Genomic DNA, 72,089 nt, shown 5'->3' on the forward strand with positions numbered 1-72,089 from the left:
TCTTGATATGCATATTTATATACGATTTCAATTAAAAAAATATGCCAGCACTATATGGACTTTTTGTGATAGTTCTAAAGGTAAATATTACAATATAAATGGTAAATACAGGTTACAACCATACACACAGTATAAATCAATAATAGCATAGCGTGTGCCGGGAGAAGTATATCATTTCATTTGAATAATCTACCTCACATATCTTGAAATTAAATCAGTTGTAATATCAATTCCCTTAACAATTCACTTATTTACACAAAATTAATTACATCGTGCACTAATTTGATGAATTCGATTCCATTTATATCCAGTTATTCACAACTGCTAGCTAAAATTTGATTTGATTACTCCACAAATCATTTAAAAGTCCACAATAATAATAATAATAACAATAATTTATATTCAATTATTTCAAGGATTAATATAATTATTTTTTAAAATTATACCCCGAGGCTTTTACTCATTAAAAATCCACGAATTAATGGAAACAATTGATTACCTACGAGTCTCCTCATTAGTTTCTAAAAATGTACGAACATCATAAAAAAATCTAGAAATTTTATCAACTCATTTTTTTTTCTTTTAAACAAAAGTATGAAAAAAAAATTTAATTAGATTAATTTCAAACTAGTCAAGCCATGTGAATATTTTTTTATTCAATCACATGATCCAATAATGATTTTTTTTTTAATCGGAAAACAAGACAAACATTTATTATTATTAAAAAAAAAAAAAAAAAAAAAAATTATTAATTCATTTTTTTAACAACTCTAAACTTATGTTTGATCACTAATAACTGTAAATGTTTCAAACCAAAAATATTTCGCAACAATTTAATTTACTCCTTGTAATTTATTTACTCATATACTTTATTCCATAATTTTAATACTTTTACATTCCAAGAAAAAGAACGTCATCGAAAAATATTCGTATCCTAATCAAAATTTCTCGAACATTGTCCATCAAGCTCTCGTGTTAATCGTTCACTACTCGTACAGTGCTTAATTAAATTCTACAATGAATGTCCGTCGATCTAAAAGTGGTTCCTCTCTAAAGGTAAATAACAAGATTAATTATTTAAAAAAAAAAAAAAAAGAATAATTAAATCATCATATTTGTAAATATAAGTGCATTACGTAAATTCAGTGAGTGAGCCTACATTATTGAATTTTATATTAAATTAATGTCAAAATTACAAGATACATCGCCGTTACATAATTTATTCTCTGTAGATTTATAGTTAGGGTGAATATGTAGTGTAATATACTTATTACATAGTGATATCGTACTTTCAGAAACCGAGTTATGCAACCGTATTTCCTCTGAACTAGTTATAATTGCCATTTAACCCGATTTATTTAATACTTATGCCGTTACAATATTAATAATAATAATATTAATAATTACAATTATAATATCAATTACACTAATGACGTTCTGATAATTTCTACCTACAAAACCCTCTAATTGAATCTGGTTTTTATTAATATGAGACCTTCGGAGGTAATTGTTTGCCCTAACTTTTTACAACTAAGAGAATTATGGAGACAACAAATGTACGACTTGATTGTGTGCAATATTATTCGACTATTTATACGGATAATTTTGAATCCGGTATTTTACTGAGTAATTTTTTTTTTAATCCGAGTATTCTCTGAGTGTAAATATTTTTGTTATGTATCTTAAAATTAATTAATAAAATTTTTGAGGAAATTTTCGAAAAATTTACTCATTAAATAATTATTAATATTTAATTTACTAATAAAAAATATTCACTCTGAATTATAGTATATTTCTAGATCAACTAATGAAGATTTTTCCATCAAATAACAGTTTTAAGTCAGCTTAAAGTCCAAATAAAAATCATAAACAAAAAAAAAGTATTAAAGTCAAAAAGCGAGAATTATGGATCGAGTTATTTTTATTTATGATTTGTTTTTCAGCTGCGGAAACCAGTATCGACTCTTTCGATCCCGGGGGCGATGAGAAGCAGCAGCGGTGCCGGAGGAGCACCAGGTAGCGGAGGAAGTGGTTGCGGGAGCGGTGGTGGAGTCCTAGCAGGAGGCGATGATGCCGGTATTGCCTTGGTCGGGGTGCACTCCGAGTACCCTCGTTTTATGGATGAGCGTGGTCTTGGCGGTGGTCCGATGAAAGGTGCGCCCTCCGGCAGTATCGGTCCTTGTTCGAAACACAAACCTAACGTGGGCTATCGACTCGGCAGGCGGAAGGCACTGTTTGAGAAGCGTAAACGGATCAGTGATTACGCCCTCGTGATGGGGATGTTTGGCATCATCGTCATGGTTATTGAGAACGAGCTGTCCAGCGCTGGAGTTTACACCAAGGTAATATTTGCTTTTTGTTACTCTCTTATTTTTGTTTTGGTCAATTTTTCGCTAAATAATGTTATGCGATATGAACAATAATTTCCTTGATTCAAGTTTTTGTCAATCCAACAAACCAGTAGGTTTTTCATTAAATAATTATTGTTCTAATTATTAAATTATAAAACTAACCATTTTTAGTCGAACATTATACTACTCTTTCATATGTTTAGAACTGAAAATTTCGTACTCCAAACAACGCTATTAAATTTACTCTGTAGAGTAATTCTAGCTGCAGTCTAGCTGCTTTGGTTAAATTTTATATATCACCACTTTATCCCTCTTCATTTACACCAACCAACTAATTAAACTCTGTGTGGCATAAATAATATTTTCCTACAAAAATCCTCCTTTGATATTTATTTAAAAGGAATTCAAATGATTAAATCATTAGTTCCCAGTTTTCATTTAATAAATCTCAATCTGGGATAAAATCAATCAATTCTCCATTGTTTACTGTCTAAAGTGCGATAATTGTACGATTATTTCTGGTCCAAGTTTCTAGATATCGAAGTCAATTTGTAACCATTCGAGACTATTAGATTATTAACGGTTTTAGGGTAGACCAGAGCTAGGAGTAAATGTGTCTATTGTCCGGCCTCTATAGTTTTGAGACTGGTATTGTTCCTTGGCATTAGAGCGGATATACCCTCAGATTTGGGGATACAGGTCACAAATCCGACGAATCTTGTTGGGATACCTTACAGTCTGTCTGTATCTTGTTGATATTGTTTCATAAAGTGCAGCATTAGAACACCTCATTTCGAGATAAGATTTCCCTTATCAAAGTTTTCAAAGTAATTACGAATATTCAAGAGAAATTATTCTCATTAAAGTGAAACAAAAACAATTAACCCTTGCTGCTTTTAGTCAGATCTAACAAGGTAATTGTCATATTTTCATTAGTACGCTGACAAAAAGGACATTCACACATCAAATGTGGATTAATTAAATCAAATTAGTGTAATGAATGAAGTCTTGCGTAAAATAATTATTTTAAAGCTTAATTAACACGGATTCGAACAAAGAAACAAGCGCTTGTGTCTTAAAAGTGACTACGTGCAATCTTGCTGTTCGTAGATGTTGAACTAGTGAATTTTAAATGTTAAGTCGATAACTGCAACTGAACCTCTGAAATATTGAAGTAGGTTATAATCAAAGATAACTTAGTCTTTAGAGAAATTATGCTGGTCACAGAGAGAAATTATAGATCTAGAGACATATGGCTTTCAAAGGATCTAGCTTTTGCTCATGTATCTTTCTATCAACCGTAATTGAGCAGATAAAGTCGTCATTTAGAAAGTTGACTGGCTTTCTCGATGAATTTATTGTGAGTTTATGCTGGATTGCGATATGTTAAGGATATTCTAGTAAAGTTGTTCAGCACTAAATGAAAATGAAGCAACACTAATTACATTCTCATTAGTATTGTCAATCACCATGGTCCATGGCACATCAATAATTGAAAATCCTGAGCATGGTGCTGAAACCTTCAAAGGTTCCAAATGTCAATCATTGCCATAAAACTCTCAGCATAATTAAACCTAGTAAGCCCCTTATCAGAAGTAATCGATACATAATGTGAGGTGTGTAAAAGGCTGATCCAGTTGACAGACTATTCCTTCAGAGGCACATACATCTCGTACCCAGAGATGGAGGCTCTTGAAGATATGAGGGTCATATTGATTGTGCGGTTGATTAGTATCACTAATCAACTGATCAATATCAGTGTCAGCATCAGTAGTAGGCTACTTGTGTATTGATGCCGTGGTTTGATCTGTGCGCCCGGTAACAAAGACAATACAGACCGTTAACATGCGTTAATACAATTTTAAGGTAAATGTGGGTATGTTTACATACATGCTGGACATACGCGGAGAATGCAAGTAATTCAATGGAATTTCGGTTAGGTGACCACATAACCTGTAATGCAATAAACTATTTTGGATCTACAATTTCACAAAACGGCCAAGAGGCTTTATTGCGTAAAATCACTGTCGGGATGTTTATTAGTGTCATATCTAACATGTGGAGAGTATTTATCCGATGGGATGTAATGAATGTGGTGGATCATGTAGAATATAGTGAGTAGCATGTTGCATACAAAATGTGTAATGTATTACCGGCAAACACGAAGTATGTTAGGCCAAAATTGAATTATTTCAAAGTAAATTCGAGAGCTCGGTAAATTAAGGCATCCTCCATTGTTTACATTCTTGACGTTAATTGGGTAATCAACAGGCTCCGATCAGAATGTTTGGTGGTGGTCAACGATATGCTTCAGCAAACAGCAGACCAAAAATCGTCTAGGCGCTGTTAGAAAGGAACACTTGTATCTCTACGTTCAATGCACACTTCGGAATAGAAACTAGAGACTTGAGCACCACTTGCGAGAGCGTCCTCAACTAAACAAAAGCGGTCAACAACTTTCTTCCGCCGACTCCTCACTGCATACTTTTGTCCACTTGTCGGGATTATTCTACCCTGAGCATTTACTAACACTGCTGACTTGTTACAATCAAGCTATTGTTACAAGGCCATTGCCAAGTGCTCACTTTTTGTCCAAATCTACTTAACTCGCTATTGGAAAATTAGCGATTGGTTTATCTCAATATCAACAATTGTTTTGGGAATATGGAAATTAGGCTTTGCATAGTAGTAGACAATCTTATCTTATGCAATGATTTGAGAATTCATGATGATATCATTCTGACATTATGGAGATTTAATCGTGGACATAGTGTTTCCTTTACGTGTTCATGATAAATTCAAATTTATGTCCAAGGGTTGGATGAATTTATTATGACAGGTAGATTTTTGACAAAAAATTAAAAAAAAATGAGGATTTTTAAACTATTTATTTATTTTTTATTGTTCTATTTTACAAGGGACTTGAAGAATAAAAAAAATAACACAACGGCTATTATTTATATTAAATAGGACAACAAAATTGTCATATCTTTTAAATGTCAGTAAAGTATTATAATCCTAAATTATCTTAATTCATTAAAATTTAAACAATTGCTCACCGAAAGAATAATTAAGCACTTAAGCAATGCCATAATAGTAAAATTAATATAATACAATTATGAATTTAGGCATTGTAACTGATTTACATTGTTCTCGTCATCACCCCAGTTTTCTCCAGATAAAATATTAACAAGGTGATTAATATTTAAAAACCACTTGCTTGAATATAATTGAAGGATATACATGTATATCCAGCCTTAAGTACCAATCAAAACCCGGCGATAAATCTTGATAAAAAAAGTTTTCGGTCGTTAGCGAATCCAATTTAAAGCCCACCTTTTTTTTTCTTTTCAAAGTAAAGGTGTACTTTTTTTAATCGAAACTTTTGTTTTCTTAGCGTAATATTTTTCATCTGAAATTTCCTCATAAATTTAGCAATTTTTCTGCAATATAATATAATATAATATACAGTCTATAGTATATAGACAGACTCGGGTAAAAGTTTACCCCGAAAGCTACATTAAATCAGTTTATATATACTTAATATTGAAGAAATTAAACGGAAGCGCTGTTAAGAGTAATAAAAAAAAAAAAAAAGATGCCGATACTTTTAAAATTCTAAGAGTCCTTGAAAGAAGTTGGTTTATATCTACCTAAATTTTAACTGTTCCTTGGACAGAGAAGTTTCCTGGGAGCTATTGTCATAGTGTAACAGCTTGAAACTATTCCTCCTGCTCGTGCTTTTGCTGGGAAGAGTGTAAGAGCGAGGAGTCTATGGGGAATGAGTTAGTAAGTGTCTGCAAACTGGGAAATAAGAGAGACAGAAAGCAGATAGTTGAGAGAAACAGCATCTGCGTATTAATAAAGCGCTCAAGTGAGAAGAGAGAAGAGAGGAGAAAATAGAATAGAGAGAACAGCGAACAGAGAGTGAAATTTAGTTAGAGTAGTCGTCGTTGACATATGCCTCGTTGATGTGAGTGCACTTTGGTTATTAATTTTACGTTTGTCCAACGTGATAATTTACCAATTCATCAACGTCTTTTGTATTTATTAACTAGTCAATTAACCTAATTTTATTATTTACAATTAATTTTATATTTTCCATGGCTGTTATTGTTCGATAATTAATTGTTTTATCATACAAAAATCAATAAAATAATTTTAATACAATTTCAAATTCTATGGGGAGAATTTTTTGTGATATTTTCATTTCAGATGAATGAAAAAATTTTTTTAATTTGAAGTCAAGAAAAATTGCAGATTGATTTTAAAAATTTCGACAAATTTTAGAAAACAAATAAGTTTTGGTTGTTTCGATTATTTTTGTAGTAAATAAAAATTCAGTTGCACTTGTTAAAATTCAATCGAATAAAAATCAATATTTAGTCAAGCCCTTTTCAATTTTTTAAATCTATTTCCCCTCAAGAAATGTAGAACGTTCGAATATAAATACATGTATACACGCGAATGTGACCCTCAAAGTGGTTATAATAGCTTCTGTCTATTCAGAGGTCTCTTAAACATCAACATCCGTTGAAAACTCAATTTTCGAAAACCAATCTCCCTCATATTTTTTTTTAACCCTCAATTTCTTCATCCTATCAACAGGTTAAATAACTAATCAAAATTTGTGAAACATGAGGTTAATTTTTGCAAGTATTTTCCGGGATAATTCAGTGAGCCAATTATTCTTGTCACGGTGAATTGCACAGGCGCATCCTAGTACTTTATCAACATTGATGTATATCCCTTAGAAAAGCAACCCTTGGCCCAGTTTCTATATGAACAATAAAAATTTAAGAGCACGGAAAAAAAAGTGCTACAACATATTATATTCCTACGGTAACAACATGGAAAAATCATGTGGCAGCAACAGGAAAATTCTATGACAGGCGGCAATAATAATAATAATACCAATCATTCAAGTTTTATACTATATACCCTATAAAAAATTTTCGGAGTAAATCCGGGGTGAAATTCATTTCGAGATGGATTTAATTTTTGTTATTAAATAAAATTGACTATTGAATAAAAATTAAAAAAATAGTTTTTACTCGTTTAAAAATTAAAAAATGCGTATTTAGAGATTTTTGAAATTACAATTAACAAAATAGGATTGTCCTGTTGCTGCAACATGAAAATCACTTATTATTTATATTATTTAAAAAAACTTATGCTGTAAATTGAAAATCAAGGAATGTATTATGTTGCAACATGCTTTTTATCATGTAAAAAATGAAATAAAAGAAATAACAACAATAAAAAAATGAAAATTGAAAAAAAAAAAAAAAATTTGTCAGAAAGGCAAATTGTAGCGGTAAAAAATGAAACCTTGAGAAGGAAATTCGGTAATGAGCGGTAGAGCGTGTGGTCCTCGACCTCGGGATAATGAGTGATGGGAAGTATGAAAAATGATTCGAATAAAAACAAAAGTTATAAGTTTGTTATTGTCAATTTAAAAAGGGCGTGACCAATGTACCAGCTGGTCGAATCTGACATGCGCAGTTATAAACTTTTAGTTGTCCTGGCAACTCTCTCTCACTTGGAGGAATCTTGCATTTTAACTTATCTGTGTATCAAACTGCCTTGCAGACAGTTTCCCTATTGATATTTAAATTGATATCCAGAGGGCAATCTTCAATTCTCACGTGATTCGACACCAACAATGTTACATGTAACACGTCAGTTGTAATGTTCTCTGACACTTTTCAACACATTTCTCCTTCATCTTCGGCTGAAATCGTTTTTAAAGTGCTCTGACTATCGCATTTAATATTTTTATAAAAAAAAAAAAAAAAAAAAATAATAATTTAGTTTGCTTTTAATTTAGCATTAAAAAAAAAAATTCCAAACAGTTGATAAAAGTTCCTACGATTCATAATTTATGAAAAATTTTTTAGGAGATCTGGAAAGCATCAAAAAATTTATGAAATTTATTTTCCAAATTTGACAAAACTTAAAACTTTTTTACAGTGGAAAATAATAAAAAAACTTCTTTTGAAACCACAAAAAAAATAATAAAAATTTTGCTTGATCAAATATGCACATGAAAACAACAGAATGTCCCTTGTTGTTAATTTAATTCAACTAAAGCAATTTAATCTAATTATGACTTGTGACTACAAGCTTAAGGTTAATTGGTTAATGAAGTTTTAAAGTACTTAGACAAATTAACTGTTTGTGTTTCAGGCCTCGTTTTACTCGACTGCACTCAAAACCCTAATCACTGTGTCTACTGTGATACTGCTTGGCCTCATATTTGCTTACCATGCCTTAGAAGTCCAGGTAAGTTGACGTTATTCATACATTTCATATTAGTATTTGTCCATTTCACTTCTGTGTTATTCTTAATTTATCATCTCATGCAAGTTAAACTTAAGAAATAAAAACTACTCATATTATATTTCGTTTGTTCAACCTCTGTTTGTTCCGCTGTTAAAGTGTTTTAGTTGAAGCTTGCAGGGGTAAACATTAAAATTCAAAAAGTTCAATATTATACTTAGAAAATTTCGGATGTAAATTTTGAGTAGAAAATTGCAGATACCAAAAATCGTAAATGAGATCAAACTTTTTGTGAAAAATCTTATTAATCTGATTTTTAGCCTTCATTTTTACCAAAAATTAATTAAATTACAATTTACGCAATTAAAGCATTTATTTGTGTTAAAAAATTGATTATTTAAAAATTAAATGATACGATAAATGATCAGGAGAATATAATATCCTCGACATTATGCGTCATAAAATATTTACAAGTAAAATGCGTGACATTTATAATGTGGTCTCGGGCTCTATTGAAAATTTGTGATCACTGATCATCAAACAATGTATCAGCATAACTTTTGAAATATTGAAAAGCAACAAAATGAATGATTGAAAGCATTTGAAACACGAATGTCAGTAGGTTAGAGTTTCGTATCGCATAAAAGAGGCGTTGTTACACTTTGAAAGTTAAGTACATCAATGTGATAGCAGACGATAAAATGAAAAATAGAGATTGTAGACATTCGTTGCTTTTTATGCTCAAAGTTATTCTCATTTCTTTTATTTGTATCTCTGTTCCTGTTCCGTATCACGATTCTAACGAAAGAAACTTGATAACTCTATCTTTTTTTTTTTTATTTTCCACCTTTTTTATTTTCAGTTTCTTTCTTATAACTCCGAGCTACAACACTCCTATCTTCTGAATAAAATAACTGTCTAACATTCTTTTATTTAAATATCAAATTATTCATTCATTATGCAGTGAAAAATTTCGTGTTATGTTTAAACTCCACTGGTGAATGTTGAATATTTAACATTTGATGTAGGGGTATATTAATACGCCTGCGATGTGTTATTTTGTCACTTTTAGCCGTTCATTATTCCAAAAGGATTCCATATTCATATCTTTTACTTTGTTATGAACTCTGCAAATATTTAAATTTTTTATCATTAGCGAGGTAGCAAGGTGTTGTTGGGATTAAATGCTCTTCTTAACAGTTAATTAACTTTGAGAAGAGGCATTATTGTTTTATAATTACTGCGTTGAAAATTTTTGTAAAAAAGTTGCTTACCTTGACAGGAATTTTTTTTTTTATTGTGGTCTATTATTCATGAATTCGCTCCAGTCTCTTCTGATACTCAACAAAGCTGAATTCATAATTTATTAATCAATATCCTTGAGTCGATGAAATAGATAGGTGCAAAAGTTCATTGAAAAATTGGTTCATTACTTTGAATCGTTATGCATGAATCGTTTTTCATCAATTTTGTACAACAGTTATTTATTTATTTACACCTAAATATTAAAACAGGCATTATTATTTTTAAAACTTTCTTTTATATAATTATTATTTTAACTTTTTATGAGAAAAATGCTATTAAAAATTATTGCACGCCTCAAAATGACTTTTATTGTCAAACTTTAAAGAAATATCTCGATAGCTTATTGTAAATAAATTATTATTATTTTTTATTTACTTATTTATTACATTAAGGCTCAAACTATGTGACAGTTTTATGCCAGAGTTTTCGAGAAGTTTAAAATTCATATTAATCACTTAGATCCAATTAAAAGCTTGTTGACAATAGTAGTTTTTATTTCTTAAAAAATTGAATCAAAAATTCATATTTGAGGCGTGAACTTTTAAATTTCCGAAACCTTTTAACTTTTAACCTCTACCCTTTGAGAATCATCCAGCCCATCCGCCAAATTTACATGTAAATCAGTGTTTCCTTACACCAAACAAATGATTGTATTATAAAAAGTGTGTCTGCTAGAAATAAACTCAGACCCGATTTTCAAGAAATTTTTCCCAAAAATAAAAAATAAGAAAATAACTTAACTAGTCCAAAATAATAAATTCATATGATCAAATTTCTACTCACGCACTTTCCATTATTCACAATTGTAAATACAAGTAAAGAATGATCGAAGGTACAAATTACATAAAAAAAAGTCTTCATCCCCCATCGATATATAATAAAAATATAAATAACATTCAGTAATTTAATTTAAATTTCAACCTACGCATGTAAAATTTTTTCACCCCAGAATTCCGTCTCTCTCTTGGGATCTTCGTATCATTTGATCACAGATCGATTGTGGATATTTTACGAACGAAAAATTCCGTAAACCAGGTGTTAAACTTTTATCAGCTATGCCATCAGTGTAAATCAGTAATGGAAATATGAGGGCAGTGAGAGTGTGTGCTGATGGATGTGACATTTTACTTCAACGTTTTTTTATTACTTCGAGCTATATGAAATATAGAAGGTCACGTCATCACGCGTTAGCTGGTAACTGTCTCTCGACCCTGCCCCATCGCTACCCTTGTGCCTTGTTTTATCATATCATTCTTCCGAGCTTAACGCACGTATCTACTTTGTATGTAGACAGCAAATTTTCGAGACTCTCGCTCTATGACCGTCCCCTTATTTTCATAAGACGGCGTCGAAGTTGGAGCCTATGTTCCCTGTTAATAATAATAATACATTCCTCGTCATGTTTCTTGTACCTATCATTATCGGACTTTTATACTCCGACTGCTCTTTTTCCACCAGGAATAAAAATTATTCTGAGATCAAATATCGCTTTTCGATACTATCAAAGGACTTTCTTTTTTTTTCTTGTTCCTTTCTTTTGATTAACTTAACTTTTATTATGATCCATACTTTCAACACAAGTACTCAACTACTTTAAGTTTAAAGATTATTTTCAGTAGAAAAGTTTACTTCAGAAAAAATAATTAAAAATTCATATCTTGAAAAAAAAAATTATTTTTTTATTCAAAAAAATATTCTATGAATCAAAAATTTTTTTTATTATTTTAAATCATAGCTTTATAAATTAAATTTTATAAAAAATCAAAATCTCATTGAATTTTCGTAAAATATGAAGGAACAAATTGAACGAAGAAAAAAAGTTTTAATTTTACTTCTTTCGTGATTTATCAATTATAGAAGAAAACTTTTTTATCTAATTAATTAACGAAGAAAAGAAATATTTGACATTGATTGTTTTATCGTATTGCACAATCTTTCAATACGTTACCGGTTAAAAATTAAATAAAAATGAAAACTTGAATCACAGTTCTTCATAAAGAACAAAACTTGGAGTAAAATAATCTACTGGCTGATAAAAAGATAACTTGGCTCAAAAAGTTATAAAAGTTTACTGAAAAATATATTTAAGTTGATAAACGTCAAGGTTTTATAAAAACCATTGACAAATTAAAAACTTTTAGACAGAAAATAAAACAAAGTAATTTATAAGCTACTTTCATTTCCGACTTCATTATACCAAGACGTCACTATATTAAAATTGAATAAAATAAAAGCTACCATTAAGTATATTACTTTGGTCATAATTTCGTGGAATAATTTCCGATGAAGCTAATTAAAAATTCCGAGTATGCAAAACTTCATTTCATACATATCTTAGAAATCACTTTGAAAGCTTCCATGGAAGTATTTAGTTTAGCAATTCGTTGTAAAAAAAAAAAACTAAAACTAAAAATTTTATCGCCAAAATTACTGTAATTGAATAAAATTTATATTAGTCATAAAAAAGTTTAAATTGAGTTTAGCATGGAGATTCTTTCAATAAATCTACCCGCTGATTGAAACTGTACGGAAAGAAAAAAATAGTAACAGTGGTTTCTGGATGGCGGAGAAATAGTTAGAGTAATTTATACGAAAATTTTTTTCGATTTTTACTCCATGCACTGACATATCGTTATTACAAATTGAAAATTTGTCCGACTAACAAGGAGAAATTTAAAATTATCAAAGTTTTAAGATCTCATCTCAAATAAATCACGACTTTTTTCTAAAAACAAAAAAGTTCATTTTTAAACCATTTAAAAAATTAATCTTAAAAAAAAACGCGGTTCTTATACGTCATAAATTTTCTTTGTAACTATTTTTATTGTTATACTTTTATTAGTTCGCGTAACTACAAAGATTTGCATATCATTGTACAAATAATTTAATGAAGCTAAGTTTTGTAGGTTTTAAATTTAATTTGATGTAATAGAACTGAAGAAAAAATAATTACCATCAATCAGGTTGTGTTAAACTCCGGAAACACGATAATTTGAAAAAAAATCCCATCCATAACGTCATTCTTTTTTTCTTTATTAAATTTATTATTTAATTATATTTTATAATTAACTAGCTGATCTCCAGCCACTTGACTTAGCAAATTATAAAATAAATTGAATTTCTAAATTCAAATAAAATTTTTTTTTTACTAAATAGATCTCCAAAAAGTTCCTGAAACTGGAGCAAAAATTCTTTCATCTGCAGATGAGTAATTGAATCGCTAAAAAATCTCTTGCAAAAAAATAAAAAAAATAAAATTTTTAGTCTTTTAATAAACGTTGTAAAACGTAGACATTTGAATTGTCAAATTTTTTCTATTCATACATTTTTTTTAGCTAAAAATCTCATTAATTTTTTAGACATAACTAATAAAAATAGTAAACAATGAAAACTAACAGAAATAACATAACTTGTTATTGAATATTATTTCTAATACCGAAAAAAAAAAAAAAAAAAATTAAAAAAATTGACCCAAAAAAAGTTTGTTCATCCTTCCGATCTGATTTTCTCTAATCTACCCCATTGCTCAAAACACCAATTCGTTATCGATGACAATATTCATTTATTCCTTCCTATCCATTATATCTGACAGAACGAAAATTCTCTCCATCTCTATCTCCAGTTCTGGAAACATAACATTCGGTCAAATATGACACTTGTAGCCATCATAATTCAATCATTCCAATCGCCTTCTATAAATTATTTTAGCTATTACCGAGACCGACAATAAAAAATGAATACCTCGAAAGTAATTTCAGTATTTAAATTCAAACACAAATACACTGGCAGTACAGAAGAATCCGTCGAAATTTCAATTATCTCTATTTACCCTCGAAGAATTTTTCACCCTCCAAATTCCCATTTTGTCGGGTTCGAAAATTTTAATTAACTTTACAGTTTTGTTCAATTCGAACCCGTCTATGTACACAGTTACACTAAATTTTTTGTCTCACTCATGTAATTTGATTTTCTGTAAATCCTGGTGCAATTAATTGTCGCAGTTTTCAGGGAATTAAATTAATCTCACCGCGATATTACTTACCTACATACTGCCAACACGGGATAGAACACAAAAAAAACAAGCTTAATCCCTCTATTTTACTATTTCTGTAAAAAAAAAATTCTTCTAATATGACTCAATATATTTATTTATAATTTTGATGTGCCCATGGTTTTACGGATGGTTTTACGGAAAAAAAAAAAAAAAAACTGGAAAAATTACAATGAAACCGAGCTTGAATAAAAATCTCATAGCGCGAGTACTGAAGGGTTAAAGTCATATGTGTCGATGTATAGTTTTTCCACCAGAGGTAGTGTTGAAAATTTTCAACAGATGGTGCATGGTTGCTAAATTGTCTCCTTACCAGAGAATTAAGTTTGAAATATTAAGTTTTAAAATAAAAATAATTTTTTTTATTTTTTTAGGAAGCTTATCTCACATTAGTGTTAATTAAAAAATTTTTTTCGTGGGTAATTTACTTATTTTTTTAACTATTAAAATATTTTCAGTGGTTTTTTCATCGTAAAACTCATCAATTTTACGGAATTCATTGGTTTAGTTTTTCATTGTAACTAAATAAGCGCTTGCGCACAAAAGTTTCCTGATCTTGTATTATATAGTTTAGTTTGTGGTATGAGAAAAGTATTTTGAGTCAAGGAGTCAGAAGTAAGTTTAAGAGTAGAGGGTTTGGTGTGTCTCGTGTTGCCGCGTTCTCTTCACTGTAATCTTGATGGCTTTAATTTGTCCCCTTGAGCTTCTGACTCTATTTCTCTTTTTCATTTCATAATATTATAACTTATAACTTATATATTTATATAAAATAAAAATATATATTTATACTGCCGAATAAACATATATATCCTACCTCACGCACCAATAAAACCTTGATATCTTTATGTTATTTTTATTTACGACTAAACTCTCGATGAAATAACATAAAAAAAAAAAAAAAAGAAAGTTTTGAAAATTTGAATGCTTATAAATTTTTTTTTCTTTCTAGATATTTACATTTAAATCTATTGAACACAAGTAAAGTATGTAAAGATTTAGAAAAAAAAAAAAATCTAAACTAACAGAAACAATAATAGCTTTCCAGTGTTAGAATCTCTTGTTCTTCCTGTTATTTTAGTGGCGAGAAGGTGAAAGGGGCAGTGGTGTCTTTGATTGATCCGCGTCAGCTTTTTCGACAATATACACCGAGATACTTTTGAAAGCCAAGGGATTGAAGTAATAGAAGGGGATGATCGTAAGCACTCAAACAACAGATAGTGCAGCTGACCTCATAAATTCTCGGATGTTAAATTCATTTTACGATTCACTACGACCGCGTCTTCACTTTTGTCACAAAAAATTTAACTGTGGTCATTTTTCCTTTAGGATTTACACATTCATCCTTTTACCAATACTAGAAGTTGTGATTATACTGCTCCGTTAGAGGACTCAAGTGTTTTAGTTTTAATTTATTTTTTTATACTCCTCAAAGTTTATGCTTTTTACAGACTAATAAAAAGTGTTGATTGATAAAGTTTATAGTTACTGCGGTTGTAAATGGATTTATTTGATCTTGATTTTTACGACTACACGCAACAATCAACTGGACGACCGATAAATAATTTTTTATATTATTCTTAGATTTAATTATCTAGAATCATACCATTACATGACAAACTGAAAACAGAATTTTTTACAGGAGCTTTGTTTGGATACTTTCGGCCAAATTTTGAAATTTCGGCAAAAATGCCCAAACAAAGCTCCTGTTAAAAAATTTTTTGAAAATCAAATAAATCCCTTACGCTCAAAATATGTCAGGAAATGCCCAAACACAACTCCTGTTGAATATGAAAATTTTTTGCCGAGTATATTGATCGTAAATCGCCAACAGAAATATCCTCTTTGAATCTTTTGACAAACAAATAAAACGATATACATAAAAGCACGCATTCATCTCCCCATTCAATACATTTACATCATCCACCACGAAAAATCGATCATTAGTTCACCATTGTAGAAGCTCTCACTATCTCTCCGGCACATTTGGATTCAGCATCCATCTTACAGATCCCCAAATAAAAACACATTCCCAGAAATTGACCAGTCAGTCTGCGTCTTAGGAACAAGTTTTATCGATACCGTTTTTTCACACTCTACTATATTTCACCGGCTACCTCTAAAATGTTAACCAAGAAGCAAAACAATTTGCCTAATCCGAAAAATCGGGTTTGTAAAATTGAGCTTTTATTCCGAGAAAAGAATATTCATATTTTGTCGGATTTGCTTCAGCAAAATACGAAAAATACTGATATCTTTTCTGCAATGCAGCCAGGTTCATCGTTATCTAAAGCAATTGAGCTGTAATGGTATTCATATCACACAAGTTATGTTTCGAGAATGTAATTCGATCGTAAAGTACAGTAGAAATTTAAAAAAGCATGTGAATTCTTGTCAAAATCCACTTTGTTCTGTTCTTCTTGATAAATAAATAAATTTGAACATGTATGCACATTACGAACTTTTTATGCTACTATAAAAATCTATCAGTTTTATAAACATACATATTAGACGTAAATATCACTTGCGCATGGATTTTGAATAAAATATAAATCCATAAAAAATCTATTTTTACGGCGTGATATAAAATGCGTAATAAAAATGCATGAAAAATGTCATTTTAAATAAAATAAAATATTTTTTAAGTATTTTATACTCTATTTTATTGATATACATATTTAACATATATTATCAGAAATAAAAAATTAGATATACAGTTTACATATCATATTAGAGACAGAAAATACCGTAGCAGATACTATCATTTTGTCATAACACATTTACTTTAAAAAAAAATGTGCACTTATTTTTTATGAATCTTACATTTTCACATTTCCATAACGCCAGCATGTGAGTACTCATGTGCCAAAAAAATTAATAGCGAAATTTTTTGCACATACAAGACTTATAAATAAAACATTAACTTATAAATTATATTTCACTTTTTAATTTTTACGACGCTTTAGTTTGATAACAACTATTGTTGGCGATTTATTTGATAAATTGGCACTAAAATTGAATAATTAATCAGCTTAGAACTCCCAAATTCATATTCTGGTCCAAAATTATAAAAAAATTTGGATCATCCAAAAGTTCACGCTTCATAACTTTGATTCAATTTTAAAAATCTTGAAAGTTGTTCAATCACAAGTTTTTTCTATCACAAAAAAATTAATCTTGAATACAGAATTCAAATGACGGGAGATCTGAATCATTTTTCGGTTGAAAAAAAATTCCAATAATTCTTTAGAAGTTATCCAAACCCCGGAAAAATGATTTCGATCGATTGTATCTAATCGTTTCTTCACGGTTAACTTTAAAAATTGGCAACGTTCGACGTTAGGTCATACACGTTCGTACATTATCATGCATCAGCAAATATGGTCATTCATAAAATATAACTCTTAGAAGAAAGTACTCCCTTGAATTTTCCGTTTTATAGAGATTACATTGTTCCTTTCAGATAACTTTTATCTCTATAAATGCTTTTACCAAATCTAAGTGTAACGATAAAATAAAAAAATCTTTGACTTTCTTTAAATTCACAAGCAGCCATAAAAAATGTCTATTTCTCACAAAATTAATTCATACCTCTGTAACTTGAAAGCTTCAATTTATTTTATCCAAAAGATATCAATCAAAAGATGAGAGATATTTTTGGCAACATAAAAAATGTCCAATTTAACAAACAAATTTTCATGTTAAAAATTATTCAAGTCTTAAATTATTGTCTTAAAAATATAAATAAAAAATTTATATCGAAATAAATTAAATATCTTTTAATTAAGCTTCATTATCGGGGACACAAAATTTTTAAAACATTTCTACCCTTCAATATTAAAGACTACATCATTCACTTGTTTAACCACTTGCAGCTTAACAGTTAAAATGTTCCAATTGTAGAATTCCGTGCTGAAAACCGTTAACCATTACCCCGGCGTTAGCACTTTATCACCGCGGCATCTTATTCTTGATTTCAATTCCGTAACGAGTAGTTCGCCTGCTGTAGAATTATTATCTGCCAAGTGCATCCTCAGCAGGATGCTAAACTTGAGAGCTCAAAGCTGCTGAGAGTTACGATTTTCCTTGGCGCCGTTATAATAATATACCACGACAGCTCAAGCACAAAGAACTATGATATTACATTCTTTTTATTTTTCCTCCTTTTTATCTATCTTCCCTTTTACTTCTTTCAACAAAGAATATTTTCACCCAAAATTATTAATTTTATAAATAAAATACCTAACAATACTTAACCATGAATTAAACATCGCGCATCAGTCTCCATCTTAAAATAAAAAAAAACCACCCCAGAATTTATTCATTCTATAAAATTCAAGGAAAAGTCCTTGACTTACAACTTATACTTTCAAGATCGAGTAAATTTATTAGAATTATTTACATTACATTTCTGGTGCCAGGTCACAAGCAATAAGAAGTGTCTCCACTTTCGCAATTGTTTACATTTTTGGTTCCTAAATCATGTTGGAGTATGCCATTACACGAAGTCCAAAAAACCAACCAACTTACAACTATTGAACAAAAAAAAAAAATTCAGAAAAAAAGTGAAATATATATAACTAAAGTTTTCAAATACTTTTTGCTATCTCCTAAATTCATTTTTTATTCGACTTTTTAAACCGAGGCTACGACATGTTAAGATATGTTCGCATTGGAGAATTTCTTTTTAGTTTATTTCCTTGTCCCGATGAAAAGTGAGGAGATGCAACCGCTGAGAATGGTTTAGCTCCATCGGGGTGATGACTTGCTTCTATTCCTCAGCTTTTATCGTATTTCTTCTCCAACATTATCTTTCTACATACATACATTCAACGACTCTATCTCAACGACATATCCTTACTCCCGTTCATGCTCCAGCATATTCTGCGGCCACAAAATAAAGGTCAGTTGCGAAGACACAAGGATTCAACGGGAGTTTTTTTTTTCTTTTTTTCCTTTTTTCATACCGGATATCCTTTATTTTTTCCCCGTTTTTATCTCCTTTATCTCGGCATTTGGAAAAGAGCTTTCAGCTAAGCCGCATGGCGCTTCGATATCTCTTATTCTTTATACACCTAGAAATATCTTGGGACAAGCTATATCACGATTATAGTGTCATTCGAAGATCCATTCAATCACGGGGTATCAAAAAATAAGTATGTCTATAAAGAACGTGTAAAATCCAACTAAACACCTATTTCTTATCAGAAGGTTTTGGCTTACACCGTAAATTTTACGTCTATAGTAATACTTATACTTGATGTCCTATAACCCGTAAGCCATCGACCAATTCGTTGATGGCTGGGTAATGATACTCCCCCGGTGACAACTTGCCTCCGAATGTTTCTCACCCTTCCTCTTCTTGTGTGATCGACTCCTGTAGGGAAAAAATTAGTAAAGGAACTGTTTTGCGTACACACTGAAGAAATTTCTCGATTAAAGAAAAATATTCTTGATTTATAAACAAAATTATTTTCAAAAAATCAGGTGTTTTAATTTAATTATTTTTTCTATTTAAACTCATTTTTTTAGAGCATAAAAATTCAAAATTTTCGATCAACTTTTGACTTTCATAATTTTACATTTTAAAATTTACGATATCAAATCGTAAAAATGCCTATAAAAGTAGTCAATTTTAAATGTAAAATTATGAAAGATATTGAACGTCTAGTCCGGGAGTACAATGTAACAATTTTGGTTTTCTTTATAAATTTTATATGCTTAGTTTGAAGATCATATTTTTCTTGGAAAAACTATTTTTTTATCCGTGAAGATATAAGAATCCTCAAAGTTTGAGGTACCGTAGAATTTTCAAGAAATTTGTAGATTAAGTGCGAACATTGCTTGACTTTAAAAGTTTTTTCAATGTTTCAAAAGAAAATTTATTACTGTCGTAAAGGTTTATCTAAAATCAGTTGAAATAATGAAAAGCAGATAAGCGTAAAATAAAAATGGTGACGTTTATTTATCTAAAATGTATAATTAAAATGATACTGGCAGTGATGTGTCTGCTCCTTGTACAGCAAAGCTTCCGCTTCAGCTTCTGCTGGCGATGACAAGTTTTGGCTAACACATCTCAGAGCGCTGTTAAATCTAAACGATGCAGAAGAAACTTTGTCGTGGGTGGTAGAGCCAAAAAAAAAAAGCTCTTTCGTTCTTTTAGTTGAGGTACAGGAGATCATGACAAATTACGACACAAAGCGCTTGTGAGGTTCACTTTAATACATTTTATGTAAATTATGGCGGAGCTGAAAATAATATATTGCAGATTTGTTAATGCGACGTGGGTGAACGTTTACTTACAAATGTATAATTAAACGTAATCTTACAGCTCCCTCGTGTATACTTTTAGTAATTTAATGCATGGTTCACTCGGGCGTGTCAATAGTAATAGGGTTTCCTGATTTCCACTGAAATTCTCTAAATCCTACCAGTTAGAGAGATTGTTTCCGACCACTCGATATTTGCTGTTTCCTTCAGTTTTGAAATATTTCGAAACTTTAAGCTGGACTTTGAAGAAGTTTAAGGCTAAATTGAAACAAAAAAAAGTACTTTTTTTTTTTTCACTGTAAAAAATCCTGAATTTTTTTCTTAGTGAAATTAAAAAGAAACATGAAAATAAAACCCCTTTGTTCAAAGTTTTCTTGTGAAATATTCAGTTTGAATTAATTTGAGAAATTCACTCTTGAATCAAAAACATAAAACTTTTAGATGGACAAAAAAAGTTTGCTATTTAAAAATTTTACAAATTATCTGGAGCATTTTTCTATTTTCAAGCAAAATAATCTATTTTTAAATAAACTTTTGATTTTCAAATTTCGAAAATCTCTTCATTAAAAAAAAAATCCAAATTTCAAGATAAGATTACCAAATTTTTTTCTAAACAATCATTTTCTTGCATCAAGTAGTTTTTTTTTAATGTCAAAATATTTGTTTAACATCTTTTGAATTTTCAAAACTAGATTTTACAATTAAATTAAAAACAATTGTAGCATCATAAATGAAAAAACTCAACAGAACATGAAAAATATTTTTTGCTTCACTTGAATTGGGATTAAGCAAAACTATACCCATGCAAATTCATATCGCGGTGAGAATTTCTTGCTAACTAAAGCGTAATGCTGGAATAATCGCGATTTAGATGACAATATTCGCATTGGTGCTTGCACAGAAACAGTGTGAAATAATCCAGCCGCCTAACGTAAGGTTGTTAGCAATATTCACTGGATTTTACAACTAGATAAGACTAGATAGGTGTTTATGTTGTTAAAGCTTAGGTTTATGCTTCGGTTGAGGTTAGCATTCAGTACAAACTGAACATTTAAATTTACATCTTGATCGAAGCAGATTCCTTGGTCCCAACATAAGGAAGCATCAAAGTTGCGTAGTCAACCATCAGTTTCATTATTCATTGCTCATTGTTGTCGATAACTTGCTTCGGAGACACGTTTATCGCCCAGTCTCTTGGAAACAGGCTGCCATATGCCTTATCCTATCTTAACCTCAAATTCAACCTAATGCTGTACCAGTGTCTCTTATCTTACGGTCAAGTTACTCGTAATAGTGTACTGGTGGGCTCGTTGATGTTTATGTAGGAAAGACCTTCAATCCACATGTATATAACAAAATGCTTTTACGATTCAACTCTGCAAAACTTTTTCGTTTAGATTGGATATCTAAATCCAAAGTTGTTCACCACTTATCTAGCTGATATCCATGATCTCATTTCAAAAAACCTTTTTACTCTTTTTATCATGCTAGAGGATTAGCCGGCTGTGAATATTCAGTCGACTGAGTACAAACTTAAGTCTCTTTCAATTTTAAAATGTTTTTTTATCAATTTGAGTTACTTTGTTCAAGTTTTGATCAGATCACACAAATGTATCACACAAAAAAAAAAATTATATTTTTTTCTATTAACCAGGACAAAAATTAACTGATTGGCATAACTTTATAATTATTATTGAACTATAAAAAAAATTTAATTCAATTACAATTAATTTTTGAAATTTTTTTTTGATACTTCAGATAATTTTGTTGCTATTTTTTTTATTGAAAAAATGTAATTTTGTGTTTGTTCTGAAACTTTAAATCCAAGTGGGTCATACTCATTTGAAATTCATAATTTTTTTTTTTTTTCAACCTAAAAACTAAAATGACTGAATAATTGAATTTTCCTAGTGCCACATTTTGATAAATAATTTAATTAAAGTTAATTAGACGATAAAAAAATTCTGTGTGAATCTACTTATGCTCAATTAAATTATCTACGCAAACCAAATAATATCAATTAAAAATTATTCTAATTTAATAGATTGGATGATTGCTCGCGGTTTCACGCGTTTATTTAATTAGCTAGTGCTCTTGTGGTTGGCTACCACCCACTATTCTATTAAATTTTAGTTTCTGGAGCCTACTAACAATCTGAATTCTAATTTTATGTAGAAATTTATAAGAGAGAATACATAATTAACCATAATTATAATTATAATCTAAAACAACTTTAAGCGAAAATGAACTTCCGCTCTCAAGCGTGAATGAATTATTCACTGCAGAATCTTTTAATACTCAATCATCTTTCTACAAAAAAGTGTATCAACCCTCACACACTCTTGATTCTTTAATTTTTTGTCCGTCTAAATATCCGGCGGACGAGAGGAGAAAAAATAAATTTGATTTGCCGACGTCTTGACTGTTCTGTTATCAGCTTGAATTTTTTTAGAGTATTTTATAAACGAGTAAACGATCAGGAAGTTAAGGACGATGGAGAAATAAATATAAAGAAAAAAAAATGATAAAAAATGCGGTAGTTTAGTGAAGGTTGGTTGAAAGACTCACCGTCAAAGGGACAAAGGATGATAAATGGAAAGCAACGGAAATTTAAAATACGCTGTTAAAGGTTCTTTATTTTTTGACTCATACTCTCGACGTCATGCTCTCTCGCTCTCTCACTTTGTCTTTGTCACTACAGACACCATCTTTAACCACCTGCCGAGACTTGAAAACACCCATTGAGCTGTGAAAAAAGTTGTGTGTCAAAAATAAGCCAGCTATTTTTGTGAGGGAGGAGAGTCAATTAAACTCGCTAGAGAATAGGGTAGTAATAAAAAAAAAAAAAAAAGAAAAAAATTAAGGCAACCCGGCCGATAGATGGACGATAAAGTCGGTTTTTACTATGTAAAAAAATTGAGGGGGAAATTTTTTTTGTTTTTGAGGATTTATTCAAATAACAAAACTATAGGGTCATCAGTCAAAATCAAAATAATGGACATAAAAGTCAAGGACAGCAATCAGTAGGTGTCAAAATAGACAGAAAGTTTTCTTATCGACAAAATTAAGGAGTTTTATAAATTATTCACGCAAGGTTTCAATAGATAACGCTGTTAGTCATTTCGACCTTGCAAAATCTAAAAATATTTATGATCTTTAAGAAAAGTTAATTCAATTTTTAATTTGTCGAATTTAGAGTTTTTTTTTTAATTTTCAAAATTGACGGGAAAAATTTTTATCAATTTTTAAATTTGAAATGAAAAAAAATTTTTTTTTTAAATCTTAGAACGGTGCACAAAAAATTAAATTGATCACAGATCGATCAAAAAAAGCAAAAATTACTTTGAATAAAAAAAATGAAAATTTCCGCAATAGTCAATTTTCATCGAAATCACAAATTGAACAGCGAGCTGCTATTTTATTGATAAGAAAATATCTTTCATAATTTATTATTTCATTAAATAATTTTTGACTCGATTGACCCTTCGCTCCCTGCATACTAAATTACTTGATCGTTCTCGGGTTGAATTATTGCGATATTTGCATAAGCTTTCAAATTCAGTTAAATCAATCAGATAATAGGGGAAATAAATTTAGCTTGGAAATTTGCCGATGTAAAACACACACATGAATGAATAAATAAATAAAATAATAATATTTATTAAATAAATAAACATCAGTGTTTACCTAAAAAAAGGGTAACAAGTTAACTAAAAGTTTGTGCCAAAATCCATATCTACAATAAAACTTTTTGGCAAGTAAATAATGTTCACAGGATTGTATATAGATATCTTTCCAATCACGTACTAAATTCATCGAACTGGACATAAAAGACTAGAATAGATAAAAAGATCAAATTACTAGGCGCTAGTGTATTATTGTTGGGCTTTATTGTGCTATACTCAATTCGACCTCTATTTATTTTTGTTCTGCTACCTTTTTCTCATTACTTTGCAGTAAGGCTTCCACTTGCTTACTAAGGAATAATCTGATTTATAAAACACTGATTGTAAATTTTGTTTTTATTTTTTGATTCGAGGTATCGATAATCCGTAATAAAACGCAAATAGAATTTATAAGTAAAGTCTAAATATTATTTATTTATTTATTTATTTATTATGATGGAACATAAATAGCTTAAAGTATTTGTTCTGCATACAATACTTGAGTGACTTAAACCTGCAGAATCGTTTTTTTTTTTTTTTTTTTGGAAGTATAAGTAAATCTATTTTAATCCTGATAATAAACAGCCCGAAGCATTAATCTATCAAAGTGGACGTTTCTTCAGTTGAGTCGGACTATTGATTTCTAAATATCCCAGTACATGTATATAATGTGCAGTAAAAATAAACTTAATCGGTCAATTAGTTCTTGAAATGTCATCTTATAATTTTGGAAAATTAAATTGTTTTCAATTGTCATTTAATAATTACTTACAAAAAAGAGTAATTGATTTAACTCTTTCAATTTTGGTCAATTTCACTTTATATTGATCGTTCCCAAAACTATTTCTATTTGTCGATACTTTGCCAAGCTATCATAAACACTAACTTTCGAAAAGGTTATTGATCATTTTTACTCTGTACTAACTTTTGGCTATTGCATCAAATTTAATGGTTCGAAGTTTGTAAAATAGAAACTTTTAAAAATTTATTGATGCCTGAAATACTATTATGCACACAAAAAAAAATGTTAACTTGAATTGACAACATTTTTGTCTTCAAAAATTTGCTCTTGGACTGAAAAAGCTCTTTATTATAATTTAATAAATTTTTAAAAAATTTATATTGTTAAAAAAATTGAATTTAAAAAATTCTAAATTTTTTTATACTCATTAAAGACATGATGATACAATTACCCTAAAAATTTGAAGTCGATTGACCATTTATAACCCGAGATAAATTTAATATTAGTTATTTAGTTAATTAAAAATTTTCTTGAGTCAAAATATTGGTTCTTTTTAGGTACAAAACTCAGATAATAAATTCTCTTAAAATAAAAAAATTAGATCAAATTATTCTTGTTACATTAAAGTTATATTATACGAAGAAAAAATAAATTTCGAAGTATTACGAAGATGCTTCAATTAAGAGACTTTGTGGATATTGTCTCTTTGAAATTATTATACCAATAATATTGAAAGAAGGGTTACCAAAGTTATTGTTATTGGTAGCGCTTAATCGTCTACGACAAACCGTATTGTTGAATCAGCGATTTCGAATTGTTATATTGACTATCTTCGGTTTAACTAAGAAATATTGCTCTTGGGAGAATCTATTGTTCCATAGTGATGAAGTATTGAAAACACTACGACATAAATAGCTGTTGTTGTTATCTATGACTTATTCTTCTGACTAAGATTTATCAATACAAAGGATTATTGATAATGATGATCGTGAATGATAATAAATAGATCCTTTATGTTATTTTACAACATGTTAGCCATTGAAATGTTTTCAAATGTGCTGATATAAACCTACAAAAAAAAGTTATTTATTATAAAAATTTTTAAGTATGACAAAATCGGTCTAATAAAATTTTAGACTTTATAAAATTGTATTACAAAATTATTAATAGTTAAAATTTTTAAATATACCTCTTAAATTTTTTTTTAAATAATTTTTAGTAAGAAAATTATCCAATGTATGGCTAAATATCTGCATATAGCTATAAGTTTAATCTAAAAATTTTCAATAAATTAAAACTCCCATTAAATGAAAAATAAAATAAAAACTTATCGAATATATGTATTAATTTGGAAAGCTTTTCCGAGTTAAGAAAAGGTTTTACGACCATTTCTTTATCTTATCCGTTAGCTTACGGTTAAAAGCTTTCAAATACTCGTTCAACGTTCATCCGCTGGCTCAGCCACCCTATAAAATCCACAAACTGCCCTTTAAACTCAATTAATCATTTACGAAATAGTTTATTAAGAACAGTCCGATAAGATACAGAATGAAATTATTTCTGGGCACCAGAATAATTGCTCTGCATTCAAATTAGGTTAAAACATTACTTCCTACTATTACAGTCGAGTAATATCAATAATACCTATTAAAAATAATAAAAAATAACTATCGCAGAGGATACTCGGCCTCATCTTCAATAGTATCGCTCATCATATTGTAATTTATGGAGGCGCAGACCTTGAGCTTAAATTTATTCTAGTAACCCTCTGTGAAAACTTGTATCGAACGAAATTTACTTAATATAATGTAGTAACTCCATTAATCATATTAATGCTTCTTTGATGCTCTGCTGATTACTGATCGGATACTTAATTACCAAAGTATTTCACTTTTAGCCACTTAATTTCAATAACAAAGAGATAAATTAATTAATTTTAAATTCTGTTACGAAATTGAAATTATTAATTTATTAATTCATAATTTTTTTTACTCGTGATAATAAAATAATCCAGAGCTTTTTAAACTTTCAAGAGTTGAAGTAAAAAATTCTGAGCATAAAAGTGATGTAAAATGTTGTTTGAATAAATTTTTTATGACCCTTAAACTTTAATTTTGTCATCTGCTCAGACTTGAATCTTTCAAGGCGTGCTTTTTGTTTTAAATAGAAACGCTTTTAATATTTTATCTGTTTCAGTCGCTGACTTGTTCGGTGTCTAGAAATTTGTCAACTTATTTTATGAATTAATTTATGCAAAAGTGCTATCACGATGCTTAAAATTTATGTAAAAATTTAATTTTGTGTTAAAATACTTTGCTCAAATAATTAAATCTACATTATTTTTAAAAAACTCTTCAGATTAACCGATATAATTAAAATCAAAATTCAATTAACAGCCAAAATAATCGAAAGCGACAACAAAGATTGCGACAAATCGATAGATATCTTCTTTAACATCCAAAGTAGATAGTTTTTAAAATCATTTCCAGAAAGTACTGACAGATGGCGCTAAAAGTCTTTTTTGTCTTCTAAAAACTAAATATCCTTATAATTCAATCTTCCTATACTTTGAATTAATTTTTCAGTCATCAAATTTTCACTTCAAACATTTTTTTTTAATTCTGAAAATTAATTAAAAATATTTTTTAACATTTAAATGTGAAATAAATGTACAAAATATCTATTTGAAAAAATTATGAAAGAATTAATCTTCATCTAAATTTAAATACTTTATTAAAGTATTAATTCAAAATTTCAAACCAACAATGCAACGATAAATTTTCTCTCAATTACACAATTATAAATTTGCAATTACCGCGCACGTTGAGCTTAATGAAGCGTCATGTAACACGGCCGCGCTACACCAATTAGGTGGCTTTTAAAAGAGATTACTATTTTATAACCCATTAACAAGGTGTACTTAGCAGCAATCACTAATTACTGAGTCAAGTTACTTGACAGGTTGTGTTTTAAATTGCACCATTAATTTCTTCCTTCAACTTTATTTCTTCTGTCATAATTAAAATGAATGGTAGTTAATACTCCAAGTTCCTACTCTTCGACCCTCTGCTTCGATAACTATCAATATCCTGATACAACTTATACGTGTCACATCGATTTTTATTCACTTTCATCTCTCTCTTTTTCATGCATATATATACATGACTATAACATACACTAGATACTCACTCTATTCGATAGTCCCGTGTCAAAGTTATAACACTAAGCGTTGCCAAGAGAGACATTGTCGTGAAAAAGAATCTTAACAAAAAATAACTGAAAATAATTAAAAAAAAAAAAAAAAAAAAAAAAAAAAGTCTCCAGAGATTTCATAAATCATTGAAAAAGAAGTCATAAAAATATTGCTCCAGATATTCCTTAGTTTTCATATTGTTAGTATTCTACTGGTGTACTGTACAATAGAACTTTTCTGGTGTGTTGTGTCAATAAATCATGGGACCTCGCATTTGGAAATGTTTCAATTGCCCATTACATTTTATTTTAGTTCACTTTGGATCATCTTTATTATATGCGAAAAACACATAAGAAGTGGTTGAGTTAAATTTTTTACATCGAGTGACATTTTATTTGGACTTTGTACAACATGACCCAACGCAAAGGATACTATGTAAGGGAAGTAACTAGAAACCGGTGAGGAGGACAGGGAAAATTAGTATGACCGATTGATACTGGTCTATTACAACACGAGACTTCGATCGTATCGCGTTACATATTTATTTTCAAAGCAATGTACTTAACTATCGATTTATCTCTTTATATTCTTACTTTATCAACTCCTCTATCTATCTATAGATTCAACCTTTAATCTTTTTTCTCGAGGTTATATTAATATACTTTATTTGGTTTGGCCTTAAAATCTAACCTTGACTTCTCAGACAATTGATTTTTTTCTCATTTGGATAAAAATTAAAAGTCAAGTTGACAAAAATGTCATTGGCACACTTTTTTTTTCGTTATTAAAATTATTCTCGTTTTTAAACTTCGTTAATATCATTATTAATGATTCAATAATCAACATTTATTTTTTTAATATTCGTTTCTTGCTTATGCAATTATTACACAGAAAAAAAAATTTACTTGAATCAAGTAAATAATTTTGAAGAATCTCATCTTCTTAATTTGAGTAGAAAAATTTTTAAACTAAGAAATTTTTCATGGTTTAAGAAAATTTTATTTCATTCAAGAATTTTTTGTCTTGATTCAAGTAAATTTTTTTTAACAAGTAAAACCATATAAAAATTTTTTTAACGTAATTGTCTGGAAAGAAATTAATTTTTTTTTTTAAATTTAAATTTAAATTAGTTTTTTGTCCTTCAAAAAAAATTTATCTAACTACTTATTTTCCTTCTCTATTTTTTAAATCATAAGCAATATAAATAATTACTAAATTTCTATCAAATAATTTGTTTTCGTATTCCAATTCCAAATTAAATTCATTTTTAGACATTTACAATTTTATTATTCATTAAGATTAATTTATATTCTTTTATTTTTGCATTTAAGTATTTAAAAAATTAATGTTTTAATTTTCCAAAATTTCATAATCTAAAATAAAATCAAGCTTATCTATCCAAGTGTGTTCTTGAATACAATAACATTCTTATTTATTTGATCGAATAGCGAGAGAATCAATAAAAAAAAAATTATTGAGAAGGGAATTCCTGCGTTATGAGGCATGCAATAAATAAATAAATAAATAATAATAATTTATCGGTAAAAAAATATCGTTATTTGTTTGATTTATTTTCATGAAGAAAGCATAAATAAAAAATATCAAAATTCAATGAGTTATAAAATTTGAGCCTTTAAACTTTTATACGGATGTTAACATGGTCATATGTAATAAATCATGCGAGCATTTGCACGTTTACAGTTGGTTTAACGTAAACAACATAGCACTTCTATAGACAGTAGACCGTATATATATATATATATATATATATATATATATATATATATATATATATATATATATATATATATATATGTACTATTATATATATGTAGATATGAAAAATAAAAATGAAAGAAAATATATAATATAATAGAGAATGAAATGAAAATGAAAACGAAAGGAAAGCAAACGAGCAAACGAGTAAGATAGGTTGATAGTACACAACAGGGAGGTTATAATATGAAAAGTGGAATCAAGTAGTCGTAATACGAGTCCTGGTAACCGTACACATTCATTAGTAAGTAAAAACTTGGTGCGTTAACTTGCTGTTGCTTTTAGCCAACCCGAGTACGAATATAAAGCCGCGGTGTTGTTGCTTTCGTTGTAATATTATAAGGGTGACGAAAGAATCTCTTGTGTGGTATAGGGTTGGATTTTTTACGAGGATATTAACGAATATTTGGGGTCACAACTGTGCATGTGTTGGCTGACTAGACGGTGATATCTTTATTGTGGCGTGAAAATACAATCGCTTTTTTATACGCGATTTACATCTTAATTTTTGTTTATAGTCACGCAAATTATAATTATGATAAATTTCTTTTCACTTTTTATAACTTTTAAATTAAAGAGAAAATTTAATTGAACGTTTTATATACAAAAATTTTAACATAAAAAACTACTTAATTAAAAAAAAAAAAATTATTTTTAAATTTTTACTTTAATAAAAGTATTTAATAAATAAAATTTTAATATCAAATAAAATTTGCAAAAATATATTTTTGATCCTCAAATTTAAAATTTCTCTTAATTTATAAAGCAAATTTTAAAACAAAAAATTCTTGAATCAAATATTTTTTTCAGTACAAAAATTGAAAAATCAATAAATTAGGAAATGTATTAAATTAGCCTTATCTATAAATGTTAAAATTCACGAAACCATTTTATTACTTTTGAAACTTTTTAGAAGTAGTTTTACAACTAATTTCATATCTGAGTTAACGCTGTAGAGACCACAGAGCAATTTATTATTGTAACTGTAAGTAGGATAGAATTGCTCTCTCAGTTTATTTCATTTGTCGGGTCGTTAGTAGATTCTACCTAGCTGTCTATGAAATATTTCTGGTATTATTTTTATGTTGAAGTCACTTTATGTCCCAAATGACCAATGACTATTTTTTAAAAAAAATAAACTCAAGATTATTTTTCGTTTTAAATTTAATTTTTACTTAGAATACGTTCACAAAAATTTGTTTAGCTTTAAAAAATTAAAAAACTGTGAATTTAATATGAAAATACAAAGCATAAATTTGAAACTGTTCCTCACATTCCTTTGTCAGAGACAAGCTTTAAGACGGATAAGCTAATTTTAATGAAATTTTCAATAAGCGAAACAATCTATTGTGTCTCACAAGCCATTCACTCTACATTTCAATAAAGATTCATTTTTTGAATACCCTTTTACTATAAACTGACAGCATAAATCCAGGTGATCTGTTACTGACGTTTATTGCGTTGCTTCTTAGATGTGCAATAAGATAAAAATAAGTTATATTATCTTCTCACGATTTTAAAAAGTAATTATTAAAACTATAGAATTTGATATTTTAAATAATCTTTTTTTAGTAAAGTAACGATTTTTTCGACTCAAATAAATTTTTATTTCGAATTAATTAACGAATTAATTATTATAGAGAGAATTTTTCAAAAAATTGCTACTTGTGGAAATAAAAAAAAATATTAATACAATTTTTTTAAATATTAAAATTTATGTATTTTATTAAATTAAGGAAAAAGCCTGAATTAATTTTTAAACAAGTAACTATTTTTTTATTTTAAAGAAAAAATCAAGAATTCACTCTGCACAAAAGTTTATTATCGAATAAATTAATGAAGATAATTATATTTAAATTAATTCCGACTTCTGAAGTTTAAGGATAAAGGCATATATATCTTGCAATATATCCGGGATTATTCAAATTAGCCGACTCTATCTTCTAAAATAGTTCGTTTGATGACTAATGAGCGCTGTAACGATCGTATCGTCGACCATGAAGTTAGTTTAGTTCATAAAGAATGTACTAACAGATTCCTGGTAAAGTACAGCTTATGAACTAAAAAGGGATGAAGCTTCAAGCTGAAAGTTTCCTCGGATGAAGTCGCGGAGAAAGTCGAGTTTTAAAAGTTGTTGAAGTGACCCTGATAGCCAGCGCTTTCTCAGTAAGTGTTGACTTCCAGCAGTTACGGTTAATTTATACATCAAGTTGGCGGTAATTCTTCTCTCAACAACAGTTGTAAGCAAATTGACGGAAATCTACGGCCGCAACTTGAATACAAGTTAACAATCAAACTTGTAGTTAAATTTCTTTTCAACTTTACTACAATTTGAAGGAAATACTTGTACAGCAAGTTTTGACGTCTATTTGCAGAGTAAGTTATAGGTAACTAATAGGTAATCGCTCGCTTTGCCAACTCTTTCCGTCAAGTTTGCTTCAAATTGCGGACGTAGATTGACAGTAAGTTATAGATAAGGTGGCTATCAGGGGAATGATAATAGCACGACAGAAAAAAAAAACAAAAATGAATACCTTTAATACTTAAAGATGAAAGCCAAGTTTTGCAATGGTAAAATTTAAGGTTTCTACACACATACTTCATATTTTATTTATTATATAAGTATGTAAATCTTCGGCTTGTGGTTGTGGAGAGCTTGAAAAGGGATTTATGTTGTTTTTTGCGTATATTATTCTACATTATATTTTATTAAATAGTGCACAAACGCAGTAGGCAGAAAGATAAAGAGAAAAGTGTAAAATTATTTTTTTTTTTACGTATACAAAAAAAAATTAGATTTAAAAATAATATAAAGAAAATTCGTACAGTAGGACGAAAAATATTTTAAAAGTTCAGGCTATAAGTTAGTCTTTAGTGGCTCACGTTTGAGCGCTCATTGTAGATGCAGTTTTGAGGTCAGTTTAGCGTACACGAGTTTTATTTTTTTGCTTATTAGTTTTCGCACTTGGAAATATTTTTAAATATCAAGTGGAAAGTTTCAAGAAAAGAAGAAGGCGTTTTATTGGGTGCTGGAAAAATGAAAGTACTTTTTATGATTCAAAATTGTTCATGAATAAAAAATTCTATGAATCAGTCATATTTTAATTAAAGTGATGCAATAATTTTTTTTTTTTACCGATATTCTGATATTCATCGATTGTATACGCTCGAAGGACTCAATTTTTAATCATATCGATTGTTGTCGAGATCTTGACATACAAAGACATTCTTAAGAAATTTTAGAATGCTTGGAATGTCATAAGACATGTTAAAGCTTCTTGAAATAATTCTAAAAGATGAGAACACTTCAATTGTAGAGAAATATTTATTGAATATATTTGTAACAATTGAACTTTGTTAGGAATATTTTTGTAAAATATTTAAATTTAAACTGTGTAGAAAATTTTTAAACTAACTTGACAAAAAAAATTCTTTAAATTGTCTAAAAAATTAACTTGATTTGAATAACTTTTACTTGATTGAAAAAATTAATTTGCTAAATTCAATCAAATTCATGATTTAAAATATTTTCTTTCAAATCAAACTAATTTTTTTATTTATTTATTTTTTTTTTTTTTTTCACTATAGTCAAAAACATTAAACAAGAACCTCTATTTTTTTCACTCCAAAAAAATTATATTAGACTAGTTTTAGTATCTAAAAAATAATTAGAAAAAAAAAAAAAAAATTAATGTGCCGTTTTTTTCATTGATGTTTCAGTTATTTATGATTGATAACTGCGCAGATGACTGGCGAATCGCAATGACATGGCAACGAATATCTCAAATAACGATAGAGCTAACAATTTGTGCAATTCATCCGATACCTGGCGAATATTACTTCCTATGGACGACTAAATTGGCGAATAAGGGTGGTGACATCGGATCACAATGGGTGCCATACGATGTGACACTCTCGTTGCCAATGTTCCTTCGACTTTACCTCATTTGCCGGGTGATGTTACTGCACTCAAAATTATTTACCGACGCCTCGTCGCGAAGCATAGGTGCCTTGAACCGCATCAATTTCAACACGAGGTTCGTCCTCAAAACACTCATGACCATCTGCCCTGGCACCGTGTTGTTAGTCTTTATGGTGTCGCTCTGGATCATCGCATCCTGGACGTTACGACAGTGTGAAAGGTAATTTTTTATTTTTATACTATCAATTACTTACCAATTGATTATATTAATTTTTAATCAAATCCCATTAATCCACTATTATCGCATTTATTCAACCGGCAATTTACTAATTACTCAGTCTCGTTATTCTAAATCCAATCTTCTTAAATTGTACAGAATTATCAATCATTTAATCACTTTGTTAATTAATTATCAAATTTACAAACTGAGAGAAAGCTTTTCTGTTGAATTGTAAAAAAGATAATGCTAATTTTAAAGTATTCATTTGTCAGTCTGAGTATTGATGCAATTAATGGTTAATTCAGATGAATAATAGAATTATAGAAAGGAGCTGTTTTAAATACATTGTCGTAATTATCGTTAATTAAGCGTTAAATTGAAGTATTTTACTTAATTAAAATTAAGCCGTTACTTAAAATTCAATTAATAAAATTTTTTTTAAATATATAACTGGAAAAGTTACAAAAAAATTGCATACAATTCGCCATGTCTCGAAATAATCGATTGATAGAAGAAATCGCGCTAAAATTTGTGAAATTTAAAAGTCCAGTCGAGTGACTGAAAGAAATAAAAAGACGACACTGAAGAATATAAATTGACAAGGATGAATAAAAAAATAAAAGGGAATAGAACGAAAAAATTGGAATGAAGAAGGTGAGACTGTAGAGTTGAGAGCTTTTCAATGGAGCAATGGGCTTTGAAGCTCGATCGACCATTTATGGATAACGAGAGCATTTGTCTTTCAAATAGTTTAGCATCTTTTTTATTTCTCATTTCGTGAAAGGATAGTCGAACAAAGCTTGTATGGATGTATATTCGATGGCGATAAGAACCTTTCCGAGGATTGTTCCATTAACAGAATTACATTACTTTTGATATTCAAATGATGAATTCATTATTCAAGTTTAAAAATTCAGGTAATCATAGCTAAAACGTTTTGCCGAGGTGCTTTCATTATTTTTTAAATTAGCGGTTTTATTTCGAGTTCATTTATCAGATTGCTTATCTGAATTGCCTGTTCTCATGTTTCTCGGAGTGTGTCTAATGGAACATAAAATTAAGGAGGTGGTCTTTTTTTTTTTTTTTTTTTTTTTTTTTTTTTCATGCCTAATAACATTTGATTCGTTTAAAGGGTTGAAAAAAATTTTTTTTTATTTTCGTGCAGTATTTTTTTTTTTATTTTTTTAATTAAAAATTAAAAAAAGAAATTCCTAATTCATTGCTTTGACTAAATAAATTTTAGACGCATCAATAGATTTACAAAGTACTTATTTCAATTCCAAATCGATATTAAAATAAAAATATATGTTTTTATAAAACATTTTTCATCACATGGTTTATTATTTTTTTTAATATTTGAAATGATTGAAGAGAAATTGTGATAAAATTACATGCATTAAATTTTTAATATAAAAATGCAAGATAGAAATATATTAAATGTATATATTTCAAGGCAGGTTATATTAAAATTAAAAAATAAAACAAAGTATCGATTCCGTTTAATGTACATTATAAATTTAAACGATTAAATTTATGCGGCTTTAATTTTATCGGAAAGTTTACCAAGTATTTTCCCAAATCGATTTTTAAACTACAATGAAATCAAAGTTATTTTACTGTTTTTATTTTTTAATGTCAAATAATTTATCGAAGGAGTTTTTTAGAATGATAAAAAAGTAAATTTTTACAAGGAATCCCCTACGGGAAATTTTTTTCTATCTAAATATTATTATATCGCGTGAAGTAAACAACTAAAAAATATTTTTAAATAATTTCACGCATTATTTTTCAAGTTTTTTACAATTGAAAATTAAATAAAAATTTTTTTTTAATCATTTTTTCAGTAAAAAAAAATTCCAAAAATTTTTAGATGTCGGCTAACTTATCTTATCTTAGGCCTGTACATAATTCTAAAAGTAGTGAGAATTATTTACGTTCAAGTCTTGAGAGTTACACAAGTTGCAAGAAAATATCCTGATCCTCTAGACGACATTAAAAAGATAAATCATGTCGGTACTTGTCCTAGCGGGTTTTTTCACGGATGAATTTTTATCATAGCTGAAAAAAAAAATTGTCATAATTTTTTTTCTATTGCTTAAGTACACTGATATGTATGTAGCGAGAAAAGACACAAAATTCCCAGTGCAATAAAACTTGGACACGAAAGAAGAGAGAACAAATGTGTGAAACTCAAACATAACGATTGAGGGTCCAGAGATTACAGTACTTACTATCAATATATCACCGGTAACTACTGTGTCCAGTGGACTAATACACCCAGCTGTTAAGCTCGATGTATACCTTCCCATGAAAAATAACGTTTATGGCTTTATCACTTGCTACGAAACTTTATCCTAGGTTATTAAAACTCACACCAATTGCTACCTAGTAGTTTTTCACTCGGCATGACCAGCCGGAAAATAAACGACCGCAAAAAACCGCTGAAACTAAATAACAAAAACAAACACGTTGCGATTTTTTATTACTGAAAAAATTCACTGTTAAAAATAAATTGACGCGCTTTCGTGAAGAAAATTTTAAACTTTCCCCATCTCTTAGTTTAACGGCTACCAAAAATCATAAACTTGTATCGTAGATTAATTTTTAAAAACTGAATTTATTATCTCGTTTAGCTTTACTACTTTGTGGATGATTCACTAGATCCACTACGGTTATTTAATGTGGGAGATAATACAATCAGATTATTATGTTTTTATTGTTCAATTTTTTTATAGGAGAAAGTAGTAAACAAAGAAGAATAGCGGAGTGATAAAATTTATGAATGGCGAATAAGGAGCTTAAATATTTTTTTAATAAAAGAAAGCCGGGGATTGAAATGCTAAAAAAATAAGTTTATTGTACATTCATATTTGTATTGAATGACAGGAATGGAAATAAAAAAATTTTTGTAATCGGAAAAGAATAAACAAAAAAAATAATTCGCTTTTAGTGACATCTGATGTCGGTAATATAATCTTGAATAAATAAATGTTAGAAAATCGTAAAATTCTTAAAAGAAAAATTTTTTCTCTTTATTATCAAATTTTATTTTCTTAATTCGCGAGTCAGATTTTTTAAAACAATTTAAACTGAATAGAATTCACCGATAAAAAGATTTGTTTATATTTAATAATCCTTCATAGCTGTTAATAAATGATTTTTTAATGTTCGAGGATTCTATGAATATTTATTAAATTTTAATTGATATTTGTTTAGAACGCTGAATAAAAAGTGAGCGTAAAAATTTTAATTTTATATTTTTTTTTAACCCCGCAACTTCAATAGGATATTCCATTAGATCTGAAAAATATAGAACAAATAAAATTAATAATAAAAAAATGGCTCTAATATATATAAACAAAAAATATCCACTCCAAAAAAATAATTAATTATCAAAAAATATTTATTTACATTTAATAAATTGTTTTAAAAAAAATTTAATAAATTTTTCTATTGATGTAATTTTTTTTTTAATCAAGTAAAATTCAATAGATATAATTGCTATTTATAATTACTGTGAACAACAAACAAAAATCTATTAAATCAGGTCATATTGATTCAAAATGTTTATTCCACCTCAACCTTAGCTAGTAATTAAATGTAAATATCAAATCCATTAAATGATGTTAATTGAATATTATTATCTAGCATATGAAAATTATGCAGAAGCGCGTTAAGTTATTTGATATGCAATAATAATTATAATTAAAATAATTTAGGTTCCACGACGAAGAACATGCAAACCTGCTCAATGCTATGTGGCTCATCGCTATCACATTCCTGAGCGTCGGATTTGGTGATATTGTACCTAATACATATTGCGGGAGGGGTATTGCTGTATCTACAGGAATGATGGTAATACATCAATATTTATATTATTAATAATAAAAAAATTATAATAAATTTTTCATATATATTACAAACCACAATATTAAATTTTTTTATATTTTCTCTACATTAGGGAGCAGGATGTACTGCATTACTCGTAGCGGTTGTTTCAAGAAAATTGGAACTTACGAGAGCAGAAAAACATGTACATAATTTTATGATGGATACGCAATTAACGAAAAGAGTGAGTTGTTTTTCACTTTAATGTGTAAATTGATGCAATTTTATTTTATATTCTTCAATTTTGTGTAGAATATTTTAAATTAAAATTTTGAATTTTTGATTCACAATATTTAATCAACAAAATAATTTTGACAGTTGAAAAATGCAGCAGCTAACGTTTTACGGGAGACTTGGCTTATTTACAAACACACACGATTGGTTAAACGAGTTAATCCAGGTCGCGTGAGAACACATCAACGTAAATTTCTACTAGCTATTTACGCGTAAGCTCATCTTCATTAATAATCGATATTTATATTTTTATCAATATTAATTAACTTTACTTTGTTATTTTTTTTAATCTGTTAAATTATAGACTCAGGAAAGTTAAAATGGACCAACGTAAGCTAATGGATAATGCTAATACGATAACGGATATGGCGAAGGTGAGTTTTTAATCTAAAAACTTTCGGTGGATCATAATACACGGTTTTTACTTTCCGTCTTATTTTAATATTTCGGGTAAATACCTTACGGTATTTTATGATCGATTATTGGTATTATGCTAATTTACTAGTCTGTGGAATTTACCAAGATCTGAGTGAAAAAATTATGATTTATTATTTTAATATTAATTTTCTTTTTTTTTTTTTGTTTCTTCTAAGACCTCATTTTTCTCAAAGCTCTTCTGATCCTATAATCCCTTGAAATTTTTATTCACTCCACGAACAAATTCTTTGCTCAAGCTTTATATTTGTCTTCATTTAAAAAAAAAAAAAATTCATTTCTCACTTGAAATTATTGATTTTTCCACGTCCGAAAATGAGAAGTTATACTTGACATTAATTCCCTCCAAACGTTACAAGAGTAACTTAATTACTCTTATGACCTTTAATTGAATAAACACTTAAACTAATTATCTTCTAGTATTAGACTATCTTGAATTGGCTAATTTTTAAGATTTGTAATGTTTAAGAAGAATAATTTTTGTATCTTTCAAAAAATTTTTTTATTTAATCGAAAATTATGATAAAATAACTTTAAATTTATTGCAATTATCGCTAAGAAGATACAACTAAACCTGTCTAATTTACTGAAACCGTCGTCAGCAATAGTAGTAAAACATGATATTTGAACTTTCTTGGATGTAATACACACGCTAACTAAAGCAAAGACGAGATGTTCTTGGCAAATTCTTACTGACAACTCTATCAACAACTTCTTGTTCTCACAGTGCTAAGCTACTAGGGAAACTAAATTTACATATACATGAATAATGGCTTTTATTATTATTATTGTATTTCAATTTCTTTAGTTTTTTATATTTATATAATTAAAAATATAATATAAATTTTATCTCCGACGTAATTATATGATAAAATATTTTTTTTTTAATTAAATTTAGTACCATTAAAAAAAAATTAAATTTTCGTCTTTTTATGGTTTGGTATTATTTTGGTTATAGTAAATTTATTATCAAAATAATAAATAGAATAAGCTAAATTTTTTGACGGGCATATTTTTATTTTAAAAGGGATTTTCATGGTCTAATTTGATATCTTTAGAGAGATATTAATGAAAATTTGTATTTTTTTACGATTTTATCAATCAATTTGTTATGTTAAATTTTTGTAGGAGTTTTTTGATTTTATAATTGCGGCAAAAATTTTATCCCTAAAAATTACCAAATTTTACAAACATAAAAAAAAATATTAAAAAAAAATGAATCAAAGTTATTAATAAATTATAAATTTTTCAGACTCAAAATACGGTGTACGAAATAGTATCGGACATGAGTACCCGACAAGACGCTTTAGAAGAACGTCTGGTGAGCGTGGAGGAAAAATTGACGGCCCTCCAGGAACAGTTGGACGTGTTACCAGAAGCGATAACCCGTTGTCTAGCCCAGCATGCGGAGCGAATGGAGCAGCGGCGTAATTTCCTCCATCCCGACACAGCCGTGGTGCTATCAACAGCCCCTAGTGGGTGTGGCGGTTCAACAAGCGGTAACCTCAGTAACAGTCTCAACATCGGGATTACCGGGAACATGAACATGGGTGGTCATCATCCGTTGGCTAGCATGTCTAACTCACCACTACTGCCACACTCACGCAGTGTACCAAATGCACCAAGCACAATGTCCCTGCACCCGTGGCCAGTGAGTCCAGTGCTGCCCCCAGTGTCCAGCCGGACGCCCCACCTGGTGCCGGAAACAGGGGGCTTCCGTCAACAATCTTCGCAACAACAGCAACAGCAACAACAACAGCAGCAGCAGCAGCAACAACAACATAATACCACACCAACGACGTCCCAATCTGTAACCAGGTTGACCACTCAGGCTGGCATGGGAGGACTCGGGACCAGCCAGGGCTCAGATACGTCTCCGCACAGCTGAGCCACGTCTTTGCAGCCGCAGCACTCATATTAATATCAATAAGACAATTGAATTTTTATTGGGCCTTTGATAGAAACAACCGTATCTTTTCTTCCATGTTTGCTAGTTCACTAACGCTCACTTGTGAGGGCGCTCATAATTCAGCCGAATTAAGCGGGTAATTTAAATTAATTTTTAAATTCTTAGCTATTAAATGCAATAGCTAACATGGAAATAAGACATGGGTTCTTCCTCTAGCTGCGGACTGCTCCCTGCCCAACTTGTGTGCCTGAAAAACTTATCTTTATTATTAAGGTATTCCACTCTTCTCGTTACTGTCTGTCTGTCTTTCTCTAAACTTCTACGATCTATCTCTAACGTATCTATATCTCTTGTATTGGTACTTTGTTTAATTGACATTACCGTTGATGTTACGAGACATTTTATATTCCGTAATTGGATAAATAACGAATCTTATTATTAAATAAATCTTAAATTTTCAACAATAAAAATCTAAATCGAGTCAAACTCTCTATTTCTCTCTTTCACTTTCCTTTTTATCTATGCTGTCAATTATTTGTGATTTTTAATTCGATGAAATATTTTGCAATTTAAATTCTGGCTAAGTGATAAGAGATAAGAGAAAATTTATGAATTTTTTTTTATAGGAAATAAAATTATCTTCAAAAAAGTATTTACAAATTTTTTTGTATCTCTGATAGTTTAGCCAGAATTTTAATATAATGTCGCTATTAATATCATCGGTAGCATTAAAATAATTGGAAATAATTTGACAGCATAAACAAAAAAAAATATTTATTATTAATATTAATAACATCTAATATTATATTCTCTCGATCAATACTCAACTTTATGAATCTTATATTTAAAACAACTCTATACATTTATTTTATTATTATTGATGTTTTTATTTTTATAGGGTTATAAATTATATAGTAATGGACTAGACTTATTGAAAAAATATCGATGGCCTTAAGGAATGGAGTATTTTTGGTGCAATTTTTTATTATCATTATTATATAATTATTATAAAAATAGAAAAATGATAAACTATTATACGTTTTAGCGTTAATCGAGACATAATTTCATACTATATATAGTATAGATTATCTACGCTCAAAAAAAAAAAAAAAAACGGCATTCGAGATATTTATTTTTGTTTTTTCATAAGTAAATATAATACAATAAAAATAATAATAATTAACAAAATATATCTCTAAGATAACAAATGCGAACTTCATTAATTGGCTAATTTATAATGAAGAATGCAAAGTGATTTTATTCGCTTTAACGTACGTAAAATATAAATAAATAAATAAATAGGAATTATTATTATTGAATAAATAAATATATAAAGTATAGTGTCTTTACAATTGCGCACGTGTACAGGTACTGTGAAGGAATGTGTATTATAGTTATTATTATTCTTATTATTTTTAAAAAATAAAAAAAAAAAACAAATATTTCATTGAAAATTGATAAATAAATAATTAAAACAAAATATGTTTTTTATGATGTACAGACGGTTAGTTTATCTATAGTATCAAGATCAAAGTATTTAAATAATACATTTAAATTAAAAAAATTAAAACGAACATATTAATAATTTATTATTAATAATTATTAATTAAAAATAAAATATTAATTTTATTAAAAAATTTGTTGCTCATTTTTGTTCTGTTTTTATGAATAAAGTTGAAAGGAAAGAGTGAAAGGAGGGATGAAAAATAAATAAAGTACAGACTTATTGTCTTGTCCATACTCATGCATATTTCATGCTTTTATTTTATCAAATATTTTTTTGTTTATTTAAATAATTGCATTACGATAGAATCGCCATGGTTTGACAACGCGAAACGGGACCAAAATAATGACAACAGTTTAAAATGTTTTCCTTTTTATTTTAGTTATTTTTCGGTTTTTGTTGTACATTAGTAAAAGTTTTTAGTTAAATTTTTTCGCTATGCACTGGACACGGCAACTACACAATATTTTTATATAGAATTCTTGAAAGTGCATTCATTATAGTGCCAGATGACCTCGTTAGTTTAAAAATAAATAAATAACTAAAACGTTCGAAATCATTATTGAAAAATATAACAGCAGCCTGTTTATTAAATAGCTAATACTATTCATACGTAATTTATTGTCATATTGCTTGGAATATTTTTTTTTTAAACTAAACAATTGTTATTATCATCTTCATTGTTACTGCGAAAATTGGTTATATTAATAACATGACATAACCTTGATTAGAAAGTACGATACTGATAACAGATAGCCGATAATTGACTTTTTTTTCTGAAGAAATTATTTATTATTAAAAATAAAACAGATTAATATTAAAAATTAATTATTTATAAATAATTTGGAGCTTTTTTTAAATATTTCTTCTTTTGGAAAGAAAAACAAAGAAGAATACCCGCCATTTTGTTCTGTTTCATTGATATAATTGATAAGTGGAAGAAAATGGTGTGAAGCGATTCTTTAACTTGAACTTCAATTAAATTTATTATTTATTATCGTACTTTCAAATCTAGTGGCTTTGTTCCCAGGTAACCTAAAAATATAAAATTGTTTAATTTAAATCTAATTTATCCTATCCATTTAAAAATAAACTTGAAAATGGCGGTAAATATGAAATAAAGAGCCTATTGTTTAAAATAGAATAGAAAGTAAAAATTTTTTAAAGATAAAATCAATAAAAATGCTTAATTAGTCTTATTATTATCTTCCTTAAAGAAATATCCAGCTATTAAAATTACTCGAATCGAATACCGAAATAAAGACGAATAAAGTGCAATAATTAAAATAAAAATAAACCCCTATTGCATTAATTTAAAATGAAGGAATAAATTATAATTATATTGATAACGACTATGACATGATTAAGAAAATTAAAAAAAAATGATTATAACAAATAACGAATAAAAAAAAATATGAAAAACAATGGATTAAATTAACGACGCAGTTCCCTTTTATATAATTAACGTTATTATAAAATAATTAAATAAACATTACTAATACACTGTTAGTAAAATAAAAAAACATAATAACAATTATAAATAATGAAATCCTACTGTAGAATTTTACAGTTTTAAATTCCTAAATGAACCTCTTTAATAATAAACTTTACGAATATTGATATTATTATTATTACTATTAATAATTAATTATTCAGCGGTTTATCACCGTGTAATTTTTACGTAAAATGACCAACAAATTACTAATTGATATACCGACCTACGTAATAAAATGAATAGGTATTAATATTTATCATTATTATTGTTATTATTATTATTATTATTATTATTATTATTATTATTATTATTATATTTATAATAATACGAAAAAAATGCAGAAGTTTTAATAAAAATAAATATTTTTTTTTTCTTCTTTAACATAAATTATTTAAATCCGCGTAAATTAATTTAAATAATTTTTTAATTACCGCGCCATTTTTTGAATATAAAAAATAATAATTATTATAATTACGATAATACTAATAACAATAATTATAATAAATTTATTAATTAAAACTTAATCTACGAATAATTAAATATAATAACGAGACTTGTGTTGTATTGTTTTATTTTAAACGCGAATTATCGACGCATATAGTATTTTAATAAATAAATAATTAATTAGTTACAATTGAAGAAAAAAAAAATAAATAAAAGAAAAAACGAAACAAGTTATTTCGAGTTCTCAATTTTCAATTTGAAAATATTTAAGTCTTAATAATTATTAATAATAAAATAAACATTAGTTGTTAATAGTATTATTTAATTAGATTAATAATAGGCTTGAAGAGGTTATTAAAAGATAAATTTATTATAATTAATTAAATTAATTATTCGCGCTCTAGCGGCGGAACAATGAACTTTAAGTGTGAATTTAACCTTTAATTATTTGTAATTAATGTGGAACATGTTGATTAAACTTAATTGATTACAAATAGCAGAAATTAGTTAGAAACAGCTGCTAAATTAAATTATAAATTGGTACTCTAAAGAAATTATGTCAGCGATCGGCCATCTTGTCGTGCCAATAAACGAGTATTATATAGAGTTTTAAATTGATTACTCCAAAAAATATTTAAAAAAAAAACGATTAATTGTTGTAATTAAAATATGTAATAATAAAATTATCGATTGAAGAAATAAAATATCATAATCATTATGTCAATCGATAAACAATTAACACGCAACGAATAATGAAAGTAGTCAATATAACTTGAGAATAATAAAATAAAAAAGTTTTAATTATTTTAAAACTAAAACGGCATAAAAAGATTTAAGACTTTAGCAGCGAATGCTTTTATTATCTTCTTTTTGTCATATTCATTTTTGTTTTATTTTTATTATACAACTGGGACCACTTGGGAACTACTTAATTGGCCATTATTTAACTTTTACTACGCTTGCTGGATTCGTAACAAGATTGCATCTGGACAACTTGTTACTTGGATACATTATTATTATTACCGAGGACGATATTAATTGTACATAAAATAATGTTTTTTTTTTTTTTTTTTTTTTTCGTATTTTATAAATTTAAATTAATTTTTAATATTTTATTTTAAAGCTAATGTGAAGTTAATATATCTTTAAATAAACAAGATTAATTTTAAATTGTAATTACTATTTAATATTAATTACAATGAATCTTGTAATTTGGCACAATTTACCGTTGGTCTTGGCAAGAAAATAATTTTATTATTTTAAATGTATACATTAAGCTTAAATTATTGTAAATTTAATTACACATTATTTTCAGTGTACAGTAACTTAATTATTTGTAAAAAAAATTTAGTACTATGTATAGAAGAATATATAATGTTGTTAATATTAAAATTCATACGAGGAATTGATTGGCCAAGATTGTCGATTATTACTTCGCTTTATTAATTTAAACGCATATTATTAATAAATAAATTTAAATCTAAATTTCTAAGCCATTAAATAAATTCATATTTTCATAAATGTACAGATCATCGCATAGACATTAAAAAGTCATTGTTCTGAAGATGATAAAAAAAAAAAAAAAAAAAAAAAAATTATCACTTATTATTAATAAATTTGAACGTTAAATTTATGTTAAATTTAATTTAATTAATTTCAATAGATATTACTGCCAATAAACAGTTTCTGTTTTAATATTATCAAACTATTTATTGGTTATATTCTTCAGAAGTATGTAATTAATATTATCACATTCGAAATAATTCATTAAACAATCGCTTATTGTTAAATGAAATAAAAAATAGTTATTATAATAATAAATAGCTTATTTTTATTGGTATATTGTAAAAATGTTGATAGAAAATTATGACAGTAAACATTCCCTCACTAATTAATTGTAAAAGTTAATTGCGCGTGTAAAATGTTATAAAAAATTATTAAATGGGCCCAGTAATTGCAAAGGAACATAAATATAATTAGTGTGCACTTATTAATGCCGTTAATGATATTAAACATAAATAAATAAGGGTCTCAATCGTAATCTTTTATACACAAATATCTTCACGCGAACAAATTAATTTAAATAAATGAAACAATATACACGTTTAATACTATTAGAAATTTTTTTTTCTTTTAAATTCAATTGTTGATAATTAATTTGTTAATTATTAATAAATTAATTAAAATAACAATTGATTTATCGACAAGTTTACTACTGAATTTTTAGATCTAATCTACACGGTCTTTCAGAAAGCTTACTACAGATAATAAACAATTTAAAATATTTAGGAATCATTATAATAAGTAGCGTTTACGCGATTATATTTATTACAATTACATATTGCTATTTATTAGCGTTAAATTTTGAATAACGATTTATATAATGCACTTATCCGCACAAAATGCTCATTAATGAGTCATTAATTATAAATATTTATAAATAATACAAAAAAATATTGTATTAATAATAAAATTTCTGTTCGATTTACAATTAACGAATAATATTTATTATTGATTACACGCTAAATGTTTCAAGATATATAAATACGCTGATTTTATTTTTAATTCGTTGCTGTCATAAATCAATGTTTGAAATAAAATAAATAATATATATATATATATATATATATATATATATATATATATATATATATATATATATATATATATATATATATGTTAATTGAAAATAAAAAAAAAAGTTATATTAATTAGGTGTTACAAAGAAGAAATAAATTTAAAAATGACCTCTTCTAGTCTATAAACTTCTTAAATAAAATAAATAAGAAACAATTGTAAATAAGTGTTGATGTAAACAAAATTATGTTTGTATATATTGTTAAGTAGTTTTAAGTAAACCATGAAAATGATAAAATATGATGTAATAAACGTTATATTAACACGATAGAAAACAAATAAGCTATTATAACATAACAAGAGAAATTTAATACTCATAACTGATTTCCTACTAGTTTAAATAAATTATCAAAAGATAAAAATAAATTAATTGCTTTTGTCAATAATTTTATTTTAATTTTTATTTTAAGTTACTTAATAGTAATAAGAGCTCCCGTGTTTTTTGAGAAAAATTTTGGGTAAATATTTATAAGTGGGGTCAACCTTATTTTGGGCCATAACTAGATGAAAAATTAATATTTTCATGTTTTTGGATAAAATTCCTATTTTATCTTTTTTTGACATTTCTTGACATTCTGTTTGGCACCTAGCGCCATTTAATGACCAAGTTGCCAAGTGATACAGTTCTATACTCTGTAGGGCAGTCCATGACTGCCCAATTTCAAAACACACTAATTGATTTTAAGATTTTAAAAACTTTTATTAAAAAAAAAATTTGCGCGCCAAATTTATAAAAAATTTGATTTATGAATAGATAATACTTGAATGTAAATATTTTTAAGAAAAATGACTTGAAATTAAAGTCTAAAATTTATAAAAAAAAATGCGGTAATACTAAAAAAAATCAAATACAAAAATTTTGCAGTTACTGTATTATAAAATTGGACAGCCGTTGCTATTTAAATGAAGAATAGAACAATGAATTAAAATAATTTATATTAATTAATCACCTTTATTTATAAGAAAAATGACAAAACATAATATGAAGTAATGAACGGAAGAAATGAAACATCATAAAAAAAATCGGACAGTTTTAAGTCTTGGATAGTTGTCGGCAAACGTATTATGTATTATTAGAGTTATTCTTTAAATTTTTATCCACATCATCAACATTCTTGGACCACGAGCAGCTTCGTTGTCTTGGAGATTTAGGCAGTGACCATGACTTGCTTCTTGATTGCCTTTTAGGCGACACAAACCGTGATTTCGCGCGCGTAACTTTAACCTTGCTGTGTTTGCGCTTGACGGTCTGGCGCGAGGATCTGAATTTATTTCCCGAGTGCGATCTGGACCTTCTGGTTGATTTAGAACGTGAGCGTCTGGATCTCGACCTGGATCTTGACTTGGTGCGTCTTCGTGACCCGGATCTGGATCTAGATTTAGTTCTTGATCTGGATCTGGATTTAGTTCTGGACCTGGACCTTGATCGCGGACTTTCACTTCTGCTTCTACGCCTTCGTCTCCTCGTACGGGATCTAGATCTTGATCTTGATCTTGATCTCGTTCTTGACCTGTCGCGGTTCCACGACCTGGACCGAGACTTGGACCTAGACCTGGAGTGATCGCTGTCGTAGTAGTCGATACCGGCTAGGTTAGCGAAGTACTTGTAGTACTGGTCATTGTACGAGTGTGGATTGAACAAATGCATCGCTCGCGGATTTACGCGGCCTCGACGCCCGGAAAATCCGCCGCGGCCTCGGCCTCGAAAGAACCGATTCATTGGATTGGCTCTGTCGCCACCTCGACCCCGCATTCTCCCTGGAAACATCATCGCCGCGGCGTCGTAGAACCAAGGCTGAGGAAACTGCCCGTACATTGGCTGGAATCCCATGTTCTGATCCACCGTGGAAGCTCCTGAATCATTTTTTTATTTTATCTCAGTAAGTATTTAATTTTTTTTTTTTTTTTAAATAAATAAGTATTTAATTATAAAAATAAAATGGTAATTATTAAAATTTTTTTTGATTATAAAAATTACAAAAAATTCAATCATGGACAATTTTTTTTTTTTTATGAATTATACACACAAATTTTTAAAAATTCATTTAAAATTTATGAAATTCTATTTTTATATTATTTTTACAGTTTTAAAATAAAAAAAAATATAATACTCAAATTAACGGATATTCAAAAATTTTTTTTTAATTTTTGCATTAAGAATAAAATAATAAAAAAAAAAAAGTTGTTAATATCTCTAGTAAAGTTTTTAAATTTCGGTTAGCGATAAAATTATAATTTTTTTAGGTTGATGAAAGAATTTTTAAGCATTTTACATAAGAGCTTTAACTGCCGGCGTATAGTAAAAAATTCATTATTAATTTTTGTTAGTCACAAATAAATATAAAAGATTTTATAAGGTTAATAAATTTTTTTACGAGCTAGGTATTTATGAGAACATAAATTACCCCGAAAAAAAAAATTGATTACATCTATTTAAGGGTGAATTAATGTTTTCTTCATTTTAATTATTTTGTTAGTTAATTATGATACGATTTTATTTAACTGAGAAATCTATAACTTTACTAAATCAATAATATATTTATTTACCTGGATATGAATCTGGTTTATTAGCCAATGCACTTTTAAGTTTCTTCTTATTAGTTTCTTCATCTGAATCATCACTAGAACTCGTAACATTCTTCTTATCTTTTTTCTGCAATAATTATTAACATTACAGAATTAATTAAAAAAAAAAATTTCAAACTTAATTACTAAAATTACCTTTTTCTTTTTAACTTTTTTCGATTTTTTCTTCTTAGACTTTTTATCCTTCTTTTCACTTTTATCATTACCGTCACTATTTTTTTCATCGGCGTCTTTGCTTTTTTCATTAGAATTACTTTTATCGCCGATTGTAATTTCTCCCTTTTCGAGTTTTATCTGAAAAAAGCCAATGATTAAATACACAAAATAAAATCCATGAACATAAATTACATAGATAAAACTCACCTTAATTCGGTCAAACAACTCGTCTAACAATCTGATACTTTCTAATTGTCGTTGAGCTTTGATTAGTTTTTGTTCCTCGCGTGCTATTTTCATAGATACTTTATCCTCTTCCTGTTTTCTGAACATCGTTAATGCTTTTCTCTTGCGTTTTTCTTCCCGTTTTTTACGTCTCATATATTTTGCATCTTTATCGGCTGCTTCTTTTTTTCTAAAGACATAAATTAATAATAAATTATAATAAAAAAAACTAAGATCATAAATAATACAATTTCATAAGAAAAAAAAAATAGTAAAACATACAATTCTTCTTCTTTTTTCTTAGCCTCAGCTTCTTCACGTTTTCGCAATTTTTCCATAGCCATATGATCTTGAGCAATAAGTCGTTTACGTTCAAATTCACGTCTTGATACTGAATTATCACTCATATGTTTTGTTTTATCAAAATCAACCTTTAATAATAAAATAATAATAATAATAATAATAATAATAATAATAATAATAATAATACTTTAACATTATTATTTTTATTATTATTATACCTTAACAATTGCAGTTAAATAATTATTATCTTCTTTTTTCAAAACTTTCATCCCACGCAGTGAATCCATAAGTTTAACAAAATCAACGTACTCAATATATTGAACGTAGACATCAAAAAATATTCCATCATTTAAATTGCTTTTTTTATTAATATTATTATCTAATCTCATCCTTGATCTGTATGGATCAGCAGCGGGTACATCAATGTGCCTGATAGTTCCCCATTTCTTGAAAATTTTCATACACAACGATTCACTGGGTGTTTTGCCGCCGTCTTCGCTGAACCACTTGACCGGCAACCCAGAAATATAAATGGTGTCAGGACGCTCGCCAGGTTTCAGCTCATTCATGTGCTTGGCGTCGCGAAAAAAAGAGTCCCAAGTGTGCTTTGATGGAAAGTCATCCTTTGCTTCGACGGCTCGTACTTTGAGGATACTCGCGAACCCGGCCAGATTTAGCCACTGGCCCTCGAGACGACTTAGCACCTGGGCCATCCGACACTTGTCCGTCAAATCTGCCTCCAGGCGCAAAAACTCTAGAGTACTTTTGGAGACTTTCAGAGATGCAAACTCGTCCGGACGTATCAGCAAACGCAATTTCTCCATTACCTCCCATGTTGACAGTGTTTTTCCTATTGATATTGTAGTAATGTGCTGTAAAACCTGCTATGCCTAGAGATATTCCAGTTTTAAATTTTATAAGTAACCCGCCATTTTTTTTTTTTATTACTCTTTTGGTTCCTGGTGGTGTTTATTATCAATAATTATCAATAATAATTTATTTGAATGATTTTTATAATAACTTTGATTTTTTTTTTTTTTTTAGGGATTTTTATCCTTAACTTATAAATTTTTTATTAAAAAGAAAAAAATAAATTCTAAAACTGGTATCAAAATTTATAAACTATTCTACATAATTAAATTTATTTTAATAGTTAAAAAAAAAAATTATAAAATGACCCAGTAATTGATTTAATTTGAACTACAAGAAATATAAGTATTAAAACTGCAAAAAATTGTTATTATCGATTAACAAATCAGTATATCTATTAAATTTAAAAATAATTACTTTATTGATTGAAAAACTTGAAAAATTATTTTATGTGTAATACAAAATCAAAAACCGGGTCATTCAAAAAAAAAAATTGATTTGTATTTGCTGTAAGTTGTAACAATAATTAAAAAAATAAAATTGCTCCGATGTATTATTATATAATTAATAATATATTATTACTAAATTTTTAGAACTTAAAATACGTATTTGGTACAATACCCAAAATTATAAAAAAACAAAAAATTTGAAAATTATTCTAATTTGGTACCCGGAAAAAATTAAACATCAATTACCTAGCGAACAAAATAAAAGAATTAGTAAAATACAATAATAATAATAATCGGAGCAATGTATTACCTGGAGTCTTCAATTGGGGAAGATTAACAGATATATTTATCTTAGCAATCGGTTTTAAATACAATCCTTTGGCTGAATATAAAGGAACAATGTCACTAAGATCTCTACAACACCGTAAACCATTTACATCCTCTCCACTTGTTTTATCATCACCTACCTTTTTATCCTTACTCATTTTATTGCTAATTCATTTAATATATATCTATATATATATATATATATATATATATATATATATATATATATATATATATATATATATATATATAATCTAATTTATTGCAAAAAATGAATTAACTACTGCTAATAATTAATTTTTTAATTCTAACAAAAATAAATTAATTACTTAATGCAAATAAATTTTAAAATCTAAAAATAATTTTTAAAGGAGAAAAATAATTAATTTAATTAAATAAGTAAAAAATTAGTAGAAAGGATGTATTGATAAAATCGGATTATATGATCTCAGATAAATTATTCTCTGCATATCGGTATTGTTTTCTTGGCTGTAATTTTCTTGCCGTTTGAAAATCCGAAATCGGTAATTTTTAATGATTATTTTCTGATAATACTCTTGTGTTGTTTATTTTTCTTTTTTCACTTGACAACACGAATTTTTCTCCACAATGATGACATTTCACTTTACTTATTTATTTATTTCGTCAACATTTACTTGGATATTATTTATATTTTTTTATTGACAAAATACAAGCACACAATCTTCCTTATTAATCTTCAGTGATGAGTTGTTGGGATGGTGGTATAAAAAATAATTAATCGGTGATTTGTAGACAAGTTTTATTACAACTTGTCTATTAATTTTGTTGTGAAATTATAAAAAATAGCCTAGGAAGCCAGTCGAGGATTTTTAGGTTAGAAAGTGAAGAGTGCTGCGGTAAAGGAGTGGAGACAAAACTTATTGATACTGTTAACCTCACCGACAGTCGACAAGTTTTACCATTTGAAGATTTAAAATGTAGAAATATCTTTATCAACAATTGTTGGTAAGCTAGTAAATAGTATTTATTTATATATTTATTTATTTATTTATGACACTGAAGTTGGCAGGCATTAAAAATGATTTTAAAATTTTATTACAATGCAATTATTAAAAAAAAATTTAATTAAAAAAATTCACATATAAATTAATAAAAATTACGAGTGAAAATTTTTAGAAGCATTTTTTTATTGCAATTAATCCCTGGTGGAATTCTGATGCGAATTTTTCGGACTTTTCTCTGAAAAACTCTGAAAAAGTCTTTAAAACTCAAGATAAGTATTTTTTAGAGTTTTTTTTAGAGAAAAGTCGGAAAAATTTTCACCAGGGATTTTTTTATATTCATTTATTTATTTATATATTAAATTATATATTCATTTATTCATTTATTTATTTTTGAAAAATTGCAGCTATTTTTTTTTTTTTAAATTCGTAACTTTTTTTTTGATTGGCTAAAAAAATCTAAAAAAAGGTTTTTTTCATTCCATTTAACTTATTATAGTAGTATCATCAATTAATGGCAATTTAAAAATTAAATTGATTAATTTACGCAACCAAAGCATGATGATCATATTGTCTTTAGCGTTTGCTGCGTATATATTAATGCTTTTTGCAATCTCGATAAGTCGTGTCTGTACAAACTCATTCAATTACAATGAAAGCATAAAAAATACGGAAAACAGAAACGAAAAGGACGCACCTATACCAATAATAAATTCAACCGTCGAAAATATCGAGAGAAAAAATATTAAAAATATTTCTCGTATTGCTATAATTCAAAAAATCCAAGAAGCAATTAAAGGTAGTAACCGAATGTTTCCAGAGTGTCACGATGAAGAAATCAGCGAGTATGTAAAAGATACTAAGAGCTTCTTGAATAAAAAATTCGAGCGTTGGATTGAAAATGATGTTGAAGATTTTCGGTATTATTGTGATTGCGGTGTAAATAAATTACTATTGTATGCAAAGTATTATGAAAAAACAGACATGGATGCCGCGACGGACATGATTTATCACGTAGATGACAAAATTTTGAGGTATTTTGATTACAAAAGAGCTGAAGAACAAAGTATCTTTTATTGGGACTTTGCAATTTGTTTCACACGATTGCTAATTTGTTACGAATATCTCGGGAATGATGAGCTTGTAGATAACAAATTAATTTGTCATACTGTTGTGAATAGACTGACGAATGTATTGAATAATGACTTTTATTCTACTGAAGATTGGATGAGTCATAATGCGAAAAAGTCGTTTATTTAAATATCTCGCGTTTACTTACGAATTATTTGTACAGCAAGAATAAATTTGAAGCGATGATTGATAACGATGCGATTGATTTAATTAAAAAATTTATACCCCAGCTTCAAGATCAACAGTACAAACATTTTTATTTGGAGTCATTTCGTGCTTTAGAAATGCACAATTATTAGATGAAAAAAATTAACAATAAATTAACAGCAATAGTGACGTAATTTTAATTTCCAATTTGTCACAGCTTAAAAATTAATTTGATTCAAGGAAAAAATTTTTAAATTAAAAAAATTATTTTAAAGAACTTCTTCGGCTTGATTTGAGTAAAAAAATTCTTTAACAGATTAATTTTTCGTGATTTGAGTAAATTTCACTTGATACAAAAATTTTTTGCCTTGACTCAAGACAATGAAACTTATCAAAATGATTTTCTCGGTTCAAGAATTTTTATCTTAAAGCAAATTACTTTTGTTTTCAATTTATAAATTAGCTGATTAATGGCTCTGATCTCGATGACGTAGACAATTCTTATGTTAAATGATAAAAGAGGGATTAAGCGTAAAAAAAGTTGATTCAAGTCAAAAAAGTGTTTCTTTGTTTTAAATCAAGCGAAAAAATTGTTCAATCACGCAAAATTTACTCAAAAACCAAGAAGGAGTTTTAATTTAGATAAATAAAAAATTTTGTTTTATATTATTTTAGTAAATTTTCACATTCCTTACATTATTAAGGTCCTTAAAAGAGATAAAAAAATTTTTTTACGCTTTTTTGGCATTACTAGTGCAATATTTTTCAAATAAGTTGATAAAATTTTAAAAAATCTTAATATAAACTCTTTGAAGTTTACTTTGGTGAGCCAGAGATGTTAAAAAAAAATTTCGGCTTTAGCAGATTTTTTTTTAAACATAATAAACATTATTTTTTTGATTTTATAATAAACTAAAATAAAATTTTTTCTTAAAGCATATATTAGAAATGTTAATGCAAATACTATCTCAATATTCATATACTTTTATTACTCTGTGTAATATGAATGAATATTTTAGAGTCAAGTAGAATTAGGAGGATTGCTTGACCCTGATGAGTCATAAAATCTTTCATAGTTCTTGAAAATTGAAAAGTCAATTCAATAACTTTTTTTCTATAAACTTTTTCAAAGATTTTCTGACATTTCTCCAAGGGATCATTTCCATTCAATGCCTCAACTCTTAACTGCAAAATAGGTCAAAACACGGTGTCCATTTTACCCCCCATTCCTCTCAGGTCATTTAATGTTTCAGCAATAATCAGAACTCCTAAAAACTGAAACGCTTATCAAGTAACATCAAGATAAAAATTGATTTTTATAAATAAAAATGATACTTTGTTATAGATTTGTATGCGGCTTTGGCTCGGTTCCAATTTTCTAACACATGAAACGCGAATCTCAATGTCTCTGTCGCATAGTTTAGTTTCTCTCCGTTCGTACTACTCGATAGTACAATGTATAACTCAACAATTCAAGTGCTACAACCACAACTACAACTGCAATAAAAAAACACACTCACCCTGAAAATTTTGTACAAGTAAAAGTAGTATCCAGCAATCAGACCAAGAACTCGCCAAAAATAATAGAACAAGACAAGCTTCCTTCGAAAACAATTTTTATTATTATACTCTGACAATATGCAACATAAAAAGCGACTTGATTAGCCAATAACTGGTAAAGGTGCTCAATGTCTCTTGTTATAAAGTTTTTTTTTTTTTTTTTTTACATATTTTATCATTATTATTAAAATTAAATATTGTTACCATAATTGTGTTCAGTTCATAGGGTATTGAAAAATATAAACGTCAGAGCACACGAGCGTCACATCTTTCCTTCTCGGATTGCAATCGATAGAGAGCGTCATGCCGGCGCCGAAGGTTTTTCTTCAACACTATACGCTAGTATATACACACTCTTCCTAATGTTTAATAATTTATCATCCTGATTATTCTATTTACCGAATACAAGCTCACCCCCTAACCCTATAAATATTCAAATTTCTATCGCTATTTATAAATACAGACAAATTTATCTAAGGTTTATCAATAATACATAGCAAAGTTTGGATTTTTTTATCAAGAAATTTTATTTTGCTTAGTTTTTTGGGAAAAGGTTCCCAGATATAAATCACCTGATTTATGTCTAACTACGTATTGAAGTATGGGATAATTGATGGATCACTGTCTGGCTAAATAATTCAACAAAATTTGTGAATAAATTATTGAAATTTTGAGTTAATGATTAGATATTGCCAACTTACAGTCTCTATTAATTAATTAAAATACTTAAAAAATCAAAATTCAAATTTATAAAATTTTTTCTTACCGATTTTTCAATAGCTTTGATGGTTAAAAATAAACATAATTTTAGATGCGGCAAAAATAATCTTTAATAGTTAAATAATAACGTTATCATAACGTCGATCACTAAAAGTTAATCACTCTTTAATGTTATTGTCATAATAATTAAAATTTTATAACTTAACTACTAAAATAAGTGTAATTTAAAATTTTTAACTATCAAAAGATAAGATTAACATGTTTTTACGTGTTATGCTATGATTATTTTTTTTTTTTTATGCAAGTGAACTTGTATTTATATATATAATTAGAATTCTGTTTATCGATTTTGAAGCCTTGACATTGAAAATTAATGAATAAACAACTGTAAAAAATTAATTAAGTTTATACATAAGTAGAGAAATAAATATAAATCAATTATTAAATTTATTTTTTTACTTGCATAATTTTTATGCAAAATTTTAGGAATTTAAAATACGGTGTAATTAATTTGTAAAAAAATAATAATTTTATATAATTTTAATCAACTTTTTTTCATTATTAAGTACACTAGAGTTTTGTATTACAAAATATCAATATTGAACATAAATCCGATATGGTGTACTGGTTAGCATATCTGGCTTTCACCCAGAAGATCCGGGTTCGATTCCCGGTATCGGAAATTTTTTTTTGTTTTAATGAAACCCAATCAAATTTTTTTGATTTATATTTCAATTATGTGATATTAAAAGAAAATATTTTTATTTTTTCTTAAATTTTCTGTATTCTCTCGATAGATTTTTTAATAATCATTTTTTCAATATTTTAAGCCAAAAATTTCAAAGTAAAAATAAAAAAAAATTTTTTTTTACCGAATTTCCAACTTTAATTTGTTTAATTTTTCAAACTCGTTGATTGAAAAAAAAAAATATCTGTAAACAGGACTCTGTAAATTAATCTGTAAAAAAATGTAATGACAAACTAAACAAATTCAATTTTTATTAACATAAAAAATATTTTGTAAATTTTTATTAAAAGATTAAAAAATTTTTTTTTCGATAATTTATTTTTTCAATTTTTGATAATAAAAAATAAATGAAGCCTCACTTCGACGTAACTACCCTCTAAAATGTATATTACATTTCTGGGCGAATAAATTTCACACTTTTAATATTTCTTCTTGAAATTAAAACTTATGTTTAGTTGGTATTTATAAATAAATTTTTTCAAATTACCATATAATTTAATGAAAGCATGAATATTCAAAATTCAAAGATCTCAATTTTTCCTATTTTTGTTAACAAATGAACGCTTGAAGTGTGCATTTTTTTAGCTTGATTACGAGTGACTAAAAAAAGACTAATTAAAGTCAAGTATCTAGCAAACTATTCGATAGGGAAAAATCAAACTATAATTAGAAATAATCTCATAAACACTTCAAATAATGATCTATAAATAAAATCCTAATAATGAAAATCATTTTTTTCTTGATTTATTCTGTATTTTTTGTTCTAGTGATTTTATTGAAGCACGATTTAAATAACAAAATAAAATCCGCATGTTGGATTGTATGACCCCAATTGTTTTTATAAAATAATCAATTGAGCCTGTATTTACAGAGTATTACCAAGTATTTATTATACAATTTTATTCCGTCTATCACGTTGTAAATTTATTTGCACAAATGTGCATTACATTCCGTATTGCAAAGTCATATTAAAAAATCAACTTATCCGGTACAACTCAAGATAAAAATAAATATACACATTATTGTCGGAAATAAATTGCTTTTTTGTGTCGAGGAAATCAAATCTAACAGGCTTCGGAGATAATATATGTATATGCATACAGGAAGTATATATAAATTTAAAATTTAAAATTGAGTATGTTTTTATTGTTGTCAATCAACTTGGACATAAATTTTAGTAAAAACAATTTTCATGCAAAAATATAAAAGTTTATTCATTTTTATCTTTTTTATTTGTTTTTATTTATGAGCTTACTCTGTCTCTATAGTTATATAGATATATATAACTATAGTTATATAGTTATACAGATAGACCAATAAATAAAATTGAAGTGCCTGTTTCACTGTTTATTTGTCCAAGCTAATCTCCGAAACGGTTGAAATATCACTTTCATCTAGGGAAGTAATCTAGGCTACTTTTTTTGTCCTGGAAATATTATTTCTAGCTTTGGTGTTGGAAATAAATTTGGAAAAATTTTTCAGTACAATTTTTTCGAATGAAAATTTTGGTTTTTTTGGTCGAAGCTGATGAAATTTTGGAATAATATACCGATAAAAAAAAAATATAATTTTGTAAAATTGCATTGTCTAATCAAATAAGCAGATTCTTTAACAAAAAAATTTTTACGATTTTTTTTTTGAAGATTTTGTTATTGATATTTTGATATAAAAATTATTAGGCACAATAAATACACGCTCGAAGTACAAAAATAATTTTTTATCATTTCAATACTTGAATAAAAAAATTGACTTGGAGCGAGAAAAAAATTTTGAACCAAGATAATTTTATTCCAAACGACTTGTCGGCAGCCGTAAATAATCCTCTTCATTGTTTATCCCCTGCAATATAAACATCCCTTAAAAAATTACTATAACTAAAACTATTTTTATAAAAATCGATACTCAACAATTATAATTTTCAATCCTCTATTAATTTACGCTAAAATCCTTCACGGAAAAAATTTATATAAAAATTACTGAAATGGTTATAGTAAAAATTACACGGTCATTTTACGTTATATCAAATTTACAAGTAATAATATGTCAAAATTACATCGTTCAAACATGTCTAATTTAAAAAAAATTTTTTTTTAATTTACAGGAATAGATTTATAAAAGTAAAATTAGTGCAAACATTTTTTATAATTAAATAAAATTCTTTATAGGTATTTTCTAAAATAATATAAGATTTTATTTATTTATTTCTTTATTAATAACCTAACAGCACAAGGCCTATAACAAGGTTACAGAAAATACATATTGTAATGCTAAATTGCACATGTAGTTAATAAATTATAATAATAAAAAAAAAATTTCAAAGCATAGTATTATAAAATTTAAAAAAGTAATATTATAATAATTTATTAATTTACTAACAAGATATAGATATTCATTGAGTAACTGGTAGTATACAATAAAATAAGTTATAGCTATATATAGACATTATTTTAATTCTTTTGATTAATTGCTAGTATTTTTATGAACATGCATTATTTATTTACAGAAAAATAATTTTTTTTTACTATTTTTATAAGATAAATTTTAGTGGTGAAATTAAGGATTTTATTTTATTGTTTTTCAATGTTAAGTATATTTTTAATAACATAATTTTTAGCCATGAGCTTAAGAAAAATTTTAGACAGTTTTTATATTTCATTATCCCAATGAAAAATTTATAACTCTTCAATTGCTGTATTTAAATTTCTCGCAAAGTAAAATTTACATTTTTCCTAATGCAAAATTAACATTCCTAGCTTGCGACTTTTAATAATGTAAAAATTAAATTTCTAAAAATATAAATTTAATATTTCTGTAATTTTGTCAAGAATTTTTTTTCCGTATTAAATTTTTAATTCAACAACAATATAATGTCCTAACTCATAAAAAAAAAATTAAAACAAAGGTACAATAGATTATTGTTTAATATCGATTGATTGTCTGGAGTCTAGACATACAGTGGTGTGTTCTTTGACAAGCCATACCGGCGTGTCAACAAACAATCTCATCCTTTTATACCCTCTCTAAAGTCCGCACTCGGAATTCACTTGAATACACTTTTTCAGTCGTGTGTCTCTCTCTCCTCTCACATCTTTTCACCCCCTCCAACCACCATGCAAACAACAACAACAATCAACCCGTCGAATGTTATTAGATCGACTAGTACATCAAGTATGAACCATACGCCATAGTATTAAAGCATTATATATAATACATATTATATTATGTTATTATAGAGTATTTTACGTTTAAGAGAGAATGAGAGGTTGATAATAAGGGATGCAAGCCGTATCGTATCCCATCTCCCGTCCTCCACCCTACTCCAGGGAATAGCGAGTCTGTGTGTGTGTGTGTATAGCGTTGCAGAGGGTTGTAAAGTCACATCTTCATCCTCATCCTCGTCCTTGTCTACGTTTGCATGCTCATACTCTCACACATGCACAGACAGAGTGAAATTATTTGAAATGGTTCGTAGCTCCGGCGGCGCCGTACAGGCGACACCAGTTGGCAGTTTCCTCTAAACGTCTGGGGGTGGATGACGGATCCACCCTCGAGTTAGTACGTTATTTTTACTATTGTATACACTCGTCTCTAGTCTCAAATTAAATCGCGCAAATATTTCCTACGTTATAAAATTTTAATTTTAATTTATTTATTATATTAATAATTAATAATTAATATTGTTAAATATTTTTGATATTTTTAGCTGCTTCCAATTCCAGTTTTAGTCGAAAAATAAATACTGGATTTTTTTAATTTTTAAAAAAATATTTTAAAAAATATTGTTCGCCGAAAATTTATAAAATTACAAGTGATGTTACGTGCGCTGTGATTTAGTGTAATTAAAAAAAAAATTATTAGGTTTTTTTTATGAAAAATAGAGACTCAGGATTTTAAAAAATGAATCGAGACAATGAAGAAGTAAGTATTTAAAATTAAAAAAAAAATTTTTTTTTTTTTTTATAAGATTTTTCAACGGAATTTTTTTTAGCAACGACCGACATCACAAACACTGTGTGGTGCATTGCAAAAAGAAGCTAATTGCAAATGTTTAGTACTGTCAGTATTAATTTATGGTTGTCTTGCTGCTGTCACGTGGTGTAGGTGCGCTAATATTACGAAGGTGTGTCTAAAATTTTTAAATAAATATTAATTAAATTCAATAGAGAATTTTTTAATGAGGATAAATTAATTGATTTTTTTTTTTGGCTTTGTGGATGCGAGTTAAAGTACTTGGATTGAGTAAGGGGACTCTAATTAATGGTAATTTGTCTTTATTTTTAGATTGTAATTAATTTTTCAAAATACCCGCTCAAAAGTACCAGACACGTGTCACCCTGTGATGATGGATATATTTATATTCCTGTAAGTTTTGAATAGATTGTAATTATTTACTTAGTTGATCACCAAGTTGTAATTTTTTTTTTCAATTAATTAAAAAATAAGTGCTTGAAGTAATTTTTGAATATTTTTTAAGCGAATTGCGGAAATGCAGTAGTTAGATTTCGTGGAAGTTAGATTCGTTGCTGCTTCGATTTTTAACGAAATTCGTGAATCTAATTATATAATTACAATGTCATGTGAAAATTTATTTATGTACTAAACTAGAAGGTCAATAGATACATTTTTTTTGAGAAGTAAATAATTTAAATTGTAATTATTTATTTATTTTTTTCAAATTTTGCAGTATAAATATTTTTGAATCAAAAATATATTAAAAATAATAAAAATTTCATGCAAAACATAAATAGTAAAACTCAAAAAATTATTTTTAATAAAATTATTAAGGTATTACATTGGAAAAAAAAAATTAACTTGACTAAAAAGAAAAAAATTTTGAAAAAATGAATGAAGAAATTTTTTTTGTGCTTAATTATATTTAAAATTGTTCTTGAATTTTATTTTTTTTTTTAAATTAGTGTAATACATTTAATAAGATTTCTTAAAACATATTTTATAAATTAATTCACTTATAAAAATTTATCACACAAAATTTTTGGTCTTTCTAAAATTTTTTTTTAGTCGTAGTAATTTTTTTTCTAATATCAAAAGTATCTACTAAAATTCAAGTAAGCAAAAAAATAATTTTTGTTCTTCCATAATTTTTTCCAATTTAAAATATGTTATACTTTTGAAAATATTGGAGATTAAATTATCAACTGCCTATAATTATCTGCGTCCATTATTAATATCTATACAAAGGCCTGAAGCAATTAATACAAAATCAATTTTATCTAATAATTAATTGGCAAACTATGACCAAGTGAGGGTTAATTAATTTTAGTGATCAAACTTTAGAGTGACCGGTAGTGAAATGGAAAATAGTTAACTTTTCAATACTGTGGCCTAAGTCAACTAATAATTGATAAAATTTACAAATATTACATAAAATAGATCATGTGCTGATAGAAAAATAATTAACTTGATTAAAGAAAAATATTTTTAAATGAAGTAAGATTTTTTTAAAACATAAAATTTTTCAAAATAATTTATTTCTTGGATTTAAAATTATTTTATAAAATTATTGTTATTGTTGGTGTTTAGGTCGCATTTATGGGAATGCTTTATTTAGTTTACTTGGTAGAATGTTACCACTCACCGATACGAATAGATCTATTACATGGCGAAAGTCAGGACAGCGTTTTATCGAAATTGTCTCAGCTACGTCTTGCTCAACCTACTATCTGGTGGAAAGCTGTTTCTTATCATTATGTCAGAAGAAAACGTCAAATTACACGGTATAGGAATGGCGATAACTACACAACAACACAAGTAAACATTATTATTATTATTTTCATTGCTATGAATAGAATAGAAAGAAAAAAAAGAATTTTTATTTCCGATATATCATAACTCATGACAGATGACCGTTCAATTTTGATTAAACGTTATCATTTATCAGTTCTCATCAGAACAATAGAACTATCCCGATTTGCAATTAATAAAAAAAATATAGAGCTCTTTTCTGAAAATGAAAAAAAAAAAAAATTATTTAAATTCATTTATTCTATCTCTAAATATTTAATAAGATTAAAAATAAATTTAAAAACTTTTGATGAGGGTGGTTACGAAGGAAAAAAACAATCAAACTGTCATAAACACATGACGTTTCAGTTAAATCTGCTTAGAGCTTTTCCAGCAAGAGAAAAAAAACATACAGGACACGTTAAGGTCCGACCCCTTACTCTTGTTGACCAGATAAAAAAAATGTTTAACTTGTTTTTCAATATAAAACATCTGCAGTTATGACCGGTAAATGTTTATAGATTTAAATTAGAAAAAAGACATCCCTCAGTGTCAGCCAATTATTTTTCTCCATCACTTTTTTGTAATCTAATCAAATAAGTTTATTTTTATTAAATTAATTAAAAAATTAATTATTTTAGCATTTATAATAAATGTCATATTAATGTCAAATGCAAAGATATTAAATTACTAGATATCTTCACCTCAAAATATCAGGTTTAGGTTTGATTGTATTGCAGAAGCTGATGGAGTATTAATGACTTGTGATTTGATCACCTAGTATTTGAGTATTATATGACAGAAACACGCACAAATGTAGAAATTTAGACTGTTCAAATGTCTGGAGGAGGTCAAATAGATAAATTTAAATCCACAAATTCTATACTTCTTATCATTTGAAAGGAAAATTTCACTTAAAGGTATACTATGAGCGAGTAAACACACACGCAGCAACTTCTTTTTATTTCTACGACTACTGCGGTGTCAAAGACATCAGCAAGGATCTTGTGATGGACCCGAAAATTCCAATAACTAAAATAAATTTGAGTAAAGGGTTTGCATTTTCCAACATGAGATCTGCCACCGAGTTCGAGGAAGCGAGGTCTAGATTTTTCGCCGAGCAAGTGAGTACAGTATTTTTTATCCTCTTTATTTATAATTGACAATTTCAGTTATTCACTTTAAAAACGCTTCTCGACTTAATGGATTCAGAAATTACAGAGTTAAATTTTATCCCCGAGTCGATTTCAATAAATTTTCATTTTATATAAAATTATTTTTTCATTAATAAAAGTAAATTGTTGTTTAAAGCTATTATATATGTTATTAAATTGTTATTTTCAGTAAATATGAAAAAAGATTCTTAAAAATAGTACAAATGTATGAAATAAAAACTTAAGTGAGGTCATCAAAAAAAGTTCATATTTCGTACTATTCTATTCGACATTTATCCATCTAAAAAAAGTAGTTTATTTATATTAAATCTTTAAAACTTTAAGTACATCCTTTCAGTAATAATATCGAAAAAGTTTCACAAACTTTTAAATAAATCGATCGATAACTTTTTTAATTACATTACGAGCAGTTTTTTACAATACAGTTTCGATAAAATTGCATTAAAAGTTTCAATATGATAAACAATAAGAGCTCTTTAATATGTTCAATAACTCTTTAAATATCCAATATTTTAATTATTTTTTTTTTTTTGTCGGTATACTCTCAATATATTTATTTTCTTCAAACTTTATATTTTTTGAAGCTTCTAGCGGAATCTTTTTACCCTTTTTTCACCAATAAAGTTTTTTTTCAAATTCTACATTCAAAAAATCCAAAAAATTATTTCTCCAATTTTTTTCTCAATTTGTCGAAAAAATTGAAAATTTTTTCAGCTGCCTGCTAATTTTAGTTTTATTTAAATCCACTAAATAATTCTCAAGATAAATCTATAAATTAAAGGAATTACGTGACGATTATATGGAGATGCGTGAAGGTTTAGACCTAGGATACAACTTCAACACCTCAACGACCCTGGTGGCAGTGTTAGGGCGACCATGGTTCACCAACACGTACGTCTACTGGTGTCTAAGTGCTCTTCTGCTCAGCTGGCCACTGAGGATAATAATCGAGTGCAAAACACAGTACGCAAACTACCAAGTGACTAAATTATTCGGGGTTAACTACGACACGCCATCTAGTACGCAAATTCACGCTTCACCGAGCCAATTGAGCGCACCTGGTTCTTATATGCTGGCGCCCAGTTATTCAGAGGCGCTGTTGATGGAACCCGCAGCCTCATCGTCCCAATCCAACCACCATGAAAATGATCACGCAAGCGAAATGATGGTGCCAAGTTACTCGGAAGCGCTTTTGTATGAACGGGCTGCCGGTGTTTCTTCATCTTCAACTTCAACAACTCAACCAGATTTTAATAATGAAGTAGCGTGTACTGTCGGTAGAAGTACAACAACTTCTTCAAGTCTGTACGCGATTGTTGAAAATCCAACTGTTGAATGCAATTGTCACTGTCATCAGTTACAAATATTCGACGATGACAATGAAATTGATAATAACACTCATGATAGTAAAATTTATTGTAATAATAGTAATATTAATAGTAATGGTAGTCTAAGAGGACAATCGAGTCCTGATATACGTGCCTGTAATAATTGCAGCGCTTATAACAATCATTTACTGATAAATAAAACCAACTCTTCAGGGATAACAACTTATACTCATACTAATAAGATACCACGTGATGTTTCCGCGCCAAATTTGCATAGTTATTCCAGTGACTTAATGAGGAACAATAGTTTACAAGTGCTTAGAGATAATGGACGTAGTTTAGAGAGTATACTCGAGAGCGAAGAGACTATTAGTTTAAGAGAGATGGATCAGAGGGCCAGAATTAATACCATGCGTGGGGCCATTCCCAAAAAAACGAGGAGTAATATCAGCAGAAAAGATTCCGATATTAATGACATCGAGGGTGGGGAGAGGAGCGACAAGATTCCTGGGTCAAAAACTTACTTCTGCTTGAAATCGATTCTCAAAAAAAAGAAAAGGGATAAGAGACGGTATACTTTAGTCACCACGGAAGAGTTGAAGTATTTGAATGATTCTGTTGGTGAGGGCGCCAGGGATGATGGTGAAACTGTTATTTTCCTGCAAGATAGTCCGGAGAAGAGGAGGTGGACACAAATGGATCAAGCGAAACGTGATAATCCTTACAGGTAAACATTTATTATTATCAAAAAACTCTTGACGGGTATTTTTGACTTTTCACGATTTTTTGTAATTTTGGTAAAATTCAATTTTTTTTTTTGCTAACTTTTTGGAGGAGTTTTAAATAGTTTGTTGGTTCTATAATTTTGTTCCTTGACATTCGCCCAATAAATTATTTATATTATGATTAAAAATATCGAAAAATCATTAAGCCAATGTTCTTTTATATTCATAATTTATAATTCTCGGCATTCACAGTGACTCCGGATTACTAATTATTTATTAAGAACGTAAGATGAATGTCTTATGACTCAAGTTTGAATTATGCATAATTCTAGTAATGGATATGAACGCATACTTGCACCGAGACGCTACCGTCTTTGAGTTGAATTCTTTTATGAATGCTTTTTATTTATAAATGTGAAAATTGCCGTTTTTTAGGAGTTAAAAGGTTGGATATGTTCAAAAATGTTAAATAAGATACATAATACATAATATTGAATTCTTATATTAGACTTCACGTAACTTTACTAGTTTTAAGAGAAAATATTAGCTTTTGCTAAAGTATTACTTAGTTGTTTGTTTAAAAATAATAAAATTGAATTTTTAAAATCAAAAGTAGTTTCTTGTCGGCCTGATTTGAGGTTTTTGGAGAATTTTTTTCATAAATTTAGAAGAAACGTCACAATATATATAAATAATAAAAAGTACCCGCGGGTAATAAGACCTAGTATATTTTTTTTATTTTTATTTTATTTTATTTTATTGAGACCCAACAGCTAGAGGCAAATGACAGGGTCACTTGATACAATAATATAAAAAAATTATGGTGACGAGGTAAATTTTTATGAGGCTCTATATAAGCTAAATAGTTACACAGAGAGATGAGAATATATTTTATTCGAAATTCAGATTCGTGTAACTAATTGAATAATTTAATTTATATTTACAGGACACTTATTTTTGCCAGTCCAATTCACGAAGTTTGCCGTTCAAATGATCCATTCATTAGTGACGATAATGGAAAGAGCCAAGACGAATTACCTGATAACAATATTTCAGATCTTCCAGTTCTAACGCGATTAGGACGATCGCTGACAGTTTTAAGTGAAACCGAGTTACCTTCAGCAAATCCTCACAACACTAATAATAGTAATAGCAATAGTAATAGCAAACGAAAGAAGCTACATTCGAAGCATCACAGAACAATGAGCATTGAACCAGAATATTTACAATTTTTTACGTCTTCCGACGACGCGAGTTCTCCATTCCCACAGACTCCCAACATTAATAGTAATAATAGTAATAATTTTACAACCACCAGCAATAGTGGTAATTACTTTGTTAATAATGGTACACGGTTAACGCGATCGTTAACCGAAAGACGCTCCAAGTCCTCCGTTAGGGATAAATTTATACGAAGAAGTTTCACTGATGAACGTACTGATTTTGGTACTAAGCGAATTAATTTGAACTTAGAAACTTCGTTATAATAAAATGCTACAATTTTATTTCTTTTATTCCAATCAAAACTAGCTAATAATTATGCCTTAAGAACTTTTTTATTTTGTACCAAATTAGCTGTTTACTAAAATTAATTTATTTAAATTATAGTTGCCTACTTGGAAAGAACAAGGTGATATTGGATATCATACCAGATTATATTGAGTGAAAAAATTTTTAGATAGTAGCTAGTATAATCCAGATTACACTGGGTATAATCTAGATATCATCCAGTATAATCTGGATTATACTAGCTACTATCTGAAATTTTTTTTTTTTTTCACCACAGATATCACTGAGTATAATCTGAGATGATATCCAGTGTCATCTTGCTCTTTGAATAACTTTTTATGAAAATTTTTAAGAATTCAATTTTCACTATTGGAAAATAAAAAAGAAAGATTTAATGTAATTTGTCCTACACAGTAAAAATTTTTGTGTTAAATATTTAACACTTTTATGTGTAAATTTAACATTTATTGTGTTTTTACAGTAAAAAATTTTGACGCAAAATTTTTTACTGTGTAACCTGAAATTCTTTGACTCATGCGCAATAAATAAAATTAACCTCACATTAAGAATTATAAATTTTTTCAATTTTAAAAAATTATAGAGCTTTTATTTGTGAAAATATTATCTTTTAAAATTTTATTTTCTAAATTAAAAAATTTTAATAACCATATAAAGTTTCCGCTAAAAAAAAAAAACAACTTCATCTTGTAGTTTTTGGAGGCCGCCATTTTTACGGGATTAATTAACATTACCAAGTAAAGCTTTTATTATTAGGACAAAAATTGGCTGGTTTGGTATACAATATATATAGCTCAATATTTATGATAATTATTGAAAAAATTTATTAGTAAAATTATTATATGAATATAAGAAAAAATAATGAAGAAAGAAATTTTGAAAGTTAAATAATTTATTGTGACGTAATGAAATGCACAATTGAGAAAAATATATTTATAAATGTATGTATGAAATATACATAATGTTATAATATTTTGATTAAAAAAATATGCTCGTCTATACAATTAGTTATTTTAATTTTTTTCAGTGGATAAATTAAATTTATAAAAATATTAAGTGACAATTGATTTGAAAAAGAATTTTTTATTTCTTTATTAAATATTATTAAAGTGAAAATACAAATTTGGTTTGTAAAAAAAAAAAAAAATATTAATCTTTTAAATAATTAATATTAAAATAGCTAAATATGCTAGCAAATAAATGAAAAATGAAACTAGTTAATCTATTGTCAATTGTGAAACTTTCGGCTAATGTAAATGAATTAAAAAAAAAAGTAATTAAATAATACTATTGTATTTACCAAGAAAAAATTAATTATTAAGCTCGAATATGTGATAAAAAAATATTTGTGCAATTACAGAAACTATTAAAATTTTTAATAATGCAAAAAGTAAATAAAGTGAAAAAGACCAAAAAATATTTTGCGCTTTATACATTATATTAACAATGAAGTCTTTCTGAACTGCCACATTAGTTGATAAAATTTAGCAAGCATTATGAATATTTTTCTGTTGAAAAAAAAAAAAAAAAAAAAATAAAAATTAAAAAAAAAAATTTCTTAACAATACAGTTTTTTAAAGTGTATTGTTAGCTGTAAGCAATGGTAAAGTAATTGAGGCTAGAAAATTAAATTTATTTTGAAGAGTCCTGACGGATTTAATTTACGGTAAACTTCCATAAAAATCACCGGTAATTTTTCAATTACCATCCGGTGATTTTTGTGATAATTTATGATAAATCACCGTAATTTAAAACCGCCAGAAAAAATATAATCAGTATTAAAAGTTGATAGCGTAAAAAAAAGTTGTTAAATTGTGTAGAAAAATTAGATAAAAATTTGGGAAAAAATTATTTTTAATCGATTTGAAGTAAAGTATAAAATCTAAATAAATAAATATATATTTGAAAAAAGTATATGATAGAAACAAAGTAGCTTACGCAGACAATCGAACCAGTGAAGAAAGAAATTAGGAGCAGAAAAAAAATTTTTTTATTAAGTAAAACATTTAAAAATTGACATTTAATTAAGCAACGCATAATTCAATGCCGTCTGGATAAAGTGCTCTTGTATAATTAAAAAAAAAAAATTGATGAAAATAAATAAAATGTTTTTAGATGGTAATTATTGTACGCTAATATAATAGCTAAAATTGACTCAATTGAATTTGAATGCTTTGTAAAAATAATATTAATGAAAAAAAATGTATTCTAATAAATAAAACTAAAAATAATTGAAAAATTAAAACAAAAGTTATACAACAATAAATATTGATGTTATTGTGGTTATTATTGAAAACAAATCCATTGCATATTGTACTTACTCAACAGTAAAACTATAAATATAAATAAATATATGTAAATACATATTGTGTGATGTAAAATACATGGATTGAGTTACAATAAATGTTAAACCGTACAAACAAAGTTTTAATGCCGATATTTTCATAGTTGTAGTGGTTTTGTCTTTTATTATATTTTTATTTATTTATTTATCATTGATGTGTATAAGAATAAACTAGTAGGTGTTTGTGGTGTTCAGGCACACTTTTATTTCATAGATAAATATATCTATTAGTTTCACCTTTAAAGTAGTCACGCTAATTGTTCAAATTTTGTAATGATTATTTTAAAAGTATGCAATTTTTTTTTGTGCTTTTAATTTTATTTTTTAACATGTTTCTCATATTTTGCATAATTATTTAATGATAGAAATTTTCGTAACTGCTTCAAGGTTTCATAGTGTTTTTTTTTCCATGCATTTAATTAACAAATTTAATATTAACTTTAATCGTTTTGTTCTTTCATCCTCTGTACTTATTCGTAACTAGAATAACAAAACTATAATCATTAATTTTTATGTCGGAAAGTTTGCAAATTTTTTAAGTTTATATTTTTTTTAATTTTTTTACAGAACTTTAAATGAAAATTACAAATTTCTTTATTATTCATTTATAATAAGTTTATAAAAAAAATCCAAGAAATTAAAAAAAGTCCTTCTAAATTTTTTTTTTTTTTTTTTGCAAAAGATTATAGTTTTTATTAAATTCTTTTTTTTGCTTTTTTTTTGCAATAATTGTCATGATAAATAATTTAAAATTAAATAAAACGAAAAAAATCCTTTCTTATTAATTCTAATATACTTTCATAATTATAATTATAATAAAAATTTCCTAAGTTAATTTTTCTTTCTAACTTATAAAAAATTACAAATATCATGACAATTATTATTTTTTAATTAAATTTACATACATATTATATTTAATAAATTTCTAAGTGAAAATTATATTGTGCTGTTTTTTTAAACTCTATAAATAAATAATATTAATAATTAAATAAAAATAAATTATTCAAAAATAATTAACAGACCTAATCATTCGTTTTTTTATTCAAACAACTGTTACTTATATTTTGAATATGACTCGTAGTGTTATCAGACTAGTACATCATTGAATAGTGCCTGTTATCGTTATTGCAATTGTAATAAATCCTTAAAAAAAATGAAAAATAAAATTAATAAAAAATATTAAGCAAATACAACAGTAACCTCGATAATTAGATACTCACAAGTTCAGCATAAATAATTTTTATAAATCTTTGTTGATAAGTCGTGGCTGTGGCGTGGTATTGTATTAATTGTTATAATTATTAAGATGAATCATTCACGAAACCAGGTCTTGTGTAGTAAACACGATAATAAAGTGTTTTGCTACGCCACAATGAATAGGAATTGTCAAATTTAAGAAGATAAATACCCTGACCTGGATACGTATGACTTCCAGCATAAATTTCATCCTGTGAGTCTCTTCTGTATATCTGAAATATAAAAAGAATAAAGTTAAATAAATCAATAATCCATTTATTACACTTTCAAATAAGGGATCGCATTATCCTTCTTTTCAGTGTCATCGTCATAACTACAGTTAAAGTTTAAGTCAAAAGTTCTGGATTTTGTTTGCTACTTTATAAAGTTTTCAAAAAGGTTTTAGGAAAATTATTCATTGACAGATTAGTTGAAAAGATCAAAACAAAATAGAAAATTTAGTACTTAGTTTTTATAAATTTAAGTTCTTAAAACATTTTTCAAATTTTTTTTTCTTCTTTAAAAAGAGTAGTCTAGTCTACACTGTAAAAAAAAAATTAATTTTAATCAAGAGAAAAATTTTTGAACCAAGAAAATAATTTTTAAGAGTTACATTGTCTTGAATCAAGTAAAATTTACTTAAATTTAAATAAACATTTCAATTTAAAAAATATTAATACACTTCAACATCATTACTTATTAAAAAAAAAAAAATTTACCGGAATGATGACACTGATAGGCGCAGCAGCAGTCTTCAATTCCGTCCTATTTTCTTCATTTCCAGGTCCACACTCTAGATCCTCCCCAGAATCATAAATCTCATCATCATCATCATCCTCAGACTCGCTGATATGAACCGAGACCTGGTTGGTGTCAGGCTTTGACCACTCGAAGTAAACGCCAAATCCAATATCATACCCATCAGTAGCGAATTCCCAGAACAAGCATGAGCCATCTTCGTGTGTCGGTACTCTAACAGTGACGGTTTCTCCGTGACCGACTTTAATAACAGCGTCACCACTTTCGCGCCTAATAAGCTTCTTGAACTCATCCACGCCGGGCCTTGTCCACATTTTAGGTGTCTCAATTGGCGGCCAATCGGGTTGATCATCAGAATCCTCATCATCATTTTTATTTTTGTCGTTAGCTGCTTCGTTTTCATCGTCTTCGTTGTCATCGTCGTCCAATTCATCGTCGTCTATTTTCTTCTTGTCTAAACTTTTGGCATTGTCGATTATTATTTCGGTTTTGTTATCGTCGTTGATCATGATCTTCAAATCCGGTTTGAGCTGATTGTCTTCGGCAGTAATTTCTCTACTCCGTTCTCGTTCTCGTTCTTGATCAGGGTCCTTTTTGTCCAACTCAGCTGACTCATCAATCATCAGCCGATTTTGATGAAGCTGCTGCATGTATCGGTGGTAATGCTGCTCCTGAAGCTGGCGAATCAGCACCCCCTGTTCCTCCGGGTTCCCCGGGTACTGCTGTTC

At 27.6% G+C, this 72,089-nt stretch overlaps 4 protein-coding genes and 1 non-coding gene across 8 annotated transcripts in view; 3 read left to right on the forward strand and 2 right to left on the reverse strand.

The window, feature by feature from the left end:
• The first annotated feature begins 926 nt into the window (after positions 1–926).
• On the forward strand, positions 927–40,710 carry Sk (small conductance calcium-activated potassium channel). The gene is made up of 9 exons (XM_074254246.1): positions 927–1,056; positions 1,944–2,342; positions 8,541–8,636; positions 33,353–33,774; positions 37,494–37,629; positions 37,736–37,846; positions 37,981–38,108; positions 38,201–38,270; positions 39,584–40,710. The coding sequence occupies exons 1-9, from the start codon at positions 1,018–1,020 to the stop codon at positions 40,217–40,219; spliced, it is 2,037 nt and encodes a 678-aa protein (XP_074110347.1). The 5' UTR covers positions 927–1,017; the 3' UTR covers positions 40,220–40,710.
• A 6,533-nt stretch (positions 40,711–47,243) lies between these two features.
• LOC141534830 (uncharacterized) lies at positions 47,244–51,409 on the reverse strand. Of its 2 annotated transcripts, none has more exons than XM_074254413.1 (7): positions 51,220–51,409; positions 49,809–50,440; positions 49,570–49,718; positions 49,270–49,477; positions 49,042–49,200; positions 48,868–48,973; positions 47,244–48,174 (listed from the first exon to the last, which is right to left on the reverse strand). In XM_074254413.1, the coding sequence occupies exons 1-7, from the start codon at positions 51,392–51,394 to the stop codon at positions 47,384–47,386; spliced, it is 2,220 nt and encodes a 739-aa protein (XP_074110514.1). In that variant the 5' UTR covers positions 51,395–51,409; the 3' UTR covers positions 47,244–47,383. The 2 variants fall into 2 exon arrangements, with proteins under 2 accessions (XP_074110514.1, XP_074110515.1); XM_074254414.1 differs by having other exon boundaries at positions 49,809–50,480; positions 51,220–51,356.
• A 4,978-nt stretch (positions 51,410–56,387) lies between these two features.
• Trnae-uuc (transfer RNA glutamic acid (anticodon UUC)) lies at positions 56,388–56,459 on the forward strand. The gene has a single exon. It is a non-coding gene; the product is annotated as a tRNA-Glu (tRNA).
• A 3,587-nt stretch (positions 56,460–60,046) lies between these two features.
• On the forward strand, positions 60,047–69,148 carry LOC141534196 (uncharacterized). The gene is made up of 7 exons (XM_074253382.1): positions 60,047–60,443; positions 60,514–60,645; positions 60,807–60,887; positions 62,067–62,294; positions 63,188–63,391; positions 64,224–65,497; positions 66,442–69,148. The coding sequence occupies exons 1-7, from the start codon at positions 60,423–60,425 to the stop codon at positions 66,980–66,982; spliced, it is 2,481 nt and encodes an 826-aa protein (XP_074109483.1). The 5' UTR covers positions 60,047–60,422; the 3' UTR covers positions 66,983–69,148.
• Positions 69,149–69,290: 142 nt separating this feature from the next.
• The window catches only part of LOC141534197 (Golgi resident protein GCP60), a 5,183-nt gene continuing 2,384 nt past the window's right edge, over positions 69,291–72,089 (reverse strand). For all 3 annotated transcript variants that reach the window (XM_074253384.1, XM_074253386.1, XM_074253383.1), the window contains 3 exons: positions 71,322–72,089; positions 70,587–70,835; positions 69,291–70,509 (listed from right to left, as the gene is read on the reverse strand). The exon at positions 71,322–72,089 is cut by the window's right edge and continues 446 nt beyond it. In XM_074253384.1, coding sequence (XP_074109485.1) covers positions 70,668–70,835; positions 71,322–72,089 — 936 coding nt within the window. In that variant the 3' untranslated portion in view covers positions 69,291–70,509; positions 70,587–70,667. The remainder of the gene's footprint in view (positions 70,510–70,586; positions 70,836–71,321) is intronic.

Source organism: Cotesia typhae, unplaced genomic scaffold (assembly GCF_013202065.1).
Source record: "Cotesia typhae breed Kobodo isofemale line unplaced genomic scaffold, CoteBio_Ctyphae scaffold_13, whole genome shotgun sequence".
NCBI classification, from domain to species: Eukaryota; Metazoa; Arthropoda; class Insecta; order Hymenoptera; family Braconidae; genus Cotesia; species Cotesia typhae.

Excerpts from the sequence above, each read along its gene's own strand:
- Sk (XM_074254246.1), top strand. The coding sequence starts at position 1,018 with ATGAATGTCCGTCGATCTAAAAGTGGTTCCTCTCTAAAG. Across the intron at positions 2,343-8,540 it reads GCGCTGGAGTTTACACCAAG|GCCTCGTTTTACTCGACTGC; the intron begins GTAATATTTGCT and ends TTTGTGTTTCAG. Across the intron at positions 33,775-37,493 it reads ACGTTACGACAGTGTGAAAG|GTTCCACGACGAAGAACATG; the intron begins GTAATTTTTTAT and ends AAAATAATTTAG.
- LOC141534830 (XM_074254413.1), bottom strand. The coding sequence starts at position 51,394 with ATGAGTAAGGATAAAAAGGTAGGTGATGATAAAACAAGTGGAGAGGAT. Across the intron at positions 49,719-49,808 it reads ATTTAACTGCAATTGTTAAG|GTTGATTTTGATAAAACAAA; the intron begins GTATAATAATAA and ends TTATTATTAAAG. Across the intron at positions 48,175-48,867 it reads TAAACCAGATTCATATCCAG|GAGCTTCCACGGTGGATCAG; the intron begins GTAAATAAATAT and ends AAAATGATTCAG.
- LOC141534196 (XM_074253382.1), top strand. The coding sequence starts at position 60,423 with ATGAATCGAGACAATGAAGAA. Across the intron at positions 60,444-60,513 it reads TGAATCGAGACAATGAAGAA|CAACGACCGACATCACAAAC; the intron begins GTAAGTATTTAA and ends AATTTTTTTTAG. Across the intron at positions 62,295-63,187 it reads ATAACTACACAACAACACAA|GTATACTATGAGCGAGTAAA; the intron begins GTAAACATTATT and ends TTTCACTTAAAG.